The sequence below is a fragment of the Hibiscus syriacus genome, unplaced genomic scaffold, assembly GCF_006381635.1.
Source record: "Hibiscus syriacus cultivar Baekdansim isolate YM2019G1 unplaced genomic scaffold, ASM638163v2 tig00111741_pilon, whole genome shotgun sequence".
Taxonomy (NCBI): domain Eukaryota; kingdom Viridiplantae; phylum Streptophyta; class Magnoliopsida; order Malvales; family Malvaceae; genus Hibiscus; species Hibiscus syriacus.
The window spans coordinates 1,138,556-1,210,644 of NW_024063166.1; the positions used below are offsets into that span (position 1 = coordinate 1,138,556).

Consider the following 72,089-nt stretch of genomic DNA (forward strand, 5'->3'; position numbering starts at 1 on the left):
TTTAGTACTCGCCATTAAAAACTTTAATTTTTATTTCATTTTAGTATACATTCAAAATTTAACATTAAGGTCTTTTTTTTTTTTGAAATTTTAGGTACTAAAACAAACCAAAACTGATAGTTATGTACTAAACGTGTTAATTTTTAATGAATGTACTAAAATGAAATGAAAACTAACTGTTAGATATGATTTTGAAAAAAATTAAAAATTTAGGTACTAAAACGGATCAAAACTGATAGTATAAGTACTAAATGCATAGATTACTCTATTTTGTTTTACAATCTTTTAATTTATATCAGAAAAAATAAAAAATATTATGCTGAAAAAAAAATATTTTATGGGTCCTAGGCGGGTGCCCCTCCTGCCCTGGCCCAGGGCCAGCCCTGAACAAAGGTAATTGGGTTAGATATACATTATTCTTGAAGTGATTTCAATATGTTTCCTTTGTGGACTGTTTCTGGAGATTGTTTCTTCTTCTGCGCTAGAGTTATATATAATAATTCTTTGTGCCTTTGTGTGTTCTTATACAGAGTCAGTAATGAATTTACAGTAATATAAAATTAATTTTTGTGTTAGATTTATTTTTATTCGACTTGATCACTGTGTTTTCGTGCATTTTGAATCTGCATAAAATAGAATCTTATGATCCTGCAGATGCAGATAAGAACTGGAGCAATGCAAATGTTCATACTCTTTACTATGCTCAGCATTCATGCAGGTATAGTAAAAATTTCTGATTTTTTTATATAAAATTTGTTCGAATTATTTCTTATAAATATTGAAAAAGATATCAAGATAAAAATTTAGTTACAATTGAGAGGCCAAATGAGATGTTTCTCATTAATTTAGCATCCAATGTCATCCCTTTGACGGCAATTAACGGTGCAGTGAAATTTTGTAATTGAATTGAAAGTTTAATGACTATTTTATAAATTTTAAAAGTTTAGTAGTAAAAATATATTATTTTAACATGATTTAGTTATTATCTATACATTATATCTATTAGAAAAATGTATATTTTTTAAAGAAAAGTTAAATGATATTTTGATCCTTAAAGTTGTGCTTTATTATCACTTTGGTACTTATTTTTATTTAATTTAACACTAAACGTTTCAATCTTGGTACAAATAACTCCAATATATTTTTATGTTAAGAAAAAAACATGACGACACTCTTAGAGCATGATACGATACATATAATACATATTAAATTTATAAACCTTCAATAAAATTATAAAATCCAAAAAAGTCCTTAAATTTTTCATTTTTAAAAAAAAATACTTTATACTAATATGATATATACTTTCATATTATTTTTTTAAACAAATTTAACATTTAATTTAATAGTATAATTGGATTCAACCTGTTTTCAATCAAGTGGATACATTTCTATATATAATTGATAGTTATTTAGCCAATAATTATTTATTTTTAATAATATAAATCTAAGATTAGAGTGACGGTTGTCCACGGCTGATGTAGGCAAAAAGATATGAATTAGAGTTTTTAAAGTTTTAAGTTATTTTATTTTATTTTTAATTTGAGAAAAATTTGAGTTTTTTTATTAAAAAAATATAATTTTAAGTTTTTATTTTATTTTAAATACAAATTTAAAAATATTAAAAATGCGACAAATATTAGTAATGAAATTTTTAAAGAATGGGAGGAATGAGACACTTAAAAAATAATACTAGACATTTAAATTGATTCAAAAAAGTTTAAACACTTAAATAAAAAATAATTTTAATTAATTTTTCATATTAAGAATAATAAAATGCAAAGAAATAAATATCGGATTCCAATATTAATAAAATTTTCTCCTATTGTTTTATATAAATTTTGGTCAAGTAATAACTTTCAAATTACTATAAAATATAACCATGTTAAAAAAAGCTAAATTTATACATAAAATAAGTTTACTTACAGACAAAAAAAGTTATATACAACAGTTTGACAGGCGACAACACTAATACTGATATTGGTCGTTGATGATTGGTATTCTTTATTTTTTTATATCGCATCTTTATTCTTCTTCTGTTTCTTTATTTTTCAGTAATTACGCCTTTATTACATACTTTCCTTTGCCTTTTGTCACATTTTCGGTCTTGTTTATCGATTGTTTGGTTGTTCTTTTCGTTTAATTTTCTTGGAGTTGGATTTGATGTAGTCTCGACTAATCAAGATGTCGTTTATTTGTTATTCTACTGATCTTCCCTGCTTTGGATCCTTAGATTGGATTTGAATATACATTTTGCATTCAGAGATAGTTTTCTCATGACGTTCAACTCTGATTCACAATTTTCGATGGTCTTTCAATAGTTTGATCCTCTATTGTGGTTCTTTTACTGATGTAACAAGTTATATTCGTATATATTTTTTGTTCGAGTGTTTGGATGAGTTTTTGATCTTTTCTTTGTATGGTTGTTGTATGATTTTAGTGTCTAATTTTTTATGTCAAAGATTATAAGAATGTGCCATAATTATATGTCTAGTTTACGTTCATGGTTGTATTTTTTTATTATAATTTTGAATATATATTTTTAAATAAAACTAATCGATTCTATTTGCATAAAAAAATTAGCTACAACGATAAGAAAATGACAAAAAAAAAGTTGCTACAACAATAAGCCAATGAAAAAATATGTTTATTAGAGATATATATACCATGGTACTTGCATGCAGCATTTGTGAGAGTATTTACAAGAGAGCTCCGTCACAGTATCCTTCGTCAACTCATCCTTGAGTCTAGGACAAAGGTTCAGCTGAATAAAATTAATTAATTTTAAAACAAGTGTTCGATCGACAACCGAATTTATTTGTTAACATTGAGGTGGTTCGAATATAGTAGAGGTGGTGAGCTGTTAAGAAAAAAATTAGAAAGCTTTTGGAGATAAATTAGACATAAAATCATTTTTAAGGACCTATTTGATGTTTTAGCAGTAGTTTAGGGGTAAAACTAAGTATTAATCTTTTTATTAATGTTGCCACGTCATGAATTTATCGGGATGACGGTGCAGTGATCATTTTTGTTACAAAATAATAAAGTTAGTGATTATTTGGTTACAAATCGATAACACTAATGATCAGTACTTTAGAAATTTCAGTGCGGGAATCAAAAACTTACTGAAACAATAGTACCATTGGTATAGTTTATCCTAAAATAAATTCATAGGAAGAAAAAAAACGTTTGTTACAACAATAAGCCTGACAAATTTCAATAAGCATATTGGCTTTATTTTTTTAATTTTGTGTGTGTATAAATAGGAATTGTTGTTTAGATGCTTATACGAGAAGAGAAAAAATAGATAGATATAGTCTTGAGATTGAAAAAATGCATTCAGTGGAAATTTTCCGAATGATTTTAGGAATGGTTTATATGGATTCTACTACTCTGACGATTCCGATGATTCAAACTCATCTTCAAATGATGAATTGGTCTACTGCTCAATTTATTTTGAAGCTTCGAGAGGAAAAGAAATTGAAGGAAGTTGAAGAAGAGCTTCAAAAATCAAAGGAACTTGATGAGAATCTTCAGTCATTAAAGGAAGTTGTAGAAGATCATGAGAAATCAGAGAAGACGAAAGATTTTTGTAAAAGAAATAGTGAGAAGTTTGAAAATTTATCATTACGACGTAGCAAACGAATTATAGAGAGAAGAGAAATAAAAAAAAGAGTCGTCACAAAAAATATGTTACGGGTGTAGTGAAAAAATAAGTAGAAGAAAATAGATTTGAAGGATTTAACGTTTAGATTTTAATTAGTACATATGAAATTGTCATATTTCTATCCCAAGGCCTATATCATCTACAAATAATGTTTGAAAATGAATTATATGTATGACGAATTATTTTTGTTTATTTTATTTTATCAAAAAATTAAAAATTTTGATAAAAAGGAATTATATATTTTATTTTTATATTTTTATATGCATATTTTGAATTGAATTTAGACTAAAATAAAAGGTCAAATGAATTTGTTGTAATTTTAAGCTATTTATGTCTCTCTTGAGTTAATATTCTGATTTCGTCTTTGAATATATGTATTATTAAGATATCATGCTACTAGTAAAAGATGTGTATAAGAATGTTGACATGTGTCCCTAATATATTTGTAACATTGAACATAATCATGATTTATGTAAGATTTACGAGATTTATGTCCATTATTTTAAAACTCATTGAATATATATGTAAATGTTATTAAAATTCATTGAATATATACAAGAAGTAACAACGGCAGAACCACGTTTATGAGGACGAAATCATGATTTTTATCTTGAACAATTTTTTAATATATGAGTATTTACTCTAAAAAAATATATTTTTTTATTGTTCTCCTGATTTTAAAGCATTGCCTTGACAAATCGAGACTGACACATGTTACACACTTGACTTTGGTGTGTGAGTCTCCCAGTAGGGATTTTCTGCATCCACAAGAACATAAACTCGAGATATTGCTTAAACGAAATCAAGTTGCTTACCACTTGAATCAATTCCTTTTGGTACTTTAAAAAATATCTTTAAATTCATCACTAACAGAGGACCCTTAAGTTAATTATGGCTTAATTAGAGCAAACATATTTGACTGATCATGAGTTTTAAACTCACTAGAACCATTCTACTTTTCACTAAAGCTTTTTTTCTCTCTTTTTGATACTATTAGAATTACATTTAGAATTTGTTAAAGAAAATTGTGGCCGAATTAACAAAATGCCATTGGGAACATGCACCATGTGTGGTAGTACAACAGAGTGAGAAAACTTTGACATATTAAAATTAACAAAAATTCCAAACTCTGCATTAACGCCATTGTTGAACTTTGACTATTACACCCTACTTCACTGACAAACCTTCTCAAAATTCTCACCGACTACTTGAATTAGAGTTTTCAAAATATTAGAATTTTTGATTTTTTTTAATTATAATTATAAGTTTTTATTTTATTTTAAATACAAATTTAAAAATATTAAAAATGTAACAAATATTAGTAATGAAATTTTTAACGACTAGGAATGAGACACCTAAATAATAACACTAGACATTTAAATTGATTAAAAAAGTATGAATTTAGGGGAGAAGATGAAGATTAAGATGAAGATAGGCGACACATGTTGACATGACAATCGATGACGATGACTAATGATGAAAACTGACGATAGGCGATGACGACAATGAGTGGCTAGTAGACATGTTAACTTTGACTGAATTTAGGGGTCAATTCATATTTTATATAGAGTTTAAGATTTATATTAGTATTTTATGTAATGTTTAAGGTCAAAGTTTAAGAGTTAGATTAGTAGTGTAACCAATGATCAGTTTGTATTGTAGTTTTCTTGTTACAGAAAAACGTTTGATATTACCTGTTATAAGTTTTGTCTGTCTTCGTTTTCTTTCATATTAGTTCTCATCGTCTTTCCCCAAACAAAATCATCTAGTGAAAAACACAAAGGAAATAGAGAAGATAAAGAGGGAAGATGCTAGGGTTGATCAAAACTAGAACCGAATTACCAGAGATGTTGGTGTTGGAGATTCTCTCAAAGCTTCCTGTTAAATCCTTGACCCGTTTCAGGTGCGTTTGTAAGCTTTGGTCTTCATCTTTTGAGACCTCTCATTTCATTACCAAACATCATCAGAACAACAACAAAAACAATAACCTTAATCTCCTCCTCAAACGTTGTCATGGTGGCACCCCTGATGACATCCATTATTTCTCTCAACTTTCGACCAAGAAAGATCAAAACTTTAGAGTAAAACACAATATTCTCTAACACTTTTTTGAGAATTTTGTGCATGGACCTTTCATTCATGGCCCTTGTAATGGAATATTGTGTTTAGCAGAACTAGGTAGTATTGGACATAATGTTTCCCTTTGGAACCCATCTACCAGAGAGTTTAAAATCCTTCCTCAATCCACAGTCCATTGCCCTCCTGGACTACTGTAATTCTCTAGTTTTGATTGCCTTGGTTTTGGGTATGATTCTCAAACCGATGACTTCAAAGTTGTAAGATTTGTTACTATTACTTTGAAGAGAATCTAGATAAAGGGTTAATGGCAGATTGGAACAACCAAGTTGAATTATATACGCTTAAAAGCGATTCATGGAAGGAAATTTCATTTCCTGGGGTTGATGGTTTTCCTTCTACTTTGTTAATAATTATGTCAATGGGTTTATTTATTGCCAGGCTTTTCCAATTGATAACCATATTCTTTCGTTTGATATGGTTAATGAAAAGTTTTCAAATTCACCACTGCCTGAATTTGGTGGGAGTTTAGAACAATATTATTTGGAACTTTTGGACTTCAATGGATTGCTTGGTGCTATTTTTTTACCCAATTGAAGGAACTGACAAGTCTTTTGATTTATGGGTTATGAATGGGTCATGGACTAAACAATTCAGTGTTAAATCTGTTGTTGGAGTTGAGAGGCCTTTGGGTTTTTGGAAAAATGGCGAGTTGTTTCTCGAGAGCTTGGATCAAGAACTAGTTTTAATTGATCCCTTCATACAAGAGCTTAGAAATCTTGGTATTCACGCTTATTAGGAAACAATGCACATTAGTGCTTATGTTGAGAGCTTGGTTCCATTGAATGGAAGATCAGAGCATGAGGAATGTATAATACGACGGCCAGCCGAAGGTGAAACAAATTGATGTTGAACACTTAGACGGATGGGGAGCTACAACAAAAGAGGTAAGATTTAATGGGATTTGGTCTCTTCCTATGTACTTTATGTCAACTATATTGTCTAGTGATGTTCTCAAGTATTGTTGTTATTGTTTGAATTGTATATACATGCCCTAGATATTGACTTGTTTAGGTTTATGTTTGCTTTTTATTGTTTTAGTGGATGCACGAAATTACGTCCTACAGATTTTCTTAGGTTTTAACTCTGATCTGCAGTTCTATTGACCTGCATATCATGATTGCAGGTGCATATATATGCCACACACAGAGTGCTCTTCGTACTTGAATTTGCTTCTGAGAGCTCAACGTCCCCAATAGTTGAATGTAATTTGAAGTTGAACATACGAAGTATTGTTATTATTATCCGTACTTTAGATCCAATGAAACAGTGTCAATGGTTTGGTCTTGTTTTGTGTGAAACCATTGTTAATGGTATTTGCAGGGGTAAATGTGTTAACACTACTTTCTTGAAACCTTTCCTTTGTGGAATATTTGTGGAAATTATTGTCTTTTTTCTGCATATATATGATAATTCACATGAGCTTATGTGTGTGCTTATAAAGAGTTTGTTTGGGTTTGCATGTTTGTTTTTCTAATTTAAGAGTTGGAATTCCAGACCTTTTTGTGTGTAATGATTTTCATTCCTGACCTCAATTATTTGTTTTAGAGGTAAATGGATTACAGTCTTCCAGAGGTCTTGTTTTAGGTTGTGAGTGCTTGGATGTGAGTGCCAAATATGAGTATTTTGATAGTTTTTTCATGTCGTTAAAGGGTCCTTAGAGGATCATATTCTCGTACATGTATCCTGAAATGTACGAACACAGGATACGGGATACCTGCAGAATCGAATAGCATTTACAGGATACCTGTTGAGATTTTTGACAAATTAGTGCTCATTAATTTTATAGTTTTGCTGAAACAAGATAAGCCTTGTATCATACATCACATGACTGCAGAATAAAAGAAGGTTTGGCATGTTACTTAGATCTGTATTTCTCTAAAAATATTAATATCCTATATTTATGTTACTTAGAATCTCATTGCAGGTGCGTTAGTTTATACTTCTTGATGAATCTTTAATGGGAAAACATAAATCAAAGTTGAAAACTATTGTCTCGAAGCAAAATATATGGATTGAAAGAGCACTTGTAGAACATCCAGCAGTAGATTCTACTAGATTTGGCTTCCTTGGTTTTGGGTATGATTCTCAAACTGATGACTTCAAAGTTGTAAGATTTGTTACTAATTACTTTGAAGAGAATATAGTTGAAGGGTTGATGGCAGATTGGAACAACCAAGTCGAGTTATATTCCCTTAAAAGTGATTCAAGTTGAGTCATAGGGAGGCAATTGGGGATTCTAATGAGTGATGACCTTATTCTTTCGTTCGACATGGTCAATGAATAGTTTTCAACTTTACCACTACCTGAATTTGGTGAGACTTTAGCACAATACTATTTGCAGCTTTTGGACTTCAATGGATTGCTTGGTGCTAATTTTTTATCCAAGGGAAGGAACTAATAAGTCTTTTGATTTATGGGTTATGAATGGATCATGGACTAATAAGTCTTTTGATTTATGGGAAGGAACTAGTTTTATTTGATCCCTCCATACAAAAGATTAGAAATCTTGTTATTCACACTTATCAGGAAACAATGCACATTACTGCTTGTGTTGAGAGCTTGGTTCCATTGAATGGAAGATCAGAGCATGAGGAACGTATAATACGACGGCCTCCTGAGTCCCATACTTGAATTGTACTTCAGAGAGCTAGATGTCTCCCATACTATAATGAAATTTGAAGTTGAATATAGGAACTATTAGCGTTGTTGTTGGTATGCTCGTGAAACCACAGTTATGAACCCAGCACACAGCTACTAAATTGGTCGAACATGAAGCACCTGAACTTCCATCTCTCGCTCCACAGTAGGCAACTGGTGCTCACCCAATTCCTCCATAACTCTACTTTTTTTTCATATTGTTAATATTATTGTATATCCAAAATGAAGATGTCTAGATCTTAGTATCAGGGGTGTGCAAAGATCCGCATCCGAATTTTTGGATCACTAAAATTGTGACCTGAATCTGATCTGGAATAACCGTATATTCAAATTTTCGGATATCCAAACAAAATATATCACTTATTATGTTGCTATCCAGCGGTGTGTGGCTTTGATTATCTTTGACGGTAACCAGGCCTTGTGCGCATATTTTTTTTAACAAAGTGATAAAGCAGATGTGTTGCTGCATTTGATGGGGTTTTAAAGACTTTAATTCTTTTTACTTTCCCGTGAAATACTATTGAAGAGATGGAGGGTGGTCCACTGAAAAGAAATTACACCATTCTTCTGCAGTATTCATGCATTGTTCTTCCAGTCTCACAAGCTGGAGTTGGTACATATTAACTACAATCATTCATGGCTTGAATAGGTAAAACCATTGATGATGGTTTGATGAATCTGAAGATGAAGAAGATCTGTTTTCTTGAAAAGAAGAAGCTGATGACATCAATAACTGAGCATTAACATCGCTATTTTAGATGGGAAACCATGGCACTTCTTGCTTATATGCAACATTCTTTAGCAACTTCCCGTTTATTTTCGGATATTCGGATAATCTAAAATGGATATTTTTTTCGATCCGTATCAAATTTTCTAACTGGATATTCGATCCGAATTATCCAAAAATAATCGGATTAGATTATTCAAATCAGATATTTTTACACACCCTACTTAATATCTTACTCTTCTACTGAATTTCAAATATTTTCGAATGATATATTAATATTATCCTTAAATGATTTCATCTATATTTAGAATCATTAATAATATCATAACTTTTCATTTTAATGGATCAATCTCTTAATGGGAATTAGATGAAAACAAAATCATAAATTCAAACCTAATTTAATAGAAAATTAAACGAAATATATTAGGTTTTTCAAGTTAAATTGAATAGGTAGTAGATGTAATCTTTCATATCAGATTAAAATATTTGTATAAAATTATCAATCAATGATTAATATAATTGAGCGAGATAACACTTATAACATGTTATAAAACTATATGATTTGTAGTAAGAACAAAAGAGAAAAACAACAATGCAAGAGAGAGAATATTATTTTTTAACTGTTTATGTATCATGTGCTTTACATAGTTACTATTTAGAGGGTTAGAATTGTAATAAAAACTAGAATGTTACAAAGACAAAAAAGATAAAAGGTCTGAGAAACTAAAACATAAAATGATTATTTTGATAACGTTATTCTTTCATTTGATATGATCGGTGAAAAATTTTCAACTTTATCATTGCTTGAAATTGGTGGGGATTTAGCACACTATGATTTCCAGCTTTTAGACTTCAATGGATTGCTTGGTGCTATTGTTTACCCGAGGAAAGAAGCTCAAAAACTTTTGATTTATGGGTTATGAGTGGGTCGTGGACTAAACAATTTAGCGTTGAATCTGTCCATGGAGTTGAGAGGCCTTTGTGGTTTTGGGAAAATGACGAATTATTTCTTGAAAGCTCGAATCATGAACTAGTTTTGTTGTACCCTTCCATACGAGAGCTTTAAAATCTTTGTATTCATACTTATCAGGGAACAATGCACATTATTTCTTATGTTGATAGTTTGGTTCCATTGAATGGAAGATCTGAGCCCGAGGAACGTATAATAAGACGATTCTAGAGGCACATCAAATTGACATCAAAGACAAAGATGGATAGGGAACTACATTCAAAAGAGGTATGATTTCATGTGATTTTATATATATGGAAGATGATGATGCCCAATTTGTTTAGGTTTCTATTTGTTTTTGGTTGTTTTAGTGCATTTGTGAAATTTATGGTGTGGTTTTCATACTTGAATTGTGCTTTATAGAGCTTGATGTCTCCAGTACTTGAATGATCCCAAAACTAAAGTTGTATGTCTCGTTAAAAACCTCCTTAAAGTTATATGGAGAAAAAGAGTACAACATAACTCGGTAAAATCTACAACTCAAAGAGTTACAATCCGACAATCAACAACCAAAACCAACAAGACACCGGATTGAAGGTAGGAACTATTAGTATTGTGTTGTTATTGGTCATTTCTTATTATTTGTGAAGCCATTGTTATGAACCCTACTATTAAGGGTTCCATACACATAATAATTCAATTTTTCCCTTGTTGGAATGCTTCTGGAAATTTATGGTTCCCATAATTGTAGTTGGAAATGTCATTAATACAAAATTTTCAGCCTTTGGTTCAAGTTATTATTTGAATTATTCATGTTCTATTTTATAATTTGAATCAAATTTGAAAATTTTTGAATCGAAAAGATCGATTTTTTGAGTCAAATTGAGTTTTACTCACTCCTGCATGAAATTCATACATGAATTTACTTGTAGCTATTGCTAGAAGTAATTAATTTGAAATTTTTTATGGTTTTAGTTTTGATATTTAATTATTTATTTAATTTCAAGTTACTTCTAGCTATTGCTTTCTAACACAATAAAGTACTTTCAAATTTAGCAAAATCAAGATAAGTATAATTTTTAAAATTTTGTAAAAATATAACAAGTATTTCTATAAAAAAACACATTTTTGTTTCTTAAAGGTATATTTTAGATTTTTACTTTTTTCCCTTTATTCATATTTTAAGAAATAAAAGGAAAAGGGTTCAAAATACAAGCAATGATAGTAACAACTGAATGAAGCCATATTTTTACTCAGAAATGAATGAATTATTATATTGGATATGGAAGATTGCAGTCTGGTTCTGGGAGGAAAAGTTTTTGTGAAAAATTTTACTTGATAAATTTGTAGAAAAGAAAACACATCTCTGCGCTTTTCTTATAGTTTAATGTTTGCTATAGTGATGCTTTTCACAAATCACAATGTAAAATTCATAAATATTTAAGTGACCTCTTGACAAAATGTTAAATTTAACCCTTTCTTATCAGCAATTCCATAAGAATAGGATGAAATTTCTTGCAGCTCAAAAGGAAGAAGGAAAAAAACCCATATCCTCATAAATTCTTCACATCAATGTCTATAGTCAAATATATATATAAATATGGAAACTCAGGCAATGGGGAACATATTGAGGATGTTGCAATGTCTTTACCTGGTATTTAACGAGGCCCTCCTACTCCCATCATATACCATCTAATGTATGATGGTTGCGTTCATTTATTTATTTTGAAATGACTCTATTATATTTATTTTATGCTAGGACGGATTATGAGCAAAAGAGCATCCAACTCAAAGCTTTTCTTCTATGACTTGCATGGTGGTGGTGCCAAAGTGCAAGTTATGGCTGATGCGAGGTATATGACCATTTTCATCATAAGATGTGTTATCTTATTTATGTCCTCCAAATTTCTCTTGTTATGTGAAGTTATGGGACATTCAAGGTAATGTTGGTTTATGGGACATTCAAAGTCAGGCTTGGATGAAGGTGAATTCGCTAAATTCCATTCCACTGTGAAGCATGGTGATGAAGCAATCATGTGAAGATTTTGGAATGTCAATATCGACAATCAGGTGATGATGAAGCAATGGCTTTGGATGAAACATTCTGCACTTCACTTGAGTATGCATTGTGTTGAGTTAATCGATTGACGAAATATGTCTAGAGGGGGTGAATTGGCAATAAAAATTTCGGTGGAAGGTTTTGTAGAAAATTGAAAATATTTGCACAACGATTTAGAGTGGTTTGACTTTCTCAACCAAAGTCTACGTCCACTACCTTAGCTATCCACACTAAGGATTTTCCACAAATTCACTAATTTTTCTTTCTTTTGAGGAAAAAGAGTAACCTTACAAATCCCTCAAGCATTATACCCCAAATTCTTGAGAACACTCTCTCCCAAAGAGAACAATACAAATTTTGCAAACTTACAAGAAAATACTCACAAGGAAAGATGTTTCCACAATTCTAGAACAAAGAAAGAACACTCAAGAATAATACAATTGAGCACAATAAGTGTTCTTGAAAGCAAAAATGAATATTAAATGAAATAGGCTTGAAAATGCTCAAACTTGAGGTTTGATGCTTTCTCTTTGATTCTCTCTTGATTCTCGATGATTGTTGTTGATCAATGGCTTCTAAGCTTGTTTAAATACTCCTTGGATCAATTATGAAAGTTGGGGATCATTAGTGGAGTCAATAGAGCCATTAGTGTGTGAAAACAATTAATAAAACAACTTGGAGTGTTGGGGGGTATCGATACCCCTGCATAGGGTATCGGTACCTGTAGTGTAAAATTCAAATATTTCGACCGTTATGAGACAGGGGGTATCAGTACCTCATGGGGGTATCGGTACCCTCCGAGTAATCTATTATTTCTCAGAGCCAAATCTTACATAGGGGTATCGGTACCCTCTTTGGGGGTATCGGTACCCTCTGCGCAATCTGGTTTTTCGGTTTAAGATTTATTAAGAAACTATTTTTGGCTCGATTAAGGCTCGTTAAGTCTCGAAATACTTTGTAAAATTGTTTAAAAGATAAAAACACACTTTTACACTTGAGTAAGGATTGAAATTGACATTTGAAAAACTTGGAGTAATATTTTGATATTCAAAAGGTTTAATCGAATATATATTTGAAAATGATTAGAAAATATTGAAATTCAATAACATTTAATTTGTTATATCGAAACATAAAAATGTTTTCAAAAATCTCTCCCTTTTTTATATAACAAAAACATTTTAGTAAGTTTAAGATTTTCTAATTTGAAAATCATTTTAAAATCAAGTTTTGAAATTACTCCCCCTTATTCTAATACTTTCCCCCCTTTTTGTTAAATCAAAAAGATATTAAAATAGTTTTAAACAAGAATTTTAAGCCAATTGATAGATTAAAATAAAAATTAAGCTGCTAAGATCACAATCAAGAGAAATATTAACTATTAGTTCTATAATTCAATATTAAAAAATAATGTGAAATGATAAGTTGTTCATATTGCAACTATAATGTAATTGATGCAAAAACATTAAACCAAACCAAATAAATATAAGCATTCAAAGTTAAACATTCAACATCCATAACAAATTCAAACATTCAATCTAAACACATCAAAATGTTTATCAATTCAAAGTTCTAAATCTAAACCAAAATCGAAACTAGGCAAGGTCTATTCCATTCGAGGATCGGGAGGAGATAGATGTGTCCATATATTAGCCACATCTCGTGTAAGCGCATTGAGTCTATCGTCTATAATATTGAATCGATTATTCATTGTTTCATGGTTAACTCAAATTTCTTGTTGATTCTCCAATTGTTGAGTCCCCATAGCAGATAATGAGACTCTATGGATGTAAACCATGAATCTATTGATGCATACCGGAAGTCGAATGTCTCCATAAAAGATCGAAAATATAGAGGCATTTGATCCTCTTGTTGTGCTTATTCATCATGCTGCTCCGGCTCATCTCCGGGAACTTCGTCAATGTCTTGCATCAGCTGTTGAAGTTCAGGATCATCGTCCGCTCCCGGTGCCGGTGGAGCTCTTGAAGAACTAGCTCCTGGTGTATGCTCAGCAGATCGAACCTATTGCCCGGTTTTCTTATCCTTTATCCATCCCAATTTTGTTAAGGAAAATAAGATTAATTTGATTTTTGAGAGGGAAGGCTACATCAAGCTGCACCTTAAGCTCGGCTTTGACAAACAGATTACTTAGAAGACAACCGTAAACTAGAGATGCACAAAGTTTCTTATTAGGAACAATGTTTACGGTTTCAACAATTTCAGCGAAGATAATCTGAGGTAGGTTTATTTTATTATTGTTTTGGATACAATGTATCCACCAAAGATCTAGGGCTCTAAGAGGGGAGTATTTTCCTCCGGATGGTCGAAACCACCAAGAGATCATTAGATGAAGAAAACGATCATGGAGATCTAATACACTCGCACTTTCCTTTCTTTTATAAGGAGTACATACCGTTTGTTTTTCATTGGCTAAGCCGACATTATCTAATCCAAATGCACGAGCTATGTATTCCGGGTGAATATAGATGAATTTTCCTAGAAGGTAGGATCTAATTCCTATGGTTTTGGTTTTATGCCAATTTTGGACACAAATGGCATTGAAATAGAAGATTCGAACAAGTTGATGATAAACTATTGGTTCGAGTTCAAAAAGTTTATAAAATTTTCACTCTCGTAGGGTAGGAAGATATCTAAAATCTATTTCTAACATATCTTGAAGAGATGGAATTCGTGCTTCTCAAATTTTATATGACTCAAAGTATTAAGAATACCTGAAGAAGAGATTTTATCTACGACCAGGTTCATTGAAGCACGAATCACGAATATTCATATTAGGATCATCAGGATTAGGAATTTATTGAATAAGAGGTGGATTGAGAGGAGGGTTAGATGGTTGGTTTGAACAACTAGATGATATCCTAGGGCGTTTTTGAGACATGACTTAGGGAATCGGAATAGAAATGATTAACCTGCAATTTTAAAAACACATGTATGCAACATTATCAATCCCAAAACTCAAATGAGTCCTCATTATTTCAAGGTTCTCTAAAATAATCCTAATGGGTAATTTTTGAAAACCGAGTTTGAAAACAAGGTTTGAAAATCAATATATGTATAATTTTCATGAAAACAACATAATTAAATCAAAAACTACAGTTTAAAAACAAAACCCAATTTTTTTTAATTTCGAAAATTTTGAAATTTTTTGAAAAATCTTGTGTTTTTTTATAAAATTGGTTGTAGATTATAGTTCTAAACCAAAATCTAAGCAATTCCAAATATTTATTTCAACCTAGAACTAATTACAACTAGTCATATGTTCAAAATCAATAAAATAGTGGGTTTAGAAAAATTACCTTGAAAAGTGAAGATTAAATGGATTTTGATATTGTTTGCACAAAATTAATGATGCTAGCAGGTTTAGGAGATGAAAACTGAGTGAAATCCGACTCAAAATCGTTGTTTTCAAGCAATGTAGAGATTAGAAGTAAGAATATGAGTGAACGGTGAGAGAGAAGAGGAGAAAAGAGTTTTTGCACAAATGGTGTTTGTCGGAGTTAATAACCAGACCCCGTGGAGGGTATCAGTACCCTCAGGGGGTATTGGTACCTAGCATCAAAAAATTAAAAAATATGTGTTTAAACACTCACAAAGCTAAATCATTTTGTTTCAGTGGTATTGACAACTCATATTATGAAAATTAACTATGTTACTCGATCAAATATATCTTTAAACACTATTTGATCATAAAATTAATTTTCACTAAGAATCATAATATTCCCCTAACTAATAGCAAAGAATGTAATTAAAAAAATTATTTTTATAAGCATTTTTCATTTCTAATTAAAAGTGCTAAAATTAATTTAAACACTAAGTGAAGATAGGTTAGTTAAACCTAATTCTCTCCTAAGTGTCCAAAATCATTCTTTGTCTAAAGGTTTTGTAAAAATATCCGCTAATTGGTGTAAAGTTTCAACAAATTCTAGAACTACATCTTCCTTCGCGACATGGTCTCTAATAAAATGATGTCTAATTTCAATGTGCTTAGTTCTAGAGTGCTGGATATGATTTTTAGTGAGACAAATAGAACAAGTATTGTCACACTTGATAGGTATGGTACCTACTTCAATTCCATAATCAAAAAGTTGTTGTTTCATCCATAAAACTTGTGCACAACAACTACCAGGTGAAATGTATTCCGCTTCAGTGGTAGATAATGCAACACAATTTTGTTTCTTTGAAAACCAAGAAATCAACATATTTCCTAGAAATTGGCAAGTATCGGAGGTGCTTTTCTTATCTATTTTGCATCCTCCATAATCCGCATCAGAGAAAGCATGCAAGCTAAAGCTAGAGTCTCTAGGATACCAAAGTCCTAAACTAGGAGTGTCCTTAAGGTATCTAAAGATCCTCTTAACAACTAGTAAATGTGATTCCTTAAGGCATGATTGAAATCTAGCACATAAGCAAACACTAAACATAATGTCCAGTCTACTTGCTGTTAGATAAAGCAAAAAATCAATCATTGACCTATATAATTTAACATCAACACATTTACCTCTTTCATCTTTGTCACGCTTTGTTGATGAGCTCATTGGAGTGGCATGAGGTTTCCCATTTTCCAGTCCAAACTTCTTGAGCATATCCTTGACGTACTTAGCTTGATTGATGAAGATGTCATCTTTTCTTTCCTTGATTTGGAGTCCCAAGAAAAATGAGAGCTCTCCCATCATGCTCATCTCGAATTCACTTTGCATTAGCTTAGAAAATTCTTGGCAAAGAACATCATTAGTAGAACCAAATATTATATCATCAACATAAATTTGAACTACTAATAAATCTTTACCTTTATGCTTTAAAAACAATTTAGTGTCAACCTTCCCTTTTGAAAAACCTTTTTTAATTAAAAAGTTTGACAATCTTTCATACCAAGCTCTATGAGCTTGTTTTAAACCATAAAGTGCTTTTTTTAATTTAAAAACATGATTTGGAAATTTTGAATCAAAAAACCTGGAGGTTGTTCCACATACACTTCTTCTTTTATAAAACCATTTAAAAATGCACTTTTAACATCCATTTGATATACTTTAAATTCATTGAAACATGCGAATGCTAATAACATTATAATTGCCTCCATCCTAGGTACGGAAGCTTATGTTTCATCATAGTTTATTCCTTCTTCTTGAGTATACCCTTGAGCAAAAAGTCTAGCATTGTTTCTCACTATATTACCACCTTCATCAAGCTTATTTCTAAATATCCATCTAGTACCTACAGTAGATTTATTACTAGGCCTTTCAACTAATGTTCATACTCTACTTCTCTCAAATTGATTTAACTATTCTTGCATATTCGTAATCCATTTTTCATCATTTAATGCTTCTTTAATATTCTTAGGCTCTATGCATGAGATAAATGCAACATAATTACAAATATTTCTAATGGAAGATCGAGTTGTTACCCCTTTGGATGGATCACCTATTATCTCACCATCTTTGACATAGTTGTATTCTTTTGGGTAAGAGACTTCCCTTTCTTCAATGGTTGGATTCTCGAGAGGATCATGAGTTTCCTCATCTTTCGTTTCTTCATTTGATGATGGTTCTCCAATGTCATGTCTAAAGTCATTTGTGTTTATAATACCTACATCATCATTCACACAAGAATCCTTCCTTGAAAGGGGATTATCATCGAAAACAACATGTATAGACTCTTCTACAACTAAAGTTCTTTTATTAAATACTCAATAAGCTTTAGAATTTAAGGAATAACCCATAAAAATTCCTTCATCACTTTTACCATCAAATTTGCCAAGATTTTCTTTACCGTTGTTTAAAACAAAACATTTACATCCAAAAGGATGAAAATAGCTAATGTTAGGTTTTTTATTTTTGAAAAGGTCATATGGAGTTTTCTTCAAAATAGGCCTAATCATTACTCGATTAATAACATAACACGCGGTATTTGTGGCTTCCGCACAAAAGTATTTTGGCAAATTGTTTTCACAAAGCATGCTAATACCATTAGAATTACAAAACTCAGTAAATCCAAGATTTTCAAATTCAGTACCATGATCACTCCTGACACTAGTTATAGAGTAACTTTTTTCATTTTGGATTACTTTTGAAAATGTGATGAATTTTTCTAATGCTTCATCTTTAGTACTTAAGAATAGAACTCAAGTATATCTAGAATAGTCATATACCAAGGCAAATGCATATTGTTTTCCACCCAAGCTAGTAGTTCTAGATGGCCCAAAAAGATCTATATGGATCAATTGTAATACTCTACTAGTGGATACATCATTAATGGAATTAAAAGAAATTCGCTTTTGTTTTCCTTTAGCACAATCATCACAGATTTTATCATTATCAAATTTTAGTTTAGGCAACTCTCTTACTAAATCTCCTCTTGAATCAATCGTTGCAAAACACTCATACTAGTATGTCCTAGTCTCTTATGGCATAACCAACTATCATGCTCATCTTTAGCAACTAGACATAAATTAGTCATATCTATAGAATCTAAATGCACCATGTATATGTTTCCTATTCTATGACCAACAAGCATAATCCGATTAGATGCAATGTCAATTACTTTACAACCATTAGTTTCAAACATGACATTGAATCCCTTATCGCATAATTGACTAATACTCAATAGATTATGCTTTAATCCATTCACATATAAAACATTTTTAATTTGTATGGAAGAGGTATTACCTATAGTACCTATACCTTCAATGTGACCTTTTGAATTATCTCCAAAAGTCGCCTCTCCTCCATTTTTAGCGTTAAGCTCTATGAACCGGCTTTTGTCTCCAGTCATGTGTCTTAAGCATCCACTATCAAGGTACCATGAGTTTGAATTTGTTTCTCGTGCCTTGTAACAATGCTCCTTTCCCTACAAACATAGATTAATTTTTTATTTTTGGTACCCAAATTCTTTTGGGTCCATATTTATTAGTTTCCAAAATCCTAGTCCCCTTAGGTATCCATTTGTGTATGATATCCTTATCTTTAGTAGTAATTAGTTCTTTAGGAACCCATATACTTCTAACGATTTTTCCATTAGAGGTTCTTTGGGGACCTTTATGATTGTAGTTTTTAAAAATTTTTCTAACAAAGTTGATTTTTGAACTTTCTCCTTTTTCAAAACGTTTTGGATCAACCTTATTAAAAGAAGCTTTAAGAACATCAATTTTCTTTTGATGATCATCATTTACTCTTGAAAGTAAGTTATGCAAATAAGTATTTTTCTTTTCAAATTATTCTAATTTGATTTGCAATTTTTTGACCTTACTTTCAAGATCATTGTTGGTTTTGTACATAAGACTATTTTCATTTTTCAATTTTGAAATATCATTTTTATATTTTGAAAATATAGTCTTATAATGCGAAGCCAACGCATTATAATCCTCTAATAACTCATCATAAGATAAATCATCTGAATCAAATGAGTTAGAGGTTACCTGAGAGTTTTCCCCGATGGCCATCAAGCACAAGTTAGAAACTTCTTGTTCCTCTTCATCGGAACCTTCTTCATCACTCCATGTAGCCACATGAGCCTTTTTCTTCTTCTTTGATTGACCCTTTTTCTTTAATAGAGGGCAATCATATTTGACAAGCCCCGACTTTTTGCACTCATAGAAAATGATAGGGTCTTTCTCCTTCGGTTCATTTTTTAAGCCTTCATTGCGTTTGAATTTTCTTCCTTGGTTGGGCCTTATCAATTTTTTAAACCGTTTGGCAAATACTGTCATATCCTCGTCATTGTCATCTTCATCTGAATTACTCTCATCTTTTGTGGATTTGAGAGTAACTCCCATGTTCTTCTTCTTCCCCGTCTCTTTCTTTATCTCGTCTGTCTTTTCGAGGTCTACCTCATCTTGAAGCATCATTCATGAGTGAGGAGAGAACCAATTAGCTCATTGAGAGTTAAGGATTTTAAGTTCATAGCCTCGATGATCGACGTCTTCTTTTATTGCCAAGATTTTGGAAGAGAGTAAACTAACTTTCTCATAAGCTTCTCATTTGGAATGATCTCTCCAAATGATTTGAGACCATTGACAATCGTGGAAAATCTATCCGTCATAGCTTTGATATCTTCATCCGGTTTCATCCTGAAATTTTCATAGCTATGAGTTAGAAGACTAATTTTAGATTTTTTTACCTCGTTTGTACCTTCACGAGTTACTTGTAGTTTATCCATATCTCTTTGGCGGTTATACAAGATGAAACTCTCCCGTATTCATCCGGTCCAAGAGCACAAAAAATAATATGGATAACTTTGGAGTTGATCTAGGACATTCTTGTCTCTCCTTCACTCCACAATCTTGGAAGAGTGGAAGGTTTGATGTATCAATATTCTATGATATTCCATGCTCCCATGTCACTTGCTTGAATGAAGTACATCATTCTATTTTTCCAATAAGCATAATTAGCTCTATTGAAGAAATGAGGCTTGTTGACGGGCAATGAATAAAGACCGAAGTCATGGTTTGAAGTAGAGGCCATTGATGACTTGATTATCGATGTAGCTCTTCCCGAATCGATTCAAGAGGTGATTAAACCTTCAAATGAGTGAGGCTATGATACCAATTATTGAGTTAATCAATTAACGGAATAGGCCAAGAGGGGGTGAATTGGCAATAAAAATTTCGGTGGAAGCTTTGGTAGAAAATTGAAAATTTTTGCACAACGATTTAGAGTAGTTCGACTTTCTCAACCAAAGTCTACGTCCACTACCTTAACTATCCACACTAAGGATTTTCCACAAATTCACTAATTTTTCTTTCTTTTGAGGATAAAAAGTAACCTTACAAATCCCTCAAGAATTATACCCCAAATTCTTGAGAACACTCTCTCCCAAAGAGAACAATACAAATTTTGCAAACTTACAAGAAAATCCTAACAAGGAAAGATGTTTGCACAATTCTAGAACAAAGAAAGAACACTCAAGAATAATACAATTGAGCACAATAAGTTTTCTTGAAAGCAAAAATGAATATTGAATGAAATAGGCTTGAAAATGCTCAAACTTGAGGTTTGATGCTTTCTCTTTGATTCTCTCTTGATTCTTGATGATTGTTGTTGATCAATGGCTTCTAAGCTTGTTTAAATACTCCTTGGATCAATTCTGAATGTTGGGGATCATTGGTGGAGTCAATAGAGCCATTAGTGTGTGAAAACAATTTAATAAAACAACTTGGAGCGTTAGGGGTATCGGTACCCCTGCATAGGGTATCGGTACCTGCAGTGTAAAATTCAAATATTTCGACCCTTATGAGACAGGGGGTATCGGTACCCTCCGAGCAATCTGTTATTTCTCGGAGCCAAATCTTACATAGGGGTATCGGTACCCTCTTGGGGGTATCGGGTACCCTCTGGGCAATCTGGTTTTTCGGTTTAAGATTTATTAAGAAAATATTTTTGGCTCGATTAAGGCTCGTTAAGTCTCGAAATACTTTGTAAAATTGTTTAAAAGATAAAAACACACTTTTACACTTGAGTAAGGATTGAAATTGACATTTGAAAAACTTGGAGTAATATTTTGATATTCGAAAGGTTTAATCGAGTATATATTTGAAAATGATTAGAAAATATTGAAATCCAATAACATTTAATTTGTTATATCGAAACATCAAAATGTTTTCAACAGATTACCACCAATAGGTGGTTGAGGATTGGGTATCGGTCGGCTAGCTATGTTATTAACGGATTCACAACATACCAAGGTTTTCTCTAATCTATTTGTGTATCTATATATAATCACTCACAAATGAGATTCAATCGACTTTTAATCGACACTCATAACCTGTTGCATGTTATGTTTGAACAAGAAGTTTTTCTCTTCCCATCAATGAAACCTCAAGATGAACCATCGAGTAAAGATAATTAATTAAATTTTTGCACTGTTTATATCCTCATATGTTTCCGAATTCCATCTCTAATGTAGAACATCATACAATATTGTACCCGTAATACACATGCCATGTCTTCATATTATATTATATTTAATTTATAGCATAACACTGGATTGTTTGGTTGTGTTAGAAGCTCCAGCAACTCAGTGACTTGGACTGGCTGAAATCCGGTATTATGAAGTCATATACAAGGGACTGAAATAAAATACAGAATAAATAACATGTTCGAAATACAAAGATTAAAGCTTCATTTAGTAACTAAAATGGAAGATTGCAAATGTGGAGACCTTTCCCGCATGAATAGCCCATGCTCTAAACGCATGGTGTCTACCTCTCAAGACTGCGCCGTTTGGTTTCTTAAATGTAAGCCAAACTCATGCCCTAAATGGCTAAGAAACACTTTGTATCTCTTTCATCTTTTTCCTAAAAGCAGAAATCTCATGCTCTCTCCATCTCATATTCTCTTCCGTCGAGAAGAAGCTGGCCACTGCGACGGTCATCGTAAATTGGCGTCGTTAGTGGAAAACTTCCCTAAAACGACTCCTTTTGAAACCCAAATCTCACCGAGCCTCTCTTTGAACCAAAAAATCAATGATTCAAAGCCTAAAACAAATTTTTAAAGACCCCAAACCCTAAAAACACCTCCTTTTCGAGACCCCAAACTACACACACAAGCCTCAATATCCTAAAAGTGAGGATTTACCCTCGGGAACAATGAAGAAGCGAAGGTAACCCTCCCTCAAAGGTATCGTTTTTTGGGTTTTCTTCTTTTTTGTGGTTTTGTATTTGGTTCGAAAATGGTGTTTCTGTCGATTTTTCTCCCTTGTCCGAAGATAGTGATTGGGTTGCATTTCTCTTTTCGTTTTTTCTCGCTCTCCAAAATTCATCACTTCTTCGAATCTTCTTGCATGTTATATATATGGAGAAAAGACCTCCTTTTCCACATTTGATGGGTCTTCACGCGTGGGCCTGGCTAATGGATTTAATATGTTTGGGTTTAGATTTGTAAATAGGTTTTTAGTTTTGTAATATTTGGTTCTTGTAAATGTACTTTAATTTGATCCAATGGTTTAAAAATGCGTGATTAATCACAGCTGCAGCCAAACTGCATAACATGGGATAATTAAATCTTGTATTTTATTAAATTACATTTGATGTTTGGGTTTTAAGGGCTGTAAATTATTGATGCCTAACTTCCGAACTGAAACCATGTGTGTGCCACCACTACAAACAGGCTGAATAAACTGAAACACAGGTGTATCCCACTTAAAACAAACTGAAACTGAAACACGTTTGATGCAACATTTTCAATATAACAGACTGAAATAGAAACTGAAACAGAAACAAGTTTGATGCTGCATTTGCAATATAAAAGGACTAACCATTGTAAATATTATACACATAGTGAATGTTGATTGTGAGAGTATTGATTGTAACAATGTTGTTGAATTATAAGTTGGTGGTTGTTTTGGTGATTTGTTTCTTAGTTCTAGTTACAGCTCAACCCCCCATACATTTTTATAAACTCAGTCTCCAATGGCCTCTTGCTGTGTGTAATTCCGGTAGCATGGCTTGTGGTACTCCCATCCCGACTGTGTTAATCATCCATGGTATATGGCCTCAAGATGCCAACGACGTTCCGATTCCCCCTTACAACGCATCCACTAATCCCTGTTACTCCAAGGCACCCATTACTGACTCAGTAGTTCTTCAGGTAAGCATCTCATCAACTTTTTAATTTACTTTTTTATTTGTATTTAAATTTATATATATGATCTAGCGTATATTTCTCTAATTTAGAATACTGCATTTACTCCAATTGAAAGCAACTTAATATCATTATGGCCGGATTTGAAGAACCCTACTCAACCGGGTACTGGCTTTTGGGAGCGTGAATGGTTAAAGAATGGAACATGTTCTGATTACCCTAATAATCCTCTTGATTACTTCAAATCTGCCTTAACGCTTAGACAAGGCTTAACAAATCCAGGTGAGTATGTTTCCTTTGTACTTGCTTTTATATATTCTGTTATTGAGTTTATGTATAAGATGGTTGAAAGGTTGGAATGATGTAATATCTATGGGTTTCACTATCATATTATTATTATTATTATTATTATTATTATTATTATATACAACAATTTTTAATATTAAATAGTTGATAATTCATCTTCCTAACACAATTTCTAACTTATTTTGATTCAGCTAAGGGACTTACATCAGGAAACAATTATACGGTTCGAGATGTTATAAAAATAATTCAGAGCCTTACAAAAGCATCACCAGAAATTGCTTCTAATAGAAACAAAACTGGAGTACTGCAATTGTGGGAGATTCGTTTGTGTTACGCTCGACCGACTTCGTCTTCACAAATGATTACAAAGATTCAAAACTGCCCACATCAATTGCCATTTAAAAATGGTAAAACTACAAGCCCCTGCAAATTGTCGACAGATTTTGTAGTTTTTCCCACAAAAAAACTTTGAATAAAAATTGCAGTAAACCTTTAGAGTTATGATATTTTTAATAAATAATAAAATTAACTTTAAAAATATTAAAGCGTTTAAATTATAAAAATAATAAATAATAAAATAATATATCGATTTAAATTAAACCCATTACTTGATATTTTATTTATTTTTCCTCGTGTATCTTCATTAGCATGCACTAATGAAAAAAAAAACATTAACATCAAAGAATAAGAAGTCAAAGAAAAATAATGTTGATAATGACATATACTTTCTTATATTAATTTAATCTTAATCAACCTGAAATTAGGAGACTTACTTTTATAGAGTATTTTCTAAAAATAATCAAGGCTTTTATAATAAATTTATCCTATTAAATTAGAAAATAATAAAATAGATCTTTGAATAAAATATTGTTTTGATTGAATATAATGTTAAAATAGACACTATAAAATGAAAGTAAAATTTATTACTTTAATAATTATATAAAAAATAACCTAAATCAGGAACTCTCGATTATAAAGGTAAAAAATTGATATAGTTAAAAAACCTCAATGTTAGAAATTGAGAATGAGTAGAGGTTGTAAAATTAATACTTATGTTATTTGCATTAGACAACACTAAATTATGTATCATATTTTGAATTGGTCCCCAAATTTTAAATGTTCTAATTTACTTCTCAAAATACTAATATCGTTTCAATTAAGTCATTCTATCATCCTAGTCATCAACTTGAACATTAACTGAACATATATAAAAACACGTGGATCTTGGTGACAAAGTAACTCACGTGGATCAACTTGACCATAGAAGGCTTGTAAAAAGGAAAATGATGCAATTATGGGCTTTTGTCTTATAGATATTATGATTTCTCCATTAAATTTCATAAACAAAATTAATAGAATAAGTAACAATAATAAAAATCTTAAATGCATTTATAGATTTAATAAAATTTATTATTCACAATGTTAATAGGTCAGATCAAAATTGAATATGAGATTTAATAAAAAATATATATTTATTTAGTTGTTCATGTTCATGTTCATGTTCAGTTAAAGTTAAACAAACAAACATGAGCATATTTTTATTCGTGTTCGTTTAGCTCATTTACAAACTTATTTAATTCTAATAAAATAAAATTTGAACTCCCTCAAATATGCATGATTGTTGCATCTAACATAAATCTTAAACTGAAATTGATGATGATTGGTATTGCTTTTTTAAATTGTTGACTAGTATTGTTATTGATTTCAATATTAAACTGAAGGGATTAAAAAAAATATATGAGGATAGAGGTTTTGGATTATTGAATTTGTGATAATTTAATTATCTTTCAACAACCCGATTAATCTTGAAATCAAAATTTAGGGTTTGAAGTATATATATCCATTTATATAGTATAAAACATTTTTAGTTAAATACAGATTTAGGACTATGGGATGAGTAGAGATAGTTGAATGAGATTAATTCTTTTATTTTTCATTGAATATCTTCTCATTTTCTATTGTTAATCTTAGTATTCTATTTTCACTCATTTAACAGTATTATATATGTGAAAAATAACAAATATTATATTGCGTAATTGAACCCTATATATATATATATACAAGCATTTTTACCTCTAACAATTCATTTGGGAAAAGGAGTTCCTATGTGGATAAAAATCGTTAGTCAACAAAAAAATCAACGTATGAAGATGAAGTATGAAGCTTACATGGCATCGCATGCTGACATGACAACCGGCGACGATGACTGGTGATGAAAAATGATGGTGGGCGACGATCACAATGAGTGGCGAGTAGAGATGTTTAACTTTGACTGAATTTAGGGGTTAATTCTTTTTTTTATAGATTTTAAGAGTTAGATTACTATTTTATGTAAAGTTTAAGGTTAAATTAATATTTTTGTCTAAATTCAGAGGTCAAATTAAAATTTAACCATTTTTACTAACAATAAGGACCATAAATAAAAGTGACCAAAACCAAAAACTTTTTAAACCTATGACAAAAACTAAACGAATCAAAAAACGTAAAATATCACTAGTATAATTTACCCTTAATAAAATTCTTAATAATAATTGATATTACAACGGTTTATGGAATGACAAGTTATATAAATAGATAACTTCGAGTCAGTGTGAGAGTATATTTCATGCAAAATATCACTGATCCGACCCGACCCTATATAAATTGTTAATTTATTTATTTATAATTATAATATATTTAAAGTTTTAGAGTTTTATTTTTATTTTTATAATGTTAAAATATATTCTTTAATAGTAAAAAATGTAGCAAATTATTATAAAATAGATTATTTAAATCATTTAAAATATAATAAATTATTATAGATGTATTATTATTATTAAATATATTATTTTAATTATTTTAAAATACTAATATATTGTATATAGTCAATATTGTGCAAACCCTGTCTATGATAAGCTAATGGGTTTTAAAAGGGCTCGACCTGACCCGTCGAAGTAGTATAACCAATGATCAGTTTTCATCGTAGTTTTCTTGTTACAGAAAAACATTTGATGTTACCTGTTATATGTTTTGTCTGTCTTCTTTTTCTTTCATATTAGTTCTATCTTCTTTCCCCAAACAAAAACATCTATTGAAAAATACAAAGGAAATAGAGAAGATAAAGAGGGAAATGCAAGGGTTGATCAAAACTAGAACCGAATTACCAGATATGTTGGTGTTGGAGATTCTCTCAAAGCTTCCTGTTAAATCCTTGACCCGTTTCAGGTGCGTTTGTAAGCCTTGGTCTTCATCTTTTGAAACCCCTCATTTCATTACCAAACATCATCAGAACAACCTCAAAAACAATAACCTTAATCTCCTCCTCAAACGTTGTCATGATGGAACCCCTGATGACATCCATTATTTCTCTCAAATTTCGACTGAGAAATACCAAAACGTTAGAGTAAAACACAATATTCACTTACCCTTTTTTGAGAATTTTGTGTATGGGACCTTTCGTTCATGGCCATTGTAATGGAATATTGTGTTTAGCAGATCTAGGTGGTCTTGGAAATAATGTTTCCCTTTGGAACCCATCTACCAGAGAGTTTAAAATCATTCCTCAAACCACAGTCCAGCGCCCTCCTGGACTACTGGATTTCTCTACTTTTAATTCCCTTGGTTTTGGGTATGATTCTCAAACTGATGACTTCAAAGTTGTAAGATCTGTTACTAATTACTTTGAAGAGAATCTAGATGAAGGGTTGATGGAAGATTGGAACGGCCAAGTTGAGTTATATTCGCTTAAAAGCGATTCGTGGAAGGAAATTTCATTTACTGGGTTTTATGCTTTTGATTCTATTTTGTTTAATAATTATGTCAATGGTTTTAATTATTGCCAGGCAGTTGGGGTTGATCACCATATTCTTTCGTTTGATATGATTAATAAAAAATTTTCAACTTCACCACTGCCTGAATTTAGTGGGAGTTTAGAACAATATTATTTAGACCTTTTGGACTTCAATGGATTTCTTGGTGCTATTTTTTACCCAAGGGAAGGAACTGACAACTCTTTTGATTTATGGGTTATGAATGGGTCATGGACTAAACAATTCAATGTTGAATCTGTTCTCAGAGTTGAGAGACCTTTAGAGTTTTGGAAAAATGGCGAGTTGTTTCTCGAGAGCTCGGGTCAAGAACTAGTTTTATTTGATTCCTCCATACAAGAGCTTAGAAATCTTGGTATTCACGCTTATCAGAAAACAATGCACATTACTGCTTATGTTGAGAGCTTGGTTCCATTGAAGGGAAGATCAGAGCATGAGGAATGTATAATACGACGGCCACCTGGAGGTGAATCAAATTGATGTTGAACACTAAGGCGGATGGGGAGCTACAACAAAAAATATAAGATTTAATGGGATTTGGTATCTTCATATGCACTTCATGTCAACTATGTTGTCTAGTGATGTTCTCAAATATTGTTGTTATTGTTTGAATTGTATATACATGCCCTAGGTATTGACTTGTTTAGGTTTCTGTTTGCTTTTAGTTGTTTTAGTGGATGCACGAAATTATGTCTTACAGATTTTCTTAGTTGTTAACTCTGACCTGCAGTTCTATTGACATGCATATCATGATTGCAGGTGCATATATATTCTACACACGGAGTTCTTTTTGTACTTGAATTTGCTTCTGAGAGTTCAGCGTCCCCAATAGTTGAATGTATTTTGAAGTTGAACATAGGAACTATTGTTATTATTTTATGTACTTTAGATCCAATGAAACAGTGTCAATGGTTTGGTCTTGTTTTGTGTGAAGCCATTGTTAAGGGTATTTGCAGGGGTAAATGGGTTAACACTACTTTCTTGAAAGTGTTTCCTTTGTGGAATATTTCTGGAAATTTGTCTTTTTCTGCATATATATGATAATTCACATGAGCTTCTGTGTGTGCTTATAAAGAGTTAGCTTGGTTTTGCATGTTTGTTTTTCCAGACATTTTTGTGTGATGATTTTCATTCTTGACCTCAGTTATTTATTTTAGAGGTAAATGGGCTGTAGTCTTGCAGAGGTCTTGTTTTAGGTTGTTCGTGCTTGGATGTGTGTGTCGAATATGAGTATTTTGATAGTTTTTCATGTCGTTGGAGGATCATATTCTCGTACCTATATCTCGAAATGTACAAACACAGGACACGGGATACCTGCAGAATCGAATAGCCCATACAGGATACCTGTTGAGATTTTGGACGGATTGGTGCTCATTGGTTTGATAGTTTTGCTGAAATACTAGCCATGAAATTCGCTTCGGATACCAACATTACTACATACAAATTAACAGAAGCAATTCAACTCATCTTCATCAATTTACAATTTACATTAAACGATCAGGACAGACCAATTAACTTCTATAATCGAATTGATTAGATGCAGCTTAATCCGAGCACCGAATTAAAACGAAGAAGGTGTCGGACTGCATTTTTCGATACCAGAATCCTACGGATCAAGGCCTAATAGTTTTTTCTTACAAACATCCTGTATTAGTGCATTAGGAAATTGTGTGCATCCGATATTAAGTTGGTTACCTTTTAAACTCCATTCAAGTGATGTTCAAAGACTATCGGTAGCCGATGAAAAACGTCAATTGAATGGTGAGATAGCCTTGTCGAATTTTGGCGATGTGGTCTTGATGGGAGCCCAAATATCGGCACCGTTGCTACGAGCAACTCCGGCGGTATACGATATTGGAACGAGGCATAGTCCTTGGCTTCTCAGGCTATAATGCTCTACATCCTGGAAGAAAAACCGATTTAAAATCTGACCATAATTTTCCAATGATGGCTCCCTAAATTCATGGTTCCATTGTGTTTCAACATAAATGATGACAAATGGTTGAGCATGAGAAGTAAAAAGAGCTTTATGTTTACATATCCTAATTTCTTTGTGTACCTGGCTCCGCTTGCCTGTTATTTATCGGCCCGGTTTGAAGATACGGAGCACTCAAAACCTGACCATGGTCATAGCCATTAATAATGATAATTAAAATCATAACTGCAACTGGTAAATCATAAGCCATTAATAGGCTGTATGTGTTCACTGAATTTTCAATTGCTGATCTTTAGGAGCATGCATTTAGAAATTGCAACTAACACCAACTAATACGCATGCTACGATAATTTAGGTAAAACGGACAAGAAAAACTGACCTTAACTTGTTCGTGAAGAAACCGTATGTATTCCATTGCTTCCAAGAGAACAGAAGCTGTATCTGTCTGCAATGAACCAAATAGTGCTTCAAAATCATAGAAAAATCGGATTAAGCACTAATACAGGATGTTTGTAGGCAAAAACTCCAGTGGATACCCAAAATTCATTTTGCCACAGTAATTATGTCCATAATAATGGATGCACAAAATATCAATGTACCTTTCCGTATGGTGAAACAGGCTGCTGCAGAGTCACAATTCGTTCCCCGACCTTATCCTTCTTATCCTATTGCGAAAAAGGAGTAAATTAGGATTCTATTAGCTACAAACAAACCATATCCAACTTAGTAATTAGTATGCAGAAAGAAGAAATGAAGAGATGAAACTCTGCATTGCTAGAAACCAATTTGACATTGCAGATAAAATAATAATAGCAGAAGACGCAATCGTGACCATACTCGAGAATATAACCCCTAAAATAAGTCAAGAGAATGTAGTTATGCCATGCGGATATAAATTAGGCATCTTCCTTCGAAAAAAGGCGAGGGATTCCTTTAGTGTAACTCTGAAATGACTATAGAAGAATGTATATTCCTAAGAGGAGACATAAATTTGAGTAAAGGCTAAATACCTTGGTGGGGATTGATAAGTCGGACTTCTGTCGTTTCGATGCCAAAGAAGTGAAACTGGTATGATCAACTGAGCAAGGGCTCCTTTTGTTTTCCATCATCGTTCCGATCTCTATCCAGTTTTCACTGGTTAAAAAAAAGTAAAAAAAAAAAGTATCACACACTGAAATAACACCATGATCAGAAACTCATCCGACTTCGTTCATCAAGCTGAACAGTCATGAAAAGGGTATCAAAGATATCAAATGCTTAAAGACGCAGATTATCGAAGAACATTCATCTTACTAATATAAGACCAGCTAATCAAGAATTGAAAGCTTTGAAATCATCAGCATCTACCTAATGTGACATGAAATCATCCATGTAAGCATGATTATATAAACGATTCAAACTTGTTTACATATTTTCCCTCAATTCTCAACTCGTTCAAGATTCAATGCAAGAGCAAAACTAAAGCAATCAAAACCAATGACCCTCGGAATATATAAAATTCGCCGGAAAAATCAAATACCGTAGTGTCGGAAACTCGCACATGAGCCGAAGTAGGTGAGCAAAATGGAAAATTGATACTTTAGTTGAGCATTATAATTTAGTCAGAATCCATGGAAGAACATAACCAACTTGAAGCATAAAAATCAACTTAATCTCATTCTCAGTTCACACCTCTAGCATTATTTGAATATGATAAACTGGGAGGAAAATTCATTCTTTGGTCAGCGGATAATAATCCATTAATTTAATCACAACAGCATAATTTAAAACAATACCTCCCTAGTTATATATTTAACTGTAGGTTTACAAACAGACAATAGTTGCACGAATCAATGAAAAACAAACATATTAAACTGAAAGAAAAAAAAATACAAATATGCAAATTAAATAATTATTGGATAAGTCAAAACCAGTGACATGATTCGATTAATCAAACGGCGGAAAAAGCATGATTTTTTTTATAAAAGTTGGAGGTCTCATTAAAAACTCCATTCGTATTCTTCCACATACTAAGAAGTATGTTGAAGATACATTGGAAGGAAGAAAATAGTGCCTCATAATTTATTAAATAGAACACCAAATACATGTGAAAACACCGAATACCCTCATACGGGAATATACACCATTACAAAAAAACCATATCACCTAAAAATCTCCCATCGTCAAACAAAAAGCCCCAAAGATAGTAACCCGGTTTCTAAAAATACACCTCAAGTTGTAAAAGAACATAGCAAAAATAGAAAGACCACACTTGCAACAAAAAAAACTAAAAAAAAGGCCTCTGAATATAGTTGCCGAACAGTTACAATCCAATTGATGGAACAAGTTCTAATAAAATATCGCAATCTTCAGGGACCAGGAATTTGGTTTGAAGGAAGGATCAACTTCATGCACCATGATTTTGAATAAATTAGCACCGACCTTCAACTCCAACAACTCGTCAATTCTCACTTGAGCCTTTGTGAGTATTTGAATTTTGGCCCGATCAAAAGACGATGGAAACTCACAACTGTTGTCAATTGCTAATAGTTTGCCCTACTTAGCTGCAATGTTTTTGAAAGTGTCCCAATTCCAAGCGTGAAAAGGAACACCTTCGCAAACTAACCACACGCGACGACACTCCACCACCAGACTCTCTGACCAAGCTTCAACTCTGGAAAACCATTTTGCAAGAGTCTCTAATTTATCATTCTTCACGCTTCTCAATGAATCGGAGTCTTCAAAAACCATTAGAACTACATTTCCAACAGCTCTCATTATCGTGAAACCATCTAGTCCTTTGGCTTGCATTTGGTGAGCAAGATTACCGATTTTGATGAAATTCTTGCACCACTCTACAAGACAGTTACTAATCACGTGAAGTTTATCTTCGTCCACAACACCCTCAACTTCATAGTGTTTATTCCTCGAAACATCTTCCATCCCAGACTTATATTGAACAACTGTCGAGGACTTTCTCTAATAAGATTGCCGAGGTTTATAGTTAGCCAAAGAGACTCTAATTTTGTTGCCGTAAATATGAGCACCATTCATCTTTGATATCGCTTTCCTTTCTTCTTCAATTGTTGCAAAGCGAATGAACCCAAAACGAACCCCTTTCAATTTTCTTTGTTTAGGAATGAAGGCATCAATAACATGAGCATGAGTGCAAAATAAAGCTCCAAGTCTCTTCCGATGGATCTTCTCTGGTAGATTTTCAATGAATAACGTGAAACATCCACTTCTGTACCCATTACTAACATTTGTATGACCTTCCTTCCACTAATCCTTAAATTCGAATATCTCAGTTCTTGCTCCTTCACCAGAGTTGTTACCACTACACCCTTTTATGTTGAATTCCTTGATTCCACCGTGGACAACATCTTTGGGAGGTTGAGCTACTGATGTCTCTATTAAAGCTCGCTTCCCAATCCCATTATTCATTCGTTGTGAAGGCCTAAATTTATTATCCATCTTTTTACTGGCGTAAAAAGTCTCCTTATTTGCCGACAAAACGTTCAATCGGGATCTCGTATGCTTGTCCTCACTCGACCTCGACTTTTCCTTAATACCTCCCATTATACCACCTTGATAATTTTCGGATCTAAAAGCACTTGCCGACTGCTTCTGATTACCACTAGAACCACCATTGACAGTTTCCTTAACAACTGGTGGATTCTTCCATACACGACCCTCAGCGAGAGGTTGCAAACGATCACGGTAAATACTCGCAGTAGTTGTGTTATACTTGGTAACGATATCAGTTTCTTTAAGAATACCATATTGTGCCAGAAAAGGGTTGAGCTTGTCGTTAGAACCTAATTCCATTTTCTTGATATGGATATCTGACCACGAATCCAAGCTAACAGATTGAACGAACGAGATATGTATACATAAGCCTTGGTGTTTACAGGAACATTTTGAGTACATGAAAACACCGTATGTTACCGAAGTCCATTGTGGATTTTTATTTTTACAGTCAACACAAATTTTGTTACTCCGACGAGATTGTAGAAACTGTAATTTGTGTGTAGCTGCTAACCTTGAAGCAAAGTTCTCAGACAGAGCCTTTAACCTTGGTCTTGACTCTCGTTTGGCTAAACCCAAAGTTGAGTAGGCGTAAAAACTCCACGGGAACAACATAGCTCGTATCCAAGACGATCCCGCGAGGGATATAGATTTCATAATTCCATAATTCTGCAAAAGAAGCTGTGGTAACGGCAAAATCCCGTTAGTGCTCTTAGTCTCCATATACTTCTACAGTGAACCAGACCCGAAGAATTTCTAAAGCTTGGATTTAACGCCAAATCTGATATAACTCAAGCACACGCGTTGAAGATTGAACCAATTTCTCAACTCTGAAGGCAAGTAAATTTAGATTATAATAAAAATCTGAAGTAAAGCAGAATTTGAAAATTGATCGGAATCCTTCTTTCTTCAAAGATACGGAGAAAACTTAGTGGAACCAATAAGGAAAGGTCAAACAGGAAGTTTAAATGAAGAAGACAGGTCAAACAACCTTCTAGACGTGTTTGTAGCCCCAAAAGCTTCAGTAAGATCTAGACAAGTGCATCAACAAATAAAACCGCAAGCTCTGCCCCATAAATAACCTTGTAGTTTTGTCGGTCAACGGTTACCGTAGATGGCAGCTGACACAACGTCTGTAGACTGTGACAGCGGAAGAGAAGGACATAAAATTTAGAGGAAATAAACTGTTCTTGTCGAAACAGTTCACTGCAAATTTGTTGAAAAATAGGGCAAAGTAAATGAAAGAACACAAGAATTTTAATAAGGTTCGACAATGTGCTTACGTCCTCGGTGCCTAGGCGGCGGTAGAAATTTTATTCAATCATCATAGGTTTAGGTTACATCTCTATTTATAATAGAAAACCCTGGTACAGTATTATAAAATTAACTCTGTACCATATCGTACCGCGGGACTGCGCCCCCGCACCTTCAACCCACATAATCGTAACCCCCACTATGAGACTTTCTTTGTAAGGACGGTTGATGTTCCCTTCACTCACTCCGCTCATTCCCCTATCCTCTTTACCAGTATATTTATGAGCCATACCTTATAAATCTCCAACTTAGCGAATATCCTGCCCCTTAGGAAACATTCAATGTAGGTTGGGTTACTTTACTTCTTTAACAACTCGAAATATTCAACAAGTCCAAGCAATACTTGAACTTATCTGTCGTAACTGGCTTGGTGAATATATCAGCGGCATTCTTATCCGTATGTACCTTCTGAAAGAAAACCTCTCCAGATGCAACCAACTCTCTGATCTTGTGAAAACATACATTAATATGCTTAGTTCTAGCATGATATACCTGATTCTTAGCCAAGTGAATAGCACTTTGATTGTTGCAAAGCAATTGAACTCTACCTTGCTGAACACCCAACTCTTTCACTAAACCAGTGAGCCATAAAGCTTCTTTTGTAGCTTCAGCCGCTGCCATGTATTCAGCTTCAGTTGTAGATAGTGCCACAATAGATTGAACAGTAGACTTCCAACAAATAGGTCCTCCACCAAGAGTAAAAACATACCCTGTCGTAGATCTTCTATTATCCAAGTCACCTGTATAGTTTGAATCCACATATCCTACAACCAAAGGATTATCCCGCTGACTACCAAAAATAATTCCATGTCCCACTGTACCCTTTAAGTATCGAAAGATCCACTTGACTGCTTTCCAATGTTGCTTACGAGGTTTAGACATGTACTTACAAACTTGACTAACATCATGAGCTAAATCAGGACGAGTACATACCATTACATACATCAAGCAGCCAACAGTATTAGAATACAGAACATTCACCATATCTTCAGCTTCCTTATCTGTCTTAGGGAACTGTTCTGATGAGAGCTTAAAGTGTTTCACCAATGGAGTGCTAACTGGTTTTGCGCTGCTCATCGCAAACCTTTCTGGCATTTTCTCAACATAACCCCGTTGAGATAACCACAGTTTCCTTGAGTCTATGTCCCTGCAAATTTCCATTCCAAGAATTTTCTTCACAGCACCTAAATCTTTCATATCAAATTCCTGACTCAATAAGGTTTTCAAACCGATAACATCATCCATGTTTTTCGAAGCTATCAACATATCATCAATATACAGTAATAGAAAAATAAAAGAACCACCATCAAGGCTAATAACATAGACACAACAATCATACTCACATCGGTTGTAGCCAATCGTGATCATATAGGAGTCAAACCGTTTATACCACTGTCTCGGAGACTGTTTCAACCCGTACAAAGATTTCTTCAATCTGTAAACTAAATGCTCATTTCCAGGTTGAGTGAAACCTTCAGGCTGCCGCATGTAGATCTGTTCCTCTAAATCACCATGCAAAAAAAACAGTTTTAACATCTATCTGCTCTAAATGTAAATCCCAACTAGCCACCAATACAAGTACTGCTCGGATTGAAGTGTGCCTGACCATAGGAGAAAACATTTCATCATAATCAACTCCATTCTACTATGAAAAACCCTTTTCTACCAAGCAAGCCTTGAACTTCTCCCCCTCTTTTTCTATTACTACTGGTTTCTTCTTATACACCCATTTACAACCAATCGACTTCTTACCCTCAGGAAGGGGAACTAACTCCCATGTACGATTGTGATTCAAAGACTCCATCTCCTCAACCATGGCAGCCATCCACTTGTCGTTTTCCTGACTATTAACTGCATCATGAAAAGTAACCGGATCATCACTGCTAACAGTAAGTGCAAAAGAGACTAAGTCTTCAAAACCCAATCTGTTCGGAGGCTTTATATTCGTCCGTATCACCTTGTCTCTGGTGAGACTATAATCCTGCAAAGCATCCGTAGCGGAACTACCAGAAGTCAGTTGAAAAGTTTCTATTTTCTCAATTGGAAACTACTCAAAATCCACCACTGTCGTGCCCATTTTCTACTGTAACATGGATTGTTCATCAAAAACAGCGTCTCTACTGATCATAATTTTCTTCGCAACTGGATCCCAGAACTTGAATCCTTTGACACCTTTCTTGTAACCTAGAAAAATGCACTCCTTCGATTTTGCATCAAGTTTGGATCTCTCATTAGCAGGTACATGCACATAAGCAGGACAACCAAAAATCTGTAAGTGATCAAAACTAACTTCATGACCAGTCCATACCTCTTCTGCAACTTTCCCAGCCAATGATGCCCATGGCGATCTATTGATAAGATAACATGCGATGTTAACAGCCTCAACCCAGAAGTGTTTGGGAAGCCCCACATTCAACCGCAAACATCTGGTTCTTCATTCAACGACCTGTTCATTCGTTCTATAACACCATTCTGTTGTGGTGTCTTGCGCACTGTAAAATGCCTCTTAATCCCGTGCTCCTTACAGAAGTTTAGAAACTGTGTATATGTGTACTCCGTACCATTGTCAGACCGCAAACACTTAATTTTTTGTTCTGTTTGGTTTTCTACCTCAGCTTTCCACATCTTGAACTTCTCAAAAATATCGGACTTCTGTTTCAAAAAATACACCCAATCTTTATGTGAAAAATTGTCAATGAAAGTAACATAATACCTAGATCCACCCAAAGATGATGTCGTGGAAGGCCCCCATACATCAGAATGCACATAATCAAGAATCCCTTCAGTTGTGTGCTTCGCAGTCTTGAAACGAACTTTAGTGTGTTTACCAAGAACACAATACTTGCAAAAATAGAGCTTACAGCTTTTAACACCATGAAACAGATTTCTTTTATGTAATTCAGCCATACCACGTTCACTGAGATGAGCAAGACACATATGTCACAGTTTGGTAGTATCATCACAAGACTCAACAGAATGAACTCCACCTACAACGTTACTCCCTAAAAATCTGTAAATATTCCCTGCAGTCATGTTTCCTTTCATCACAGTCAAAGCTTCTTTAACAATCCAAATGGTTTCCCTATCCTCATCAGCCTTAGGGATAAAACCATTCTTGTGCAAAGTGCCCAAAGAAATCAAATTCTTCTTCAAATCTGGGATATGCCGAACACCACCCAACGTCCGAATAGAGCCATCATACATCTTAATTCTGACCTCACCAATACCAACAATATTGCAACATCGATCATCGCCCAAATAAACAGAACCAAAATTAACCGACATGTATGTCGAAAACCATTCCCTATTTGGCGTGATGTGATAAGAATATCCAGAATCAAGAATCCAAACATCCTTCAATTGAGTCGTTGAAATAGAGAGCATATCACCCTCACTGCAATCAGAATTGTCATCCTCGACCACATTCACAGACTTGGACGAATCATCACGCTTCTCATCAGTCTTCTTTTTCAACTTCGGACAGTCTCGCTTCATATGTCTCGACTCCTTGCATTTATAATAGTGAATTGTCTTCTTATCTCTAGATTTGGATCTGGAATTCCGCTTGCCAGACCCTGCCTTCTTTGGCTTCCGTCCACGGTCTCAATTACCCTTGGCATATAAGCTATCGACTTGAGAGCTTTCCCTTGCATTTTGCTTCCGCTAGTTGTGAGACAACAAGGCTGCAGTAATCTCCTCAATGTTGATAGTCTCTTTCCCATATGTAAGAGTAGTCACCATGTGTTCATAAGAGGGAGGCAACAAACACAACAAAATCATCACTCTATCTTCATACTCAATTTTCACATCAAGTCGAGCCAAATCAGAAATGATTTGATTGAAGATATTCATGTGTTGTACCAAATCATGATCGTCCTGCATCTTCAGCCCATACAGCTACTGCTTTATATACAGTTTTGTCGTTAAGGATTTGGACATAAACTGACTTTCCAACTTCTTCCAAATTTCATCTGGAGACGACAGATGCATGACGTGATACATGACCTCGTCCGCCAAACATAATCGTATGGTTCCTGCCGCTCGATGTTGCAATTCTTCCCAATCTTCCTCCTCCATCGACGCCGACTTTGTAGGTCGCAAAGCCTTCAGGATCCCCTGCTGCGCCAACAGATCATTCACCCTCGTTTGCCATAATTCGAAGTTACCCTAACCATCGAATTTCGCAACTTCGAATTTTGCTCCTGACATCTGATACCAATTGTTGAAAAATCGGGAAAAGTAAATGAAAGAACACAATAATTTTAATGAGGATCGGCAATGTACTTACGTCCTCGGTGCCTAGGCGGCGCTAGAAATTTTATTCAATCATCATAGGTTTAGGTTACATCTCTATTTATAATAGAAAACTCTGGTATATAATTACAAAATTAACCCTGTACCGTACCGCGGGGCCTATGCCCCCGCACCCCCAACCCACATAATTATAACCCCCATAATTGTAACCCCCACTACGAGACTTTCTTTGTAAGGATAGTTGATGTTCGCTTCGCTCACTCCGTTCCATCTCCTGTCCTCTTTATCGGTATATTTATGAGTCATACCTTACAAAATTTATGGAGAATAGTTGAGTGACTTTATGCCAAATCTAAGTGATTATCCAAAGAATGATCTTTAGTGGGACCAGATTCTGAAAAGAAGAAGAAAGAAACCATATCCATGCATGAATGAACCATAAATACACCTAATCTGCAGTTTTAATTAATAAGACAACTTAACAATACCTACGAAATATTATTTTACTCAACAGAACAATGATTAAACAAATATTTTTCAAGATAACATTGAAGCATACAATAATACAAAACAATAGCATGCTTACACTCACAATCAACCAACTCCAGTTTCATTAAAAACGGAGTAGCATTTCCAAAAATAAAAAATAAAGCTGCTTTAAAGCAAAAGAAGTAAGGATTTGAGCAACTCACCAAGAACATAAAGTTTGCATTGGCCAAAGAGCTGAAATTCGATCTTTGTACTGCAAGTTGAAATTTTTGAGGACCCAAATTCAACAAAAGGAAATTTGTAGTTGATAGATTTTATTGAAGGAAAGACCCCAAATTCCAGAAGTCAGTTTCATTCTAATCTTCTTCAAGAAAACATTGAAAACAACAAACTTTACTACAAAAAAAAACAAGTTAAAAACTTCAAGAATAACCCAAAATCTGCAAAAACTTTAAACCCCAACACTGGTAAAGGCTCAAAGAAACTGAGAAAGAGTGTGTATGGAAAATAGAAGTGGGAGAATTGGGTTGGTTTGTTAAAGAGTTATTTACTTTTTATAGGGCTTTTTGAGGAGATTATGGAAGGAAAGGAAATTTATGAAAAATGAAAATATATATGAAAAAAATTGTTAATTTGACAGATCATATCCAACCATGCAAAGTGACATAGATAAGAGTAGTTGATTTAACCTTAGATTTATTGTCAATATTTAATTTGATTTTAATTTTTGTTTCTAATCATGGTTGAAAGTGACTAGTGAAATCTCCCTGCTACTGCTTTTCCATTTTTCTTCAAAGTTTCTCTCAAACCTTAGCTGGCTTCGCTTTTCATCAATTACTGTTTAATTTAACAACTTATTCTCAATAATTGAAGATTAAAAACATTATTAATAATATAAGTAGATAAAGAAAATTAAAAAATTTATTTTAATCTTCAGTTAAATAATTTAATTGTTGGTGATTTAGTATAAATATTTTATGTTTCTTTAATTCATCGTTAGTTTAAGTTTATTTTTTTATCAAATTTGAATTATGTAATCCTCAATCATTATAAAATAAATGTTTAACTTTAATTTTCTTTTGAAAATTAATTTTTCTCATTTTTAATTTTATCTCTTAGTTTTATATTTTGTTCAATTTAATCTTATATATGCAACCCTATGTAAATTTGTTATTTACATCAATTTCTTGAATTCATCGTAATTCAATAAATATTTTATCCTTAAGATTTATTCTTTTAAAAATAATTAGTTGATCATTTGTGTATTTTATCCTATTTTTTAATGATATAGCATATAATGATATATTTAGTTATTTGAATAATGTTACCATTTTTTTTAGATGCATTAGAGACGTATTTGTAATGGGAGCGTATGGATATCTTTGTCAGAGCAGTTTCAAATCCCAGGTTGGCGGTTTTTCTGGGAAGTGGGGCCCCATCCTTTGTTCGAAACCACCTTCCTCCCATGCTTCTCTCTTTCCCTCCAACTCGCTTTACTCTCAACTCTTCTTCTACTATGTGGACCGATTCTCCACATGTGGCAGGCGTACATAAGAGTGTGGCGTTCAAAACCCATCATGAGAAATGTGGGGAGATTTGGGTGTCAGTTCGACCGTGCGGAAAAAAGTCTACGAGGATTCAGTCGGGTGGAACCAACACGCTTTTGATTTTTGTATGTTACAGTCATTCTCTCTCTCTATAAATAGGTTTATATTATAAAGTATATTTTTTTATCCAAATATATAAAGTATTTTATTTTATAAAATAAATACTTAAAATTATTATTATTTTGATTAAAATGGATATATTAAAAAAAATCTACACAATTAGTTTCTGAATTTTATTTTATTTATTAAGTTAAAAGTGATTACAAAGTAATATCTATTTTTAGTAATCTTAACCATTTGACATTGAAATAAACACTCAATTACCCTTGCAGTAGTTAGTGCTCAAACCCATGACTTCTAGGAATAACAATAATTCTTTTAACCACTCAGGTAAGTTGGTTTGTACTCTGAATTTTATCTTAAATTAAATAAATGTAAAACTTTATTGGGTAAAATACATAAATGGTTCTCTAACTATATGGTGTTATTTTATTTTATCTCCGACTATTGCAAGTTACAAAATGGTCCCTCAACTATAGGGTGTTGTATTGTTGAGTCCATCGACTATTAGAAGTTACAAAATGATCTCATGTCTATTCATATGTTCCAAACTTATCATTTTTTGTTAAAACAATTGATGATAATCTGAATTAGATATTAATCTTTTAACTAAGATATGCTATTCGTTCGAGATTTTGGAATTATTTTTATCATATCATAGTCAGTGAGTTAACATCTAGCTTAGATTGCCTTCAATTTTTTTAAAAAAAGATGAGTTTTGAATATATGAATAGTCAGATGATCATTTTATAACTTTTAATAGTCGAATGACTCAATAAAATAATATATCATAATAAAAAACCCATTTTGTAACTTTAAATAATCATTCGACTTAATAAAATAATATTATATAGTAAAAAATCATTTATGTATTTTATTCAATTTCATTTAGGATAAACTATGGGTTCAACAGTGTTCCCAAACTCATCCAATCGCCTATTTAATCCTCAGTCATTGAGGTTACTCAGTTCATTTAGCATTCAAATCTATCCCGATTACTTCAAAGCTTTCCAGATAATCCAGACATTTCTGAATTTCAGATACATATTGTACTTCCGTTCAATTCAATTCGGTCTTCGTGGTTGATTTGTATAACGAATATCCTTTTCTTATTACCGAATGTGATCTAGAGTTGAGCTGAGTATTTTCAAAATTATCATCGAACAAAACTTGTGAAAATGAACACACATTCAAATGATGCCTAAGCCATTCAGGTACTGACATATCATTAGCGTTGGTCAACTCACTTAAGCTAAATTCCATAACTTTTAAGGGTAGTTCAACACCCATGTTTATTTGGATTCCTTAATTAATCCAAAACATTTACTTAATCTAGACCATAAGGGTATTTTGGTTATTTTGGTACTCAGATTTATTCCTTTCTTTACAGAGTTCGAGAATATTTAATCATTCCTGAGCTTGTTGATATTCTTGGGTCATTTCCATTACAGAGGTATTATGGTTATTCTATAGATATGATGTATTTCAATCATTTCCTTCCATCCTGTCTTATTATTTAATTCCAATTTATCATTTATTTCAGTCCATTCGAACAATTATGATAAAAGAGCACCCCGATAAATTGTTCTTCAGGTATTACTCGTAACTCGGATATTTTTGGGTCAAGTGCCTTCTCAGGTTTTTAACAACGGAATATCAATAATTTTTCTGCACTAAGTCAGGATCTTAACAATCAAATTCGTACTTAATCAAGTTAAGTACAAATCCTCAAAGTACTTTCTCATTCAGGGTCAACTCGGACTATTTTACTTCTCAAGGGCATTTTCGTAATTTCTAAACCATATAATTTCGATATTAGCTCTTAACGAAAATAATTAAAATTTAAAGATCCTATGATCAATTGCTTTCCCGAACATTCTGTGATCTTGAAATTATTCCTTAACAGGCTTTTAATATCTTGCACAAACCCTCTTGTGGTTAAAAACCGGTTATCAAAATTTTCTAAGCAAAACTAGCATTTCTTATGCACATCTGTAATTTTATCATATCAATAAATATTTTCAGAGTTATTAATCAACTTCCAGTGACAATTCTTGTCATTTTAAAACATAGACGCATTTTCGTAATTTTACTAAACCGGAGTATTCTCATAATTTATCATCCAAGTAACTTTAATGAGATAAATTATAATTTACATATTCAGGACTGATTCCTTTATCACTCAATCATAGAACTTGTAGTTCAATAGAGTCTTAACTAATTTATCACTTAAACCGTATTTGTTCCGAATCCATCCATAATCAAACATACATAATAAACCAATCATATATATGTCCATGTATCTATCCATTATTAACATGTTCCATAAAACATAAAGAGGTAGTAAAGTATTACCTCGATTTTCCGTGTCATACTGGTCGACCATTTAAATTCCATTCGAACGTCTTCAATCTTTGATTCAACTTCTAATAATTTCCTCTCGATCCAGACCATCAAAATTACTAACTCGTATCCAAATAATTTTCTTTGCCATAAAGATAGCTTATTAGAATTGAAATAATAATTTAGAAACCCAATTAGTATAATAGAATACTTGTGGGGTTACTATAATAATTAATCACTAAAATTAGGATTGAACCGAATTAATTTTCATTATTGAGCCACTATATTTTCTTTTTAAAACACCACCCACGTGATATTCCTTTGGAAATCATAACTCTATTTGGCAAATAATTGGTGTGTGGGGCATTGCCACATAACCCACGTGATTTGCTCCTTCATCCTTTATCAGATTTGAAGGTTCAGACATTGGATTTCCTTTGCTCAAGTGATTGCATTGTCCATCTCTTTTCTCACTTCCTTCTCCCACGTATAATTTCCTTATTCCTTATTTAACTCTTTACGGTCATACTGAAGCCTCACAACTTCATTATAATTGGTAATCCCAGAACACACGTCCTCATAACTTGAATTATCCATAAACCCTAAAGTATACCCGACCTCCATTTTTATCACACCCGGAACCCTCTGGAACGCCAATTCAACGCCCCAAAAACACCCAGCACCGAACTGAGCAACTGCTAGCCAGGAGCAGGGACGTCGTCATCTGGACCTTAAGCGATGGCAGAGTTTTGCATTGATGGGTTCGGCTTGATGTTGGCTCCGAAGCCGAAGCTTTTAAGGATGTTCATGGGGGCAGGTGGAGTGATACGGAGCATTTGGTTTGAGGGAAAGGGAGAGAAAGAGGAGGGAAAAAAGGAGAGACGATGATAAAGCAACTCTTCTAAAACTCTTGTTGGAATTTGAAAGTGAAAGCTGGAAATGGATTCCAGACATTGCCATATCATTTATTTAATCCCACACCCCACAATTTGTCCACTTCTACCTAACTCATTATCTTCAATTTGTTTAATAACTTAATGGTCTAATAAAATAATTATTAGCCAACCAAATATCATATCATTTCATATATTTTAAACTAAAAGAAATCTAACCCCATGTTGGGGTGTGACAGCTTGGTTTTGATAAATGGAAGACAAGATCATAAGGAATGTATAATATATCGGTCAACTGGAGGTGCATCAAATTGATATTGAACGCCACGATGGATGGGGAGCTACAACAAAAGAGGAAAGATTTAATGGGATTTGGTCTATTGACATGCATTTTATCTCAACTATATTGTCTTGTGATGTTCTCAAATAATGTTGACTTGTTTAGCTTTATGTTTGCTTTTTGTTGCTTTACTGGATGCGCTCGTACAGATTTGCTTAGTTGTTAACTCTTATATGCAGATCTATTAACCTACATATTATGATTTACAGGTGCATATTATTTTATTCATTAATAATATGGTACGTTCTAAACAAAATCATTATAAATTAATTTAACTTTTTTATGTAAATATATATGAAAGCTTGCAATAGTTAAGGATAGAACAAGGAGGGCGGGTGGAGGCAGTCGTTCTCTTGAAATTTTTAAATTCTCCTATATTTTATTTATTTTTTGTATATTTTTCAATTAATATATTATTTGTCCTCCTAAAATTTTATAAATTCACTATCCTAGCATAAAATTCTACGTGCATCACTGAGTCAATAACATAAGATGTTAGAATTTAAGAATAAGTACAGATTGTAAAGAAATGATCCTATCAAATTTTAATGAAACTTTCTATCTTTTGATATGGTTAAATTTGATCAATCTATGAATCATGTGTATACATATTTATGATTCAACCCATGTATTTTAAATATGAGTAGACATTTAATATTCAAACATATTGCTAGATTGATAGTGGGATTTGTTTAGAATGAAACTGATAATCTAAGGACTTGATTAAAATATTTTACAATTTAGGGTTTTATTTAAAATTTAAATATAATTTTGAGATGTTTGATATAATTAGCCCTAAATAGTTGGGTTTGAATAATATTATACATGTCAAAATATAATTGATTATTCATTTTTTAACACAATCCTTAATTTGGTTTGATTAATTAAATTATGAGACTTATTGCAGGAAATAGTTATACACTTTACCTGAGATTGCCTTTAAACACAAATAATAACAATGGATCACTTTAATTGTGGGAGATTTGTTTATGTTATGCTAGACCAACACCTCTGAATCAGGTTCAGTTGATTCAAAACTATCCATATTGCCAGTGAAAAATGTTGCTTTTATAGGCCACTTTCGAACCATGAACATTAGTGTTATCTTGTATATTAATATAGTTTCGGGAACGCTTTTCTCCTTCCATTATCTTGATCGAGTTCTAGCTTAATTGAGGTATGAGGGATTTTAAATAAGACCCTTTTTACTTTTCATGGAAAAAGACAATAACAAGAGGATATAGTTGAAGACTTTGTCTGATACGAAGAATTCTAAAGACAACATTCAAGAAAGGGAGAAATTGTTATGTTAACTTACTTCTTTTCATCCAGGGTGTTATGTTGTGTATTTATTTAGAGATCAAAATAGATGAACATGTTAAGTTAAGTGAACTAGCCAATTTGGAAGTTGAGATATTTAAAGGTTCCTATGCCGTGAATGGTCGTGGTTATCCTAATCTTGACTAGTTTCACACTTAAAGATGGTCAAAATACTTGAGTCCGACGGGTCTCAACTCTATCTTATAGTCATTTTTTTTTTCAAATTTCGAGTTCGGGATAGGACGAGCTATATAACTGATAACTTCGAGTCAGATTGAGAGTTTATTTCAGGTGAAAAATCACTGATCCGACCCGACCCTATATATATTATTATTTTACTCATTTATATTTATAACATATTTAAAGTTTTAGAGGTTTATTATTTTTATAATTTTAAAATATATTCTTTAATAGTATAAATGTACAATTTATTATAAAATATACTATTTTAATCGTTTAAAATATAATAAATTATTATATATATATATTATTATTAAATATATTATTTTAATTATTTTAAAATAATAATATTTTCTAGATAATAAATATTGTGTAAACCCTTTCTATGATAAGCTAATGAGTTTAAAAAGGGCTCGACCAGGCCCATCAAAGTATTGTAACCAATGATCAGTTTCCATTCTAGTTTTCTTGTTATAGAAAAACGTTTGATGTTACCTGTTATAAGTTTTTTCTGTCTTCGTTTTATTTATTATTATTTCTCATCATATTTCCCCAAACAAAATCATCTATTGAAAACACAAAGGAAATAGATAAGATAAAGAGGGAATATGCAAGGGTTGATCAAAACTAAAACCGAATTACCAGAGGTATTGGGGTTGGAAATTCTCTCAAAGCTTCCTATTAAATCCTTAACCCTTTTTAGGTGCATTTGTAAGCCATTGTCTTCATCTTTTGAAACCCCTCATTTCATTAGCAAACATCATCAGAACAATCTCTAAAACAATAACCTTAATTTCCTTCTGAAACATTGTCATGGTGACACCAGTGATGACATCCATTTTTTTCTCAACTTTCGACCGATAAAGATCCAAACTTTAGAGTAAAACACAATATTCACTTACCCTTTTTTGAGAATTTTATGCATGCACCTTACTTCATGGCCCTTGTAATGGAATATTGTGTTTAGCAGAGCCAGTAGTTGGACATAATGTTACCCTTTGGAACCCATCTATCAGAGAGTTTAAAATCATTCCTCAATCCACAGTCCAGCGCCCTCATGGACTAGAATACATTAGTTTTGATCGCCTTTGTTTTGGGTATGATTCTCAAACTGATGACTTCAAAGTTGTAAGATTTGTTACTTATTACTGTGAAGAGAAGCTAGATGAAGGGTTGATGGCAGATTGGACCAGAGTAGTTGAGTTATATTCGCTTAAAAGTGATTCGTAGAATGAAATTTCATTTAATAGGGTTTATGCTTTTACTTTTACTTTTTTTAATAATTATGCAAGGGGTTTATTTATTGGCATGCATTTAGGGTTGATCATCATATTCATTCGTTTGATATGGTTAATGAAAAGTTGTCAATTTAACCACTGTCTAAATTGGTATAAGTTTAGAACAATATTATTTGGAACTTTTGGACTTCAATGGATTGATTGGTGCTATTTTTTACCCAAGGGAAGGAACTGACAAGTCTTTTGATTTATGGGTTATGAATGGGTTATGGACTAAATAATTCGTTGTTAAATCTGTTCTTGGTGTTGAAAGGCCTTTGAGGTTTTGGAAAAATGGTGAGTTGTTTCTTGAGAGCTCAGATCAAGAACTAGTTTTATTTTATTCATCCATATAAGAGCTTAAAAATCTTGGTATTCAAGATTATCAGGAAACAATGCACATGACTGCTTATGTTGAGAGTTTGGTTCCATTGAATGGAAGATTAGAGCATTAGGAATGTATAATACGACGACCAACAGGAGGATAATGAAATTGATGTTGAACACTAAGACGGACGGGGAGCTACAACAAAAGAGGTAAGATTTAATGGGATTTGGTCTCTTCTTATGCACTTTATGTCAACTATATTGTCTAGTGATGTTATCAAATATTGTTGTTATTGTTTGAATTGTATATACATTCCCTAGAAGACTTGTTTAGGTTTATGTTTACTTTTGGTTGTTTTAGTGGATCAATGAAATTACGTTCTATAGATTTTCTTAGTTGTTAACTTTGATCTGTAGTTCTATTGACATGTATATCATGATTGCAGGTGCATATATATGCCACACACGGAGTGCTTTTTGTACTTGAATTTGCTTATGAGAGCTCAGCGTCCCCAATAGTTTAACGTAGTTTGAAGTTGAACATAGGAACTATTATTATTATTATTATTTATTATTATTATTATTATTTGTACTTTAGATCCAATGAAACAGTGTCAATGGTTTGGTCTTGTTTTGAGTGAAACCATTGTTAAGGGTATTTGCAGGAGTAAATGGATTAGCACTACATTCTTGAAAATGTTTCCTTTGTGGAATATTTCTTGAAATTGTTCTTCTTTTTGTTTTTGCATATATATGATAATTGACATGAGCTTATGTTTGTTCTTATAAAGAGTTAGCTTGGGTTTGCATGTTTGTTTTTCCAATTTAAGAGTTCGAATTCCATACCATTTAGTGTGTGATGATTTTCATTCCTGACCTTAGTTATTGTTTTAGGTCTTGTGCAGGTAAATCGAATAGCCCTTAAAGGATATCTGTCGAGATTTTGGATAAATTAATGCTCATTGGTTTGATAGTTTTGCTGAAACGAGATACGCCTTGTATCATACATCATATGACTGTAGAATTTTGTGAAACTTTAGCACAATACTATTTGCATCTTTTGGAGTTCAATGGGTTACTTGGTGCTATTTTTTTATCCAAGGGAAGAAACTATTAAGTCTTTTGATTTATGGGTTATGAATGGAACATAAACTAATAAGTCTTTTGATTTATGGGAATGAACTAGTTTTATTTGATCCCTTCATACAAGATCTTAGAAATCTTGGTATAATGCTTTTCAGGAAACAATGAACATTATTGCTTGTGTTGAGAGCTTGGTTCCATTGAATTGAAGACCAGAGCATGAGGAATGTATAATATGACGGCCTCATGAGTCCCATACTTGAATTGTGATTGATTTATGAGAAACAGTTAATGTTTTTTATGATTTAGGATTGGATTCGTCTGTTCCCGGTGAAACTCAGAGCAAAAAGAACATTTCTTTTCCTCTCTCCATCGCTACTTGTTTGTTTCATGAGAAAATAAACATAGAAATATGAAGAGAATAAAAAGTATTGGGTAATTTGATTATCAATCTAGCTTCTTTTTACTTACATTGAATGTGTTGCATATGCTGGTAAAAAGGAACTTAAAAATATGCAGAAGGAAGAGGAACGTCATCGTAAGGAAGACGAAAAGGCAGCCAAGCAATTGTACTACATTTTATTTTTTAGATCTTATCTTCATCATATTCATTAAGCTAAATGTGAACCTCGATACGAAAGCGAAGTATATATTTGAATGCTAGAAATCAATGAAAAATATTTTCCTTTTGAATATACAAATACGATTTTAGTTTTGATAATTGATCAATTATTTAATTTAAAGTCACTTCTAGCTATTGTTTTCTAACACAATATTTAGCAAAATCATGATAAGCAGAATTTTTAAAAATTTGTAAAAAAATAACAAGTATTTCAATAAAAAGAAAATTTGTTGTTCCTTAAAGTTATATTTTAAATTTTTACTATTTTTCCCTTTTATCCATATTTTAGGAAATAAAAGGAAAAGTGTTCAAAATACAATTAGTTTTATGATGGTAAGAGGAAGTTAAATGTATCCAACGCAGTGTGTATGTACTGAAATATTAATGCATTCAAATGCATTGTTCTATACACAAAGCAAAACATCTATGGTTGTACATTGTACTGATCACTAAATTGGCAGATGCAAAATGGAATCCATAATAATCGTGTGGTTTTATTTAATTTTAAATATTGGAAGTGCATGACCAGTATTATCTTTCTTACTGTGTTATATGTGATTGCTCAAATCCTACGATTTCATTATGATATCTTTGATGAATAAATTATATTTTTCTTCAGGCACAGCCAAGGCAAGCTCACAAAGTCAAAAATCAGCAGCCGCTGATGATGAATATATGGATCCCACGGTATAGTTTAATGTTTGCTATAGTGATTCTTTTCACAAATCACAATGAAAAATTCTTAAGATTTAAGTGAGCTACTGGAAAAATGCTAAACTTAACCTTTTCTTATCATTTCCATGAAAATAGGATGAAATTTCTTATAGCTCAAAAGCCATAAGGAAAGAAATCCATATACTCATAAAATTTTCACATCAATGTCTATAGTCGAATATATAGATGAATATGGATGCTTAGACAATGGGGAACATATTGAGGATGTTGCAGTGTCTTTGGTTTGTATTTAACGAGGCCCTTCTACTCCCATCATATACCATCTAATGTATCAAGGTTGTGTTCATTTATTTATTTTGAAATGACTGTATTGTATTTATTTTATGGTAGGGTGAATTATGAGTGAAAGAGCATCCAACTCAAAACTTTTATTCTATGATTTGCATGGTGGCAGTGCCAAAGTACAAGTTATGGCTGATGCGAGGTATATGACCATTTTCATCATAAATTGTGTTATCTTGTTTATGTCCTCCAAATTTCCCTTGTTATGTGGAGGCTTATGGGACATTCATGGTAATGTTGGTTTATGCGACATTCAAAGTCAGGGTTGGATGAAGCTAAATTCGCTAAGTTCCATTCCATTGTGAAGCGCGGTGGTGAAGCAATCAGGTGAAGATTCTGGAATCTCAAGATCGGAAATCAGGTGATGATAAATCAATGGCTTTGGATGAAACATTTTGTATTGCACTTGAGTATGGATTGCTACCAACAGGTGGTTAGGGATTGGGTATCGGTAAACTAGCTATGTTATTAACAAATTCACAACATATCAAGGTTCTCTCTAATTTGTTTGTGTATCTGTATATAAATCACTCACAAATGAGATTCAATTGACTTTTAATCGACACTCATAACTTGTTACATGCTATGTTTGAACAGGAAATTTTTCTCTTCCCATCAATGAAACCTCATGATGAACCATCTGCTAAAGGTAATTAATTCAATTTGAAATTTTTTGAATAAAAAAGTTTTATTTTTCGAGTTCGAATTGAGTTTTACTCACCTCTACATGAAATTCATACATGAGTTACATTTTAGAAACTCTAGAAATAGTTTATGGTTCCCAGAATTATAGTTGGAAATGTCATTAATACAATATTTTCAACATTTTTATTGTTGTGTTAACTGATTTTAACCCTCAATCAACAAGCTAATGTCTAGATTACACGACCGTTAATTTTTAACGAAAAATGACGAGCATCAAACATATAAACAGTCGAATGATCATTTTGTAACTTTTAATAGTCGAGAGACTCAACAAAATAATACCCTATAGTTGAAGGACCACTTTATAACTTTTAATAACCGATGGACTCAATAAAGTAACACCCTATAATTGAGGGACCATTTGTATACTTTACCAAAACAGTTCAACACTTTATTTTAAAACGTCTTTTCTTTAAAATTTCATTTTATCTGGACGCCGCACTCTCTTTGTCTCATATTGTCAACATGGAAGGCTCTGTCAAAGAAACGGTGAAAATTGTTTTTTATTTAGCATTGGATTCGTCTGCTCCCGATGAAACTCATAGCAAAAAGTACATTTTCTTTCCTCTATTCGTCTCTTCTTGTTTGTTTCATGAGAAAATAAACTTGGAAATCGAAAGAGAATAAAAAGTATCGGGTAATTTGATTATCAATCTAACTACGTTTTACTTACATTGAATGTGTTGCCAGTGATCGTAAAAAGGAACTTAAAAATAAGTAGAGGGAAGAGGAGCATCGCCGTAAGAATGAGGAAAAGGCAGCCAAGCAGGTGTATCGTATTTTATTTTTTAGATCTTATATTCATCCTATTCATTAAGAGAAATCTGAACTTCGATACGAAAGCGAAGTAGATATTTGAATGCTAGAAATTAATGAAAAATATTTTCCTTTTGAATATACAAATACAGTTTTAGTTTTGATAATAGATCAAATATTTAATATCAATTTACTTCTAGCTATTGTTTTCTAACACAATAATGTGCTTTCATATTTGGCAAATCATGATAACCATAATTTTTAAAAATTTGTAAAAATATAACAATTAGTTCGATAAAGAAGAAAATTTGTTGTTCCCAAAGTTATATTTTTTATTTTTAAAATTTTTTCTTATATCCATATTTTAGGAAATAAAAGGAAAAGATTTGAAAAGCCATATTTTTACTTAGAAATAAATGATTTATTATATTGGATATGGAAGATTATCGTCTGATTCTGGGAGGAAATGTTTTACGAAAAATTTTACTTGATAAATTTGTAGAAAATAAAACACATATTTGTGCTTTTCTTCTCTCTTATGATTGTAAGAGGAAGTTAAATGCATCCAATCCAGTGTGTATGACTGTTATATTGATGGATTCAAATGCAGTGTTCTATAAACAAAGCAAAACATTTATGGTTGCACATTGTACTGATCACTAAATTGGCAGATGCAAAAATGGAATCCATAATAATCGTGGGGTTTTTATTAATTTTAAATATTGGAAGTGCATGACCATTATTATTTTTCTCATTGTGTTATATGTGATTGCTCAAATCCTACGATTTCATTATGATATATTTGGTGACTAAATTATATTTTTTCTTTAGGTAGCAACCAAGGCAAGTTCACAAAGTCAGAAATCTGCAGCCACTGATGATGAAGATATGGATCCCATGATATAGTTTAATGTTTGCTATAGTGATGCTTTTCAAAAATCAAAATGCAAAATTCATAAAGATTTAAGTGTGCTCTTGGCAAAATGTTAAACTTAACCTTTTCTTATCAGCAGTTCCATGAGATAGGCTGAAATTTCTTGTAGCTTAGAAGGCATAAGGAAAGAAATCCTTATCCTCATAAATTCTTCACATCAATGTCTATAGTCGAATATATAAATGAATATGGAAGGCAATGGGTAACATATCGAGGGTGTTGTAGTGTCTTTGGCTGGTATTTAACGAGGCCCTCCTACTGCCAACGTATACCATCCAATGTATCATGGTTGTGTTCATTTATTTATTTTGAAATGACTCTATTGTGTTTATTTGATGCTAGGGTGAATTATGAGCAAAAGGGCATCCAACTCAAAGTTTTTCTTCTGTGACTTGCATGGTGGCGGTGCCAAAGTGCAGGTTATGGTTGATGGATGGTATATGACCATTTTCATCATAAGATGTGTTTTCTTATTTATGTCCTCCAAATTTCTATTGTTGGACATTTAAGTTAATGTCGGTTTATGAGACATTCAAAGTCAGGCTTGGATAAAGTTGAATTTACTAAATTCCATTCCATTGTGAAGCGTGGTGATGAAGCAATCAGGTGAAGTCAGGTGATGATGAAGCAATGGCTTTGGATGAAACATTATGTACTGCACTTGAATATGGATTTCCACCAATAGGTGGTTAGGGATTGGGTATCTATCGGCTAACTATGTTATTGACAGATTCACATAATATCAAGGTTCTCTCTAATATGTTTCTGTATCTGTAAATAAATCACTCATAAATGAGATTCAGTCGACTTTTTGTCGGCACTCGTAACCTATTGCATTTTATGTGTCGCAACCATCTTTCGGTGGGCCCGGAATTGGACTTCGACTTAAGATGGTGGGTTAGAGTCGCCACCGATCATTTATTTCAAAAACAAATGGGTTGATCAGATATCTCAATTTCTTACCTGATTTGCATCTTTCCAAAAAAATGTCAGATTCGGGAGTCGGTTACAGTCAAGGAAGGGTTAGCACCCTTGAACTGCCCTTTCGGTACTAATTAATTTTAGTTGTCTTAATTGAGAAAATTGTAAGTTAAATTAAAAAGTAAAGCTTGATCCAAATTGCTTACCTCCGATCAAATAAAAAAAATGCCCTTAAAAAGTCAAAAAATTTTAGATTGGTATAGAAACAAGCCGAATCCAAAAAGAAAGAATAAAGGTTAAATTATAATGTTTTAAGTAAAAAATACACATGCTGAGGAATTAACAGAAATAAAAACAAAGGGCTCGTATTAAAACACATAGCAAATAAAAATAATGCAGGAAAAAAGTCTATTAAATTATAAAAGTAAAACACTAATTGTAAGATTAAACACAAAATAATGAAATGAAATAAAATAAAATAAAACATAAAAAACCTGAAGTAATAATTAAATAAAAAGAAAATAATAAAAAGTAAATAGAAACGAAATAAAAAATAAAAAATAAAAGAAACAAAAAATGAAAATAATATACATATACAAAATAAAATGTTGTATTTAAATAAAAAATAAGGGAAAAATGTGTATTGAATAAGAAAGGAGAATAAATTGAAAGAAAAATAAATTGGGTAGTAAATTTAAAAGGAAAATCGGTGTTAAAATTTAGTTTAGGGGGAAAAATAAACCTTAAAAGGAAAACGAGGTAATCGAATTAAGATTAGACCCTTTTTAATTAAAAACAAGTGAATCATGGCAGGGTTGGATCGGGTCACAGGTCGGGTTGGCGGGTCACTATAAAACCCAAAAATTAAACACAACTTTTCATTCCTCTATTTTCCAATCCGATCCAACCCCCTTTTAGTTTTCTCTCAACCTATTCTTTAGGTTGAAGAACACGACCGCTTGGGTTCCTGGCGAACCCAAAATCCGACCGCCGCCTCGCCGTTGATCGGCGGCAACACTTTTTTATACCATTCGAAAGATCATTCCTCCCTCTTTTCAAAAATCAAAATGTTTTTTTTAAATCGCCTCGGTGAAGGTTAGATCTGAGGAAAAAGATCTCGAAAAGCCTTCTCCGATCATCGGTTGGTCTTCTTTTTTTAGTTTTTTTCGAGTCAAAAAAGAAGAGAGAAAACATGACAACCCACATACTAGCACAAAAATAAAAAAGGTGAGAACTTTTACCTCTTTATTTCTTTTTGAAAGTTTACAAATGCTTTGATTTCTCGAGTGTTTTCTCTAGTGATCTTGTATATCCTTGATTGTGATTTTACAGCCATTTATAGTGCTAAAAAACCTATTTTTAGTTTGGTTTTAGACTCATAATATGACTAAAATTCTTGCTTTTTTATTGTTTGTTGGTGTCCATAAAATTATGCTGTCGAAAAACTCGGGGATGGTGGCTTTCGTATGAGGCATGAGGACTCTTCGAGAGTCCTCAGTTTGACCGGCTCCCTTGCTTTGCGGTATTAAGGAAATAGGGTGAAAAATTAGGGTTTTAGAACCCTAACTACTCTAGGCCAATTTGGGTCGGGTTGTCACTAGGCCTGGATCTCGAGTCAATTCGGGTCAGGCTCAGAGTCAAATCTTGAATCTGGGCTGTAGTTGGGTTCGAGGTTGCTGGGTTTGTTAGTATTACTTGTATTTGGGCTTTGGGCTTGACTTATTTGTAACAATTAGACCTAGTATAAAAATAAAAATATATAGTATAAATGTATAAACCATACTATATAATGCTCGTATACAATGGGGCATAAATAACACAATGAGTAAAATAAAAAATAAACACATGAACATAATATAAATCGAATTAGACAAAATTATGTGTTTATAGTTGCCCCCTCTTTGCCCATTATCGTGTAACGAAAATAGGGCAAAGATTAAAAGACACAAATTTCGTCCACCATGAATGTGTCATGTAACGTCCTCCATTACGGGAATCGACTCCCATCTTATCGAATATCCTCTGTCGTAGTGTTAGAATTCGATGTCATGATTGGTTTGTTAATTTGGACTGAATCACGAAATGACTCTCTTGCTATGAGGTTGAGTTAAACTGAAAAATTCTGAGCATGATATTCTTCGTCGTGAAGTTGAAACCGAGCCCAATGCATTGGAAAGTATCTCCTTGATCGTCTTCTAGTCTAAAATACTTTGTCGCGAATCTGAAATTTGACCTGAAGACCTTGGTATGACACTGGTTTTTCATTGTTGTGTTACGGATGACTTATTCGTCGTAAAGTTGGTTCAATCTTTTGGGTACGATATCCTTCATTGTTAAGTTGAAATCGTAGGTGAATCAAAAAGTGGCTCTTTGTTGCCAATCTTGGTCAACCTTGGTTTTCTTCTCGACTTAAAGGCATTGTAGTAAATATGCTCTCGAGCTGAACATAATCGATCTTGATAGTTCTTATTGACATATAACTCTTCTCGTCTTTGAGCTATGTTGTAGTTGGCTGGGGAATAAACCTATATTGTTGTAGATGACTAATTTGCTGTGAAATTAAGTCAATCTATTGGGCACGATATCATTCTTTTTGAAGTTGACATCGTGGGTGGCTCCTTTTTTTATGAAGCTGAGCTTTGAATTGGATATCTTTGACTGTGAAGTTGAAATCCCATCTTGTAAATTGTTCTCCCATCTTGTAAATTGTTCACTTCGAGTTCAAATGCTTCGCTTCGAAGTTGAAATTAACTCTAACAAGAATCTATAAAATTATGCATATATACGATGCTTATGAAATCAATGCTCTTATGCGTGCCTAAAATGCATATGTGAAATATATTATTTTAGGATCTGGGGAGAAATCTCAATCTCAAAGTTGTAAATTTTGGTGACTCTTGATTCTAGAATCTTTAACTTTCTAATTTGTGATCATGGATTCTTCAACATGCTTAAATCCGATGTACAGAATGTGGTTTTTTATTCTTGATTTAGGACATGCCTTTCAACCATCTTAAGTATAGTGCCTAAACTTCGATCAGCTTCCGAGCATCTGTATTTTTCAAATAATCTTTGTACAATAATATGCAATTATATTTTTCAGAAGTGAATAAATCGTTAGGTTTAAATTCAACCTAAGATGCGTAAAAGAAATTAATTTAGAGAAGTGGTCGTCTTTATTTATAAGGGGGGAAAAGAACAAGCAGTACATGACAAACAAAAGGTCAATACATAAAAGAAGTATAAGCAGAGGCCTTAAATCTCAATAATACGAGTGCTTTTGAACTGATATGCCGTCAAATGACTTTCGAGTTCAGCCTTTGTCAAGGGATCTTCGAAAATACGACAATGTTCAGGAGAATGCAACATTCTCCAACTTGTTAAGTCTGTAGAAGATTCAGATGCTTCACTATCTGGATTATGGACCTTCTTTGAATCATTATCCAAATCGCCTTTTCGGGTTTTCAACTTGGACCCATCCTTGGTTTCAAGACGCCCTTTACGGGTTTTCATCTTGGACCCACCTTATTTCTTTTCTTTTTCTTTTTCAATTTTTCTTTTTTCAATTTAGGGTGCCCTTTCGGGTTTTCACCCTAAACATTTTTTATAACCCACACAGACCGATAAGGTTAACCAGATTCGATCTGGGGTGTCATATTTGGGCCACCGGAGCAACCCACTGTAAAAATAGCAGAAAATTTAAAACTTTTATTGAAACGTGTAACTTATAAAATCATTTGTCACTATTTAAAAATAAAACAGATTTTTGGACTCATATATAAACAAAAATACAATTACATGCCCCCTAATCACATGTATCATTCTCTGGAAATAACGTCGGAAGAATTCCTTTACTGTTGTCGATAACTGCACTGGTACAATTCTTTTAACCTGCAATGGTGAGTAATAGAGTGAGCTTTGGAAAGCTCAGTAATACAGAACTGCAGATGATGCTGATGAACGTGTAGATACATATAAATATATATTTCCTTATTATTTCCGAACATTTATAGATTTTTATGCTGAGCAGAGATCCTATTGATATTTCAGGTGGTAACGGACAATGAGCTTTCATTTTAGAGAAATATTTAAGATGACTGAGTTCAGGAGATCAGAATAGGTTATCTAGTGTGTTCCCGAAAACCATGTAACTTTTCAGATCTTTTTAAAACATATATATATATATACCCCCATCCCAACACATCATAATGTGTAGGTTCCCCAGAACCATACACACAACCCAACACATCATATAAAGCCCTGAGCACAAAGCCGAGGAACCTGCGGAAATTCTTCCTTCAACAATACCCCCCAATTAAAACATTTTTCCGTCATTAAACGGAGATATCAGAAATCAAAACAGAAATTCAGAACAGATATCAGAACAGATTTCAGATCAGATGTCAAAACAGAATTCAAATCAGAAATCAGATAAAATATTCATATAAGTAGGGAACACACTAGAGTTTCCAGATATTATCTACAGTTACAAGATAATCTTATCGGCCAGAGAAACACAAATCTTCAGTTTACCGATAGAATGTCGGGAATTAGAATCACTATTAGAAGAGTTCAATATCTGACAGAGTCATCAATTATTCAGAATATAATTTATTAAGATCATCTTATTTGGATAATTTTTGGAAGCTTTACAAAATCTGAAGGGTATTCAGAATCTTTACAATTTATGACGATTAATCCGATTATCGAACAACTCCAGATGAATAGCTTCCAGAACCAATACTTATCAACTTGTCAATTCATTAACCGTCCAGGTTATTCACTCTTTAATACCAAATATTCTTATCCATGTATCATCTTCTCAGTCATCACTGAACATATCTTAAGGAGACGAACAAATATTCTAATGGTATTTATTTCATTTCCATGTTTCAACTATACCAGGAAATGCTGGCGCACTTTGATTTGTGGTTCATAATCCATAGGGATGATACATCACGTAAGTTCATCCGAGTTTTCAGGCTTATTCCAATCTCTTACTTAATCCTCAGTCCTTGAGGTTACCTAGTTCATTTAACAGTCAACTATATTCCAGTTACTTTGGAACTTTCCAGAGTAATTCTGGACGTTCCTAATTTCGGATACATACGGTACTTCCATTCAATTCAATTTGGTCTTCGTGGTAGATTTATCTAACAAATATCAAATCCTTACTACCGAATGCGTTATAGAGTTAAGCTGAGATGAATACTTCTAAAACTATCATCAAGCCAAACTTGAAAATACAAACACACATTCAAGTGACATCTATGTCGTTCAAGTACTGATATAACACTAGCATTGGTTGCTCGGCTTAATAGGTGATCCACAACTTTTACGATCAATACCACACCCATGTTTATTTGGATTCCTTAATTAATCCAACATCTACTTAGTCTAGGTCATGAGGATATTTTGGTAATTTCGGTTCTCAGTTTCATTTCATTCTTTTCAGAGCTTGAGGATACTCAATCATTCATGAGCTTGGTGATATTTTTTGGTCATTTCCAATTATATGGGTATTTTGGTCATTTTATAGATTCAGCGTATTTCAACCATTTCCTTCCGTCCGATTTTACTATTAAATTCAATCTTATCATTTATTTCAGTTCTTTCGAACAATTATGACAACAGAACACCCCGACAAATTATTCTTCAGGTATTTACTCATAACTCAGATATTTCTAGGGCAAGTGTCTTCTCAGATTTTACAATCGGAATATCAGGAATTTTCCTAAACTAAGTAAGGATCTTAACAATCAAATCCATACTTAATCGAGTTAAGTACGAATCCTCAAAGTATTTTTCTCATTCAGGGTCAACTCGGACTATTTTACCTCTCAAGGGCATTTTCGTAATTTCTTAACCAGATAATTTCGATATTAGCTCTTAACGAAAATAATTATAATTTAGAGATCCTATGATTAATTGCTTTCTTAAACACTCTCAGATCTTGAAATGATTTCCTTAACAGACTTTTAGTATCATTCACAAACTCTTGTAAGACTAAAAACCGGTTATCCGCATTTCCTAATCAAAACTAGCATTTCTTATGCACATCAGTAGTTATATCAGATCAATATGTCTTTTCAGAGTTATTAACCAACTTCCAGGGATAACTCTTGTCATCCTACAATATAAGGGTATTTTTGTAATTTTACCCTATCAGAATATTCTCATGATTTCTCATCCGAGTAATCTTTAATATTTAACCTTTGTTGATATAACATATAAATTACAAATCCAGGACTGATTCATTTATCACTAATCACAAACTTGTAATTTAATTCTAATCTCTCAATCTCATATATTAATTATCTGAACCATAATCAGATGCCAAATTTCTACTGTGTTCGGATCGAGTGTAAGAATTCATTAACTACACAAATGAGACCAACATTATCTTATTCATACATTTACCAATATTCACATGTTCCATAAAGCATAAAGAGGTAGTAAAGTATTACCTCGATTTTCGTGCCATACTGATCGACCATAAAAATTCCATTCGAATGCCTTTGATCTTCAATTCAACTTCCAATAATTCCTCAGATACATATCAACATAAATTATATAAAAAAATGGAGGTTAATTGCGATAAACGGATCAAATCGGAAGATAAATCAGTTAAAACCAACTTACCAGGTTTGAATTTGGCGAAACAGACTTCGGATTCGGATTCAGGATGTCGAAAGCATAAAATATGACTTTTCAGAAATTTGAAATTTTTGGTCAAAATCAAAGTCAACCGGTTTGACTGGCAATTTCGAGGCCTTCAGGTTCGAATTTCAAAAAACAAATAGCGGAATCGGATTTGGAACGCCGAAAAATGTCAGGATAGGTATACTCGGTCAAAGTCAAAGGTCGTTTAATGCTCGGTCAAAGCCAGTCAAAGTTTTGGTCAACATTGGTCAACGTCGGTCAACGGTCAACGGGTCAACGGGTAGGGTCGGGTTATGACCGGTCAAACTGGTCAACTATGCACCAAAACCGGTCATTTTTGTCTTCCCCACGCACATTGGCGGCGTGTAGGGGCGCGTGAACAGTGCCCTGATATCGGAAAATTCCTGGAAAAATTCTTAAAAATTATTTTAAGCAATTTTGAGATACTTACAAAGCTCAGTTCAAATTTTTGAACGGCGGAGAGCTCGATTTCAACGAATCAAAAACTTTGACCGCTTTACCTCCTCACGCGCCACCGTCGACGGAGACCAAGGATGACACCGATAGACTCGTAACGAAACAAGGAACACGATGGTGCGGGAGGTGTCGTAAAAGGATGGGCGGATCGTCGTGAATCGATGAAAAACCAACTAAAACTGAGTTATTTCCGACGGTACTTCTGACTGAAATTAACGACGGACGGAGATGATTCACGATGAAAGGTTTTAGGGGTTTTTTTCCTCAGTTGACAACGAACACGATGGTGGTTTCGGCTCGTCGATCGAAGGTCGGACGTCGAGTATATCGGAGTTGAAAGTTGTGTCAACGGAAGAGAAAAACTGGAAAAAAACTCCTGCAAAAAACCTGCGCACGGGGGGTTTTATAATTCATCCTAAATAAAAATGGGTAAACCAAGAGTTTAGTCACTGAACTTCCTGCACTTCTTAAAACGGTCTGCCAACTTTGAAATCTTACAATTTAATCCACTATTTCTTTAAAAATACCAATTAAATCTACCACTTTATAATTTCTTAAATTTAGCCCCTAAATTGGGGTATTACATTTTTTTTCTTTTTTCTCCTTTTTTCTTCTCTTTTTCGACTTAGGACGCCCTCTCAGGTTTTCACCCTAAGCGAAGTAGTTTTTGACTACATCTGAATTAACAAGATTAGGTAGTTCTGGTCCGTCCATTTCAGTCAGGACAAGTGCTCTTCTAGAAAAGGCCTTTTTTCACGACATAAGGTCTATCCCAATTTGGCATCCATTTCCCTCTAGAGTCCTTTTGAATTGGCCAAATTCTCTTTAGCACAAGATCTCCTTCACGGAATACTCTTGGGTGCACCTTCTTATTATGTGCCTGAATCATTTGTTTCTGGTAGAGCTGGCCATGGTGAATGACTTTCAATCTCTTTTCTTCTATTAGGTTCAACTGATCATATTGGTATTACATACATTCTGCATCATCTAGTCTGACTTCTGACAAGACCCGGAGTGACGAAATTTCTACCTCAATGGGCAGCACTGCTTTCATTCTATATGCCAGTGAAAATGGGGTTGCCCCAGTCAAAGTTCGTACCAAGCTTCGATAAGCAAACAAAGCAAAAGGCAATCTCTCGTGCCAATCCTTGTATGTCTCAGTCATTTTTTCCACTATCTTCATAATGTTTTTGTTTGTTGCTTCTACTGCTCCATTCATCTTAGGTCTATAAGCAGTATAACTATGATGCTTTATGTTTAATTACTCACAAGCAGCATCCATCATCTTATTGTTCAAGTTTATAGCATTATCGGAAATGATCCTTTCAGGCAATCCATACTGACATATGATCTCTTTCTTCAAAAACATACAAATAGTTGACTGAGTGACACAGGCATATGACGCAGCCTCTACCCATTTTGTGAAATAGTCAATTGCAATAAGAATGAACTGATGACTATTTGAAGCCTTCGGATGGATTTGCCCGATAACATCCATGCCCCACATAGAGAAAGGCCATGGTGATGTCATGACATGAAGATGTTGAGGTGGAAAATTTATTTTATCCCCATAGATTTGACATTTATGACATATTCTAGCATAATTGATGTAGTCACTTTCCAATGTGGACAATAAATACCCGCATCTCATTATTTTCCTTGACATCATATGTCCATTCGTATACGTTCCACAAAGTCCTTCATGTACTTCTTCTACTATCCGCTTTGCCTCTTATGTATCTACACATCTCAACAGGACTTGATCATGGCATTTCTTGTATAAGACCTCCCCATCAAGTACATATCCAGCTGCCATCCTTCTAATGGTTCTTTTATCAGTTTCGGTGGCTTCCTCTAGATAACTTTGATTCTTGATGTATTGCAGAATGTCATGGTACCAGGGTTTAGTGTCTTTTGCTTCCTCGATTAGCTAACAATGAGCAAGGTACTCACACGACTACATGTCAATTGGCATCATATTAGACTCTTCGCCAGCCTTGAATGTGGCTGCCAAGGTAGCTAACACACCAGCCATTTGATTTTCTTCTCTAGGCACATAATGGAAGGTGACCTCATCGAATTCTTCGCGTAGATCCAATATTAGCTTTCAGTATTCCACCAGCTTTACATATTTGGTTTCCCATTCTCCTCAGAGCTGATAGATCACTAAGGCCAAATCTCCAAATACTCGCAATGTCTTTATATTTTTTCTCATTGCATCTCGAATCCCCAAAACACAAGCCTCATTTTTTTCCATGTTGTTGGTGCAATCAAAATTTAGTCTACTAGGGAGACCAATATGGCCTAGATACCATGTCTTAATGCATTTGATGCACCATCAAAATGCTTTTTCTAGGATTTGTTTGTGGAAGTACTTGCTTATTTTAAGGATATGGCCATCAAGTCTTCGTCTGGGAAGTCAAAGTCAAGCGACTCATAATTTTTATCAGTTCTGCTTGCCAAGAAATCTAATATGGCACTTCCCTTCATGACTTTATGGTTCTCATACTCTATGTCAAATTTAGATAACAGCATCTGCTATCGGGCTAACCTTCCAGAGAGAGTAGGCACACCCATCATGTACTTTAGTGGATATAACTTGGTAATCAGCCAAGTGGTGTGATACAACATGTATTGTTTGAGTCTTCTTGTAGCCTAGATTAAAGCACAACAAACCTCTTTGATGGGAGGATATATGACCTCGTAATCAATGAACTTCATCCCATACTCCAAGGTTGTTCTTTCGGAGAAGGCAAACTATTGGGTTACACTTGTCGGTTAATTGAGATATGAACCGTTCTATACAATTCAATCTACCTTGAAAACCTTGAAATTCTTTTTGTGTTTATAGGAGAGGCAGATTCTAGATAGCCTTAACTTTATCGGGCTTGACTTCGATGTCTTTCCTACTAACCACAAAGCCTAACAGCTTCTCAGATATTACTCCGAAGGTGTAATTGATAGGGTTCAGTCTCAGTTGGAACTTTCTTAATCTCTGGAAGAGCTTTCTCAGATTCTTGACATATTCATTATCGGTTTGTGCCTTGACAATCATGTCGTCGACATAAACTTTGATTTCTTTATGCATCATGTCATGGAATAGGGTCACCATAGCTCTTTGATACGCTGTCTCAGCATTCTTCAATCCGAAGAGCATCATTTTGTGGCAGAAGGTTCCCCACAATATGACGAATGTGGTCTTTTCCATTTCTTTGAGATGTATCTTAATCTGATTATATCCTGAAAATCCGTCCATGAACGAGAAGAAAATGTTCCCGACTATATTATCCACCAAAGTGTTTATGTGTGGCAAAGGAAAGTTATCTTTGGGGCTTGCCTTGTTGTGGTCCCGGTAATCAACACACATGTGCACATTCCAGTCTTTCTTTGGAACCAGAACTATGTTGGCCACCTATTCCGGATACATGGCCACTTGAAGGAAACCATCGTCAAACTACTTCTTCACTTCTTCTTTGATCTTAAGGAGCATTTCAGGTCGCATTCTCCTTAGCTTTTGTTGCACGTGTTTGCATTCTAGTTTAATAGGCAGTTTATGGACTACCATCTGTGTCTAGCCCTGGCATGTCTTGATACGACCATGCTAACACGTCTTTGTATTCTTGAAGTAAGACTATCAACTTTTATCTTGCTTCAGCCAAGAGAGTTGTGCCAATTTTGACCTCATTTCTTTCCTCCTCGGTGCCCAAATTCAAGAATTTTATTTTCTCTTCATGTGGCAGTATTTTCTTGTCTTATCTTTCTACCATTCTCAACAATTCGATAGGTAAGTTGCACTCCTCTTCATTATCGCATTCATCAACTTCCCTGAGACAAATGAATGATTCAAAATCCACCTCTAGATCAGGATCAGCAGTGCCTCCATTATTGTTATCTGGGAACCTGAAGGAAAAAGGAAATGTGTATGCGTGAGAGAAAAATATCCCACACAGACAATCGAAATTAAATTCGAAAGAGAATGAAACAGAGTACTAAAATGAAGAAAAAAGAAAAAAAAGAATTCAAAAGAAATGAAATAAGAAAATTGTTTTCCATAAAAGAAATTGTATCTTTTATTGAATCTAAAACAACATGTTTATTCACCCTTACAAAAGATCACCTATTGTCCCAGATATAGGCAAATAGGGATAGTTTGAATATTATTCTGAAAGAACTTTGAAAATCACATGTAGTTCTTCTATCGAGCAGTTGCTAAGCACAAACCCAGGTGGCATTGGGCGGATTCTAGATTTATCTGCATCTTCTATAATCTCTGTGATTACGGTGTTGATACTCTACTCTTTTAGAGCAGTTTCCAAATTTGGTGAGGTGGTTTCAAACACATAACCACCTGAATTGAACGTGTCGTAAAGAGGTGGGAATACCATGGGTTCCTATTGAAATTTAGTTTCAATTAACCTTGTCATTCTTCTTTCTCGATTCTTCTAAATTTCTTTCCTCTTTTTGTTGGCGAGTGGGCTAAAAACCCAATTGATCTAACTTTGTTATATGAAGGAAGAGATTTATCCTTCCTTGCAACAGCTTCCCAAATCCTCTTCATGTCTTGGCACCTCTTCCCAAGGTCTGACTGATCTCCATTTTGGTGCATTCAGAAAGCCCAGGTTTGGAAATCCTTATTCCTTCAGCCACGAACGTGGCATTCACAAATTCTAAGGAGCGGAATGAACATTCTACCACCTCCTTGTATACTCCAATGTGTGGAGCATCCGTGGTCACACTCGCCACGATATCTTCTTCGGCATTGATGATTACCAGGGCCCCATCAATGACAAACTTGACTTTTTGGTGCAGCGTGGATGGTACTGCACCATCATGATAAATCTAAGGCCTTCCCAAAAGGCATTTGTAGGAAGGCATAATGTCCATCACTAAAAATTTAATATTGTAGGTTGCAGGTCCGATGGTTAACGGCACCTCAATCTTACCAATTACCTCCCTCTTGGTCCCATCAAATGCTCGGACCATACTCTGGCAGGTTCTCATGTGAGAGGTATCCATTAGTAGCCTTTTCAATGTAACTAAAGGCATCACATTAAGGTTTAAACTGTTGTCGATTAACACACTCGGTAATGTATGTCCCTTACAATGAGTGGTGATGTGTAATGCCTTAGCTCGACCTCTTCCATCAGACGGAATCTCATCATCTGAAAAATATATGAGATTATCAACTTGAATGTTGTTAACCAATCAATCGAACTTGTTGACTGGTTTGTCTTGTGGCACAAACGTCTAATTTAGGACCTTCAAAAGTGTCTCTCTGTGTGCCTCCGAGCTTAACAGTACTGCCAACATTAAAGTATGTATCGGTAAGCTATGCAACTATTCTATGATGCTGTATTTGTTGTACTTCAAAATTTTGATAAACTTTCTAGCTTCTCCCTCTTTTATGGGCTCATTGATTGCTAGCACATTTGGGGGGACTTAGCCTCTTGGGAGTAGCGTTTCCCCCATAGCCTACCCCACTTTACTATCATCTTCTTTTGGGGTGCTCACTCGGTATTCGTATTTTTGTGGTACTTGTCGGCTATCATTGTAGTGAAAAGGTCGGGGTGATGTGATCACCATCTTCACTTGTGTTTTATCTGATGTCTTTACTTTAGGATAATTATCAAATGACTACCCTTGCCATATCTTCTTTTAGATGGTTCTCCGGTAGCACATACATCTACTTCAGGAGAATCTCAGACTTCTTCATAGAACTCCAGCTCCTTCCTATCCATCATGAGCTGGACCAAAGCTTTGAATTCTAGGAAATCTTGCACCTCATGCCCCTTTTCATTGTGGTAACAATAGTGGTTACCATCTATTTTCCTTAATGTATCTGAATATGGTGCAAAAAGCCCTTCTTTCACCATTTGGCTCCATACCCAAGCCAAAGGAGACTTCATTTTAAAAACACCAGTTTTGACTTTTTTGCCTTTATCGGTAGTGACTACGTTAATCCTAGTCTCTTGATGATTAGGTAAAGGATTTTGTGCAATATTTGGTTCTCCAGAGTTAAAGTGGATCCAATTCTTGTTGTGCATTTTGTACAATCCTCTTAAATGCGAGGCAGTTTTTGATTGTGTGCCCCGACAGACCACCATGGTATTCCCAGTGAGCGTTCTCGTCATACCATATGGGGTATGGGGCTTCATTGGTTCCATAAGGTACGGTGATACTACATGAGTGTCAAAGAGCTGTTGGTATAATTCCTTGTATGGCATGAGAATAGGATCAAATTGCTCATTCTCTCTTTCTTTCCTAGGTTTCCTCGGACTTTGTCTAGAAGTACCTGACGGTACAACTACATTTGATTTTCTGTTTGAGATTGTATCACCTTTATTGGCATTGTAGGTATTGACGTTGTTAATCTCTTTATTCTTTATGGGAGGTTTCTTATTTGATTCCCCTCCCTCGATTTTGCCTTGTTTTATGACCAATTCAATCATCTCTCCGGCCATAACTAGATCTGAGAAAGTTTCTGATGTGATTGCAACCAGGTGTCCGAAGTAAGGAACCTTCAGAATCTACACAAAGAGCTTCCTGGTTTCCTTTTCATCCAATGGTTGATGAACTTGCACAGCTAAATCCTGTCATCTCTGTGCATACTGTCTGAAACTTTCGTTATATTTTTTTTTCATACTTTGTAGCATAACTCGATCTGCTCTCATATCATTTATGTTCTTGTATTGTTCCAAGAAAGACTTGGCTAGGTCTTTCCAGGTCTTGATATAAGATCGGTTCAGCTAACTGTATAATCGAATGGCTGAACTGGACAGGTTCTCTTGGAAGCCATGAATCAGGAGCTAATCATTTCCCACATATCCCATCATCTTTTAATAGAATATAGTGATGTGGGCTGAGGGACAACTATTTTCATTGAATTTCTCAAACTCAGGGGCTTTTAATTTTGGTGGAAGCACTGTCCACTCCATAGTAATCATGGTCCCTTTTGACCATCTTCATTTCGTCTTCCAGCAGCTTAATTTTCGCTTCCATTTTTTTTCGCCTTGTTTTCCTCATCAAAATCAGTATATGGTAATCATCTGGATTATTGTCAGGGTTGGATACAATAGTCTGTATCTTTACAGCAGATTAGGTTTTCACATTTGCATTGGATGAGTCCCCTTACAATATAGGTAAGATTTCAGGTGAGATAACTACCTGCGGGGTCGGTGGTATAGTTACCCCATCAGACGAACCTGCCCCAGGTGCACTTGCTTGCTGTAAGCCAGATAAATTGGCCACAATCTGATCGACCAAGGACTCTTTGCTCTTCGTGATTGTATCTAGAGTACTTTGATTATTCTGGTTTATCTTCTCCTCTAACTCACTCTGCAACTTCAACATGTTATCCTTGAGTTGAGCGATTTTGCCTTCCATTTGTCTTTTATTTGTGCAGGTGTTGTGAGGATGACGCATGTCCAAAGCTTGTGGAGGTAAACTCGATGTTTATATTTTATTCTGATGAGACATTTTCTGTTAGTTAATATGAACATATAAACATGGAAAATAGAAAATAAACATGGAAATTAAAAATGCAAAGTATGAAATGCAATATTTATGAGATTTAGAGGCATTGATCCAGAAATATGTCTGTTGTTACAAATAATCCTTATTGATATAAAAGTGTTTTATCTTTTAAGAGACAAAAAATATTTTAATGGTACATCCGAATTAAATCCTCTAGACCCCGAATAACTTCTAATAGGTTGATAAGTCTTCTTCCTTCATCTGTCACTGGTTGAATGCTTTGTCGAACAATTTTGGCTTCTCTTGCTAAACCATACAAATGACAAGCTACCTTTTGTACTTCCTCTAGGAAATCTCAAATGACTGCATCTCTAGCTTTCACCCTTTGTTGAGCCTGTTCCCAACGAAAAAACACTACAATCCTTCATTAAAGGGCACTATCTGAAGCTCTTTTGCTTGTTTCTTGAATCCGTTCACAATAGCTTCTAACTTAGCTATGGTTTTGCCATCTTGTTTTTGTTGTTTCTAAAGAGACTTCTCTAAATCAGATACCTGGATTCTCAAATGCTGGTTCTAGTGCTGGCTGTCTATCAAACACCTCTGAAAAGTTTTTTGTTGTTTTTTCAAGGTCTCTCTTTCATCATGCCATTAAAACTTCATTTTCAAGATGCTAGCTTCGCCTTTTCAATACCTAGAAGACCTTTCCAAATTGGAATTACTCTGGAATTGTTCTCGATATCATTTTCTCAAGTCTTCAAGATCAAAACAAGTTTTCTTCTTTTCCTTTTCTAACTTGTCTTCTCGATCCTTCTGAGTATTGGCATCTAATTTCCACTGGTATCTTTCGGCCTCAAGTTCGCTTACCCTATGTTTCAGTTCGTTCTTCAGAGCTTTGAATTCTTTCATTTCTATCTCTATCTCGGAAGGAATAGGCTTAAGATGTTCTTCCATGGTCCAGGTGTCCTCATGATCTGTCACGGGGAAGTTATCATTTTTCCTTAACTGTCATAACTCCAAATAATCCGAAGTAAGCATGTCTTTGACAGCCACGACATCCATTCAGAATACTTTCTTCTATGACTGAGCTACTTCCTTAACTATTTTCTTGTAGTTGTCCTCATGGTATGCAAATTCTTATCGAGATGCCCCGTATGTTGCTGGGATAAACTAGCGTGCCACATACTGTCGAAGTGCAAAAAGCGGAGAATATTCGACTCCTCCCCATAGTCCAAGTTGTGTCGTAGTATCTGAATACCCACATAGGAAAAGAATGTCACTGTGGGTTAACCAAGGATTTCTCCATGCAATATCCCTATCTTTAAGGTATAAGAATACTTTCATCCATTTTTCTTTTCATGCGCCTTCTTGCCATTTCAGAGTAAGGATTTCCCCCAAAGGTGAATAAGTTTTGTTGAATCGACGATAAGCAATCCTTTTAATCTTCAAAAAATGATTGTCGATCCAAACTTGGAGAAGTTGAGCACACCATATGAATCTTCCTCCTCCAGTCTTTCTGTAGTAGTTGAGAGAGCGAAAGGTCTCAGCTAAAATTGTCGGTGCTGGATTTACTCACCTCGAGAGTTGTTCAAATAGTTCCACCATAGTTGCATTAATTTACCCCAAAGTCCTTGGGAATAAAACCAAACCATAAAGACCCAGTGCAAAAAGATCTATTATCTTTCATTCATCGGGATGCTTCTTCATCAGTTGCTTGATATAAATCCAAGCAATACCTTCCCTGCTACCTTTATGTCGAGCTCAGTCAGTTACCCATTTTTCATCTACCCCGGTGACCTTTGCTAGTCTATTCTTGAAAGTATGACTTTTGATGTGCTTGATGTAGACCCGCTCTATTCTAGTTCTCTCGCAATGCAGTAATGTAGTATATTCTTTGATTGTGGGCACCATGTTCTCCTGGTTAAAAGATAAAACAGTTATACCCTAGGTTCTAGAATTGTACCAAGGCTCTAATTAGGGGTCATCCGTCCTAACATAGAGAAGGAGAGTGATATCACCATACTGCTGGCTGAACTTCTGCTTCTGGTCACTCTTCTAGCTATCCTAAATGCTTAGTAGCTCTTGAACATCATTCTTCTTTAGGATGACAGAAGCATAGCTAACCAGTTCTGACACATAGCTTCCTTGCATATTGTCTCCCTTCTATTTCTGAGTCTTTTCGGACCATAATCGTACCTCGATATTTTTTACCTCTTGCATTACAACCCTTTGTCCATTAATACATATTATTTGTGTGTAACTAACATTTTTTATAGATCAATATCCTCTTTTTATAATGCAAATTCTAAAAAGACAAACATGAAAGAAAAACGTTAGTAAGATAAAAGTATAAATGGTGAAAGTAAAAATAAAAATGTAAAACTGCATGAGTAAAAAAAAATCCTAGGTTTTAAAATGGGGTTTTGGGGAAGGCTCTAATTCCATGTAATCTCCCAGTTTAGGTTCTAAAGAAGGTACCCGAGTTCTCCTTGTCGGTAACCCCCGTGGGCTTGCCAGACCGTTAGTCCTAAGCCGATTACAAGCTCGTGTGGACTAAGTTTAACTCAAGAGGATACATTTACTTATATCTATGCCGAGAATAAATTCACACGAAGATATAAGGTATATGAATCCTGAAGGCTACTTGCTACGGAGAATAAATTCTCACGAAGGCGTCGCATTCACCACCACTTAAAAGGGTTCTTCGGAGCTCAGGTATAGAGCCTTAGGTGGAAAAACAGTTTGATAAACTGAAACCATTGAAAGAAATCGTCAGTACAACTATTTATTTGAAAAGATAATCAAAAGTAAGTAATAAGGATCTAAAAAGTTACCTTAAAATTTAAGCTTACCCTTTTCACTTAAGAAGACACCTGGAAATTAACCTTAGCTTGACTCACTTACATGTCCCCATTAGAGTCGCCAAGCTGTCGCAACTGTCTTTCGGGTGGGCCTGGAATTGGACTTCGACTTAAGATAGTGGGTTAGAGTCGCCACCGATCATTTATTTAAAAAACAAATGGTTGATCGGATACCTCAATTTATTACTTGATATGCATCTTACCAAAGATATGTTGGATTCAGAAGTCAATTACAGTCAAGGAAGGGTTAGCACCCTTGAGCTGCCCTTTCGGTACTAATTAATTTCCAGTTGTCTTAATTGAGAAAATTGTAAGTTAAATTAAAAAGTAAAGTTTGATCCAAAATACTTACCTTCGATCAATTTAAAAAAAACATGCCCATAAAAAGTCAAAAAATGTTAGATTGGTAAAGAAACATGTTGAATCCAAAAAGAAAGAATAAAGGTTAAATTGTAATGTTTTAAGTAAAAAATACACATGCTGAGGAATTAATAGAAATAAAAACAAAGGGTTCGTATTAAAACACATAATAAATAAAAATAATGAAAGAAAAAAGTCTATTAAATTATAAAAGTAAAACACTAATTGTAAGATTAAACAAAAAATAAAGAAATAAAATAAAATAAAACATAAAAAACCTAAAGTAATAAATAAATAAAAAGAAAATTAAAAAAAATAAAATGTTGATGCTAAAACAGGGAAAAGTAATAGAATAATTGAAATAAATAAAACAAATTAAAAAAATAAATAAATAAAATAAAACAGTAAAATTAAAAAAATAAAAAAAGTAAACACAAACGAAAGTAGAAAAAAAAGAAATAAAAAATTAAAAAT

At 33.6% G+C, this 72,089-nt stretch overlaps 2 protein-coding genes and 1 pseudogene across 2 annotated transcripts; 2 read left to right on the top strand and 1 right to left on the bottom strand.

The window, feature by feature from the left end:
• Window positions 1-7,121, top strand: part of LOC120168908 — a 9,099-nt pseudogene extending 1,978 nt beyond the window's left edge.
• A 16,373-nt stretch (window positions 7,122-23,494) lies between these two features.
• Window positions 23,495-24,149, top strand: LOC120168937 (ribonuclease S-4-like). Its single transcript, XM_039177188.1, has 2 exons — window positions 23,495-23,793; window positions 23,880-24,149. The coding sequence occupies exons 1-2, from the start codon at window positions 23,518-23,520 to the stop codon at window positions 24,147-24,149; spliced, it is 546 nt and encodes a 181-aa protein (XP_039033119.1). The 5' UTR covers window positions 23,495-23,517.
• A 5,468-nt stretch (window positions 24,150-29,617) lies between these two features.
• On the bottom strand, window positions 29,618-39,798 carry LOC120168909 (transcription factor bHLH153-like). Its single transcript, XM_039177168.1, has 6 exons — window positions 39,603-39,798; window positions 30,846-30,969; window positions 30,435-30,500; window positions 30,215-30,280; window positions 29,969-30,016; window positions 29,618-29,802 (listed from the first exon to the last, which is right to left on the bottom strand). The coding sequence occupies exons 1-6, from the start codon at window positions 39,620-39,622 to the stop codon at window positions 29,650-29,652; spliced, it is 477 nt and encodes a 158-aa protein (XP_039033099.1). The 5' UTR covers window positions 39,623-39,798; the 3' UTR covers window positions 29,618-29,649.
• Window positions 39,799-72,089: the final 32,291 nt, after the last annotated feature.

What these genes read in the sequence shown, in the direction of transcription:
- LOC120168937 (XM_039177188.1), top strand. Translation starts at nt 23,518, where the DNA reads ATGTTGTTGAATTATAAGTTGGTGGTTGTTTTGGTGATTTGTTTCTTA. An exon ending in CTGACTCAGTAGTTCTTCAG is followed by an intron (nt 23,794 to 23,879) that starts GTAAGCATCTCA and finishes TCTCTAATTTAG; the next exon opens with AATACTGCATTTACTCCAAT.
- LOC120168909 (XM_039177168.1), bottom strand. Translation starts at nt 39,622, where the DNA reads ATGCAAACTTTATGTTCTTG. An exon ending in CTGTTTCACCATACGGAAAG is followed by an intron (nt 30,281 to 30,434) that starts GTACATTGATAT and finishes GGTTCATTGCAG; the next exon opens with ACAGATACAGCTTCTGTTCT. An exon ending in TTCTTCACGAACAAGTTAAG is followed by an intron (nt 30,017 to 30,214) that starts GTCAGTTTTTCT and finishes GACCATGGTCAG; the next exon opens with GTTTTGAGTGCTCCGTATCT.